Genomic DNA, 72,089 nt, shown 5'->3' on the forward strand with positions numbered 1-72,089 from the left:
CCAGAGCTTCCTAGTCCAATCAACAGTAAATAAAGGAGGAATAAAAGCAAAATTATCCTAGTACTACTGGCACCCTAGAAATGATGCTGATCAGGACCAGTCCAACACTGAATGTATCTGCACTGTGAGGAGAATGTTCAGAGAAGCCTATTGTGTGCATATTTATTCACTTTTTTGTTAAATGTTATCTCATTTCGCACAGTAAAGCTCAGTGCATAGTATGTCATTTCCTTCCGTTTGAGTTTCTTGAGTGTTTTCTTTAAATATCTGCAGAGTTGCTGCCCCTGTCTTGAGCTATGAATACTGCAATCTTTCTAATTCTCAGTATGAGTTACAGCTTAAAAGTTGTAAATTTAAAGGGAACTCACCAGGCCTGGTTGGCACATGCGATGAATATTCAGAAACCATCTTGCAGTGGAAGCAGAATTATTTTTTTCCCTTTTTGAAAGATCTTTCCTTTTGATGCCAGTTTCCTTCCATGTTTACACAAATTCATCAGTTTGAAAGGAAAAGCAACATTAAGTGTTTCAAAAATGGCAGAAAAGTTTGAAAGTCTCATGGATTTTCATGGTTCTGATCTGGGCTTTCGGTATATGGACTTAAAATGCTGAGTTGTGGTGGCAATGGCTTAGTTTTTTCTGCTGTTGATGATGACTGTGACAAAAGAGTGGCTGTCAAGAAAATTGTTCTTACAGGTCCCCAGAGTGCTGAACATGCTTTACTCAAAATCAAAATTATTAGAAGACTCGACCATGATAACATTGTGAAAGTATTTGAAATTCTTGGTCCCAACGGAAGCCAGTCAACAGACGACGTGGGCTCTCTGACAGAACTGAACAGTATTTACATTGTTCAGGAGTACATGGAGACAGACTTGGCTAATCTGCTAGAGCAGGGCCCTTTACTGGAGCAGCATGCCAGGCTTTTCATGTGTCAGCTGCTGCGTGGGCTCAAACATATTTATTCTGTAAATGTACTGCACAGAGATCTCAAATCAGCTAATCTCTTCATTAATACCGAAGACTTGGTGCTGAAGATAGGTGACTTTGGTCTTCCCTGGTTCATGGATCCCCATTACTCTCATAAGGGTCATCTTTCTGAAGGATTGGTTACTAAATGGTACAGATCTCCACGACTTTTACTTTCTCCCAATGACTATACTAAAGCCATTGATATGTGGGCTGCAGGATGCTTCTTTGCGGAAATGCTGACTGGGAAAACCCTTTTTGCAGGTGCAAACGAACTTGAACAGATGCAGCTGATTTTAGAATCTATTCCTGTTGTACATGAGGAAGATCATCAGGAGCTTCTCAGTGTAATCCCAGTTTATATAAGAAATGATATAACTGAGCCACACAAACCCTTAATTCAGCTGCTTCCAGGAATTAGTCATGAAGCACTGGACTTCTCAGAGCAAATTTTGACATTTAGTCCCATGGATCGATTGACAGCAGAAAAAGCTCTGTCCCATTGTTATATGAGCATTTATTCCTTTCCAATGGATGAACCAATTTCAAGCCATCCTTTTCGCATTGAAGTTGAAGTTGATGATATTTTGCTCATGGATAAAGCTCCTAGTCACATTTATAATTGGGAGAGGTATCATGATTGTCAGTTTTCAGACCATGACTGGCCTATACACAATAATTTTGATATTGAAGAAGTTCAGCATGACCCAAGGGCTCTTACTGATGTCACTGATGAAGAGGAAGTAGAAGTAGATCCTTGAAAATATTTGGATGGAGATCATGAAAAGTATCTGAAGGATCCTGCCTTTGATACCCATTTCTCTACTGAGCCTTGTCGGCAGTATCCAGATCATCATGAAAATAAGTATTGTGATCTGGAAGGCACCCACACTTGTAACTACAAAATTAGGTCATCATCATATCTAGATAACTTAGTCTGGAGAGAGAGTGAAGTTAACCATTATTATGAACCCAAACTTATTATAGATCTAATTGGAAAGAACAAAGCAAAGAAAAATCTGATAAGAAAGGCAAGTCAAAATGTGAAAGGAATGGATTGGTTAAAGCTCAAATAGCTCTTGAGGAAGCATCACAACAACTGGTTGAAAAAGAAAGGGAGAAGAATCAAGCATTTGACTTTGATTCCTTTATTGCAGGAACTATTCAACTTAGTTCACAACATGAGTCTGCTGATGTTGATGATAAATTAAATGACTTGAATAGATCAGTATCCCAACTAGAATTGAAAAGTTTGAAATCAAAGTCAGTAAGCCGGGAAAAACAAGAAAAAGGAATAGCAAATTTGGCTCAGTTAGAAGCTTTGTACCAATCTTCTTGGGACAGCCAGTTTGTAAGTGGTGGGGAGGAATGTAAGAAAGACTGAACAGATTGAGAAGGAAAACACTTATACCAGTTACTTGACAAGTTCTTTAGCAGGAAGGGAGATGAAATGCTAGAAACTGAGCCAGTAGAGGATGGCAAGTTTGGGGAAAGAGAAAGTGAGGAGTGCTTTCTTAACAACAGTGGGGAGTTCCTCTTTAACAAGCAGCTTGAGTCTATAGGCATCCCACAGTTTCATAGTCCATTTGATTTACCACTTAAATCAATACAGGCCACATTAACACCTTCTGCTATAAAATCTTCCCCCCAGATTCCCCATAAAACTTACAGCAGCATTCTGAAACATCTGAACTAAAACACTCAGCAGACAGTTCTTTTTGTATTCATGAGATGTGTTTTGTCTTTTTTTTACTAGTATAAGTCATTTTTCACTTGAATCAGATGGTGTCATTTTATTAGTTCTTGGTTTATAAAATCCAGAATTACTTTCTATACATGAAATAGTTTTCATTTTAAACTGGCATGTTGTTTGCACACAGAATTAAAGAACAGAGCAAAATAATGCAATGCAGGAGGAGACAAAAGAAATGCGCTAAGCCAAGTAAAAACATCCACTCAGTAAAATGGTTATGTTTTACAGGAAAAAAAAAATCTTGCCTTGAAATGTACCCAGTGAGACTGCACATAATTGCATGAAAATATCTATTTTTTTCCTAAAACATTTTTCATTCATGAGTATTTTCAAGTTTTTCATGCTGTATGCATTTCTTAAAACACATGATATCAGCAGCAACTGAAAATGAATGCAGAATTTGGTACACATGTGTTTTCTACCTCAAGGTAACAGAAATATGTGGCAAAACATGTACCATCCATAGTGCTTCACAATATGTACTTCTATTTAGCCAGTGTTATTATAGTAACTTCTTAATAAGAATCATTCACTGTTTGTAGGTGTTCTGGTACGCATTCTTTCTAGTGAAGTGTTAATACACCACATCGTATTTATTTTAGCAAATCAGTATATTTTCTGTATTTAATTATAGAACATTAACTTAGTTTTTTTGAAATTTCTTTGCAAATAAAGTTTTTCCATTTGGCATTATGGTTTGTTGCCTACCTAGCTGAATATTATAATGTCAGCTTGTTCTGAGGCTGTCCACGTACTCAATTTACTTGTGTTCATTTTAAGTGAAGCGCTCACTGTGTATCTGAATTTGTATTTTGGAGGTGCTTGATCTATCTACAAAGAAAAATTAGGAATTATTTTATTACAAATGCTCCTAGAAATCTTAGTTGTCTTAATTTTTTTTAATTGTGATGTTAGACTTGTATGCATGGACATAATTAAGGTACATCATTATTGTAGGTTAAAAGTTGTATATGGTAAGACATATTTTGTTTTTACTGTATGTTTTTACTGAATGATCTATTCCCCATCCCAAAGCAAGATGAATAAAATTAGGTTAAATGTAACCTGTGGCATCTCAGTCTCTTGAAAATTCATTTCACCTATTTTGTTTTATTGAGTACTGTCTGTATCTTTGGTTAACCTGTTTAAAGAAAAGGGTGAATAAAACATGGCCACCAAAAAAAAAAAGAATAGTGTGGATGACACCTAAGTTGTGAGCCTCAGGGACCTGAAGGATGGTAGTGTCCTCAACAATAACAGGGAAGTTTGAGAGTGGGAAGGGTTGGAGAGGGGTGGAAGATAATGAGTCCAGTTTTGTTGAGTTTAACAGGCAATTGGAAATGTGAGAATGGAGGTCAACAGAAAGGTTAGAACTAGATAAGTAGATTTCAGAATCATCAGCATAGAGATCATAAATAAATCCATGGGAACTGGAAAAGAGAAGAGAAGAGGGCCCAGAAAAGAACCCTGGGGGACACCTATTGTGGTTAAGTTATACAAGGGAGATTCACTCAGTAGAATCCACACTATTTCTCCTTGGTTGAATACCTTTCTGCTATGGTTAAATAAACCTCATTCTGTTAATTGTTATATGACTTATGGGTATCTCATTTTGTTCCAATATTGAACTTCAGTTATAGAGGAGTAACCTGAGTCAGGCTTAGCTCAGAACAAACTCTTAGCACTGCTTTTAGCCTGGCAATAAATGGCACTCCTGAATTGACCCTTATTCCATTTCAAAGGCCTTCATAACAAGTACCCCACTACCTTTACAGTATTCTTACACTGTCCATTATGTACTGTTTGGACCAGTGACACTGGCGTATGTGTGTCATATGTCCTGCATGTAATTTAGACCTGTAGTCACTGAAATAGCCTGTCAAGTGATAATTTATATTATATTATTTCATGCATTGTTGATGCATTTGATGCTGTACTTTACAATTTCAGATTGTAGTCAATTTCACAAAGGATGGGAAAATTCCATGCCAAGGAGAAGAATATAATTGGATTTTGAGAGCTGACTAGCATTCTGGGATTTGTAGTTCAGAGGGACAAGATTTGGACTATTGTGATCTCCAGGTCTGGAGGTAGACTTGAGTCATGCCTTAGGGTTTTGAAAAAGGGGGCATGTCTGTTGGAGAGTAGCACACAAGAAGGACTTGGGAACTGCTTGAGCTCTATAATGGCAGCAGCTGTGGCTGTGGTGTCCTCAGCTTGTGGATTAATGAACTGAGCTACATAAGGTCAACAGCCAGTGTGCTGTTACAAATGAGAGAGAAGAGCTCTGTGGCAGAAAGATGGAGAGATTAAGTAAGGTAGGCTTTGGATCTCTACAGGTATTATTATTTTATCTAGCTCTGTAAAGTATTCCTTTGGTAATATGATGGGTATAACATTAAATACATAATTTAACTTTAGTGTTATTGTCAGCTTCATTATATGTTGGCATAGCCTCTCAATAAGTACTGAATATTCCTCCACTGTTTAAATTGTTCTTTATTTCTTTAAGGAACATTTTGTAATTGACTCTATAAAACTACTGACTGTTCTTTGGCAGATAGATTCCCAAATAGTTTATGTGTTTGTGGTTATTTTCAATGAGACTTCTTTTTCTATTATTGCCTCTTAGATTTTCTTACTTCTTAATATAGAAATGCTATTGATTTTGTGAGTTTATTTTATATACTACAACTTTGCTGAAGCTATTATCTCAATTAGTTTATTTGCTGATTGCCTGTGATTTTCTAAGTAAACAATCATGTCATCAGCAGATAGGGATAATTTTATCTCCTCTTCGACTATACTTATTCCTTAAATTTCTTTCTCTATTTTATCACTATAGCTAACATTTCTAGAATTCTATCAAATAAAAGCAGGGAAAGTGGGTATCCTTGCTTTACTCCTGTATTTATTGAAAAAGCTTCTAGTGTATCTCTTTGCATTTGATGCTTGCTTTTGGTTTTAGGGAGATACTGTTTATGATGTAAAAATGAAAAAAAAGATCTCTCTATGCCCTTATTTGTGTGATTTTTAAAAACAGACATGAATGTTGTACTTTGCCAAAGGCTTTTACTGCATCCATGGAGATAATCATGTGGCTCTGGATATTTTTGGTTTTTTAGTATGATTTATTATGTTGATTGCTTTCCTAATGTTGAACCATCCTTTCATCCACAGTATAAATAAACTTGGTCATAATGAATAACTTTTTTGGGAGAAGGGAAACTAAATTGATTGAGTATTTTACTAGAAAGTTATTTAAATTTTTCTCGTTGATGTTCATTAGTGATATTGCATATGGTTCTTTTTCTTAGCCATGTCCTTTCCTATTTTAGGTATTAAGACAATGATTGTCTCCAAAATGGAGTGAGTTAGAAATCCCTCAAAACTGAAAGAAAGCCTTTCTGTCTGGTAGTTTGCTTAGCTGGAGATAGTCTGGATTATTGGAAATGAGTTTCATTTAGCAATCCATTACTGACAGGCTAGCTCTATTAAGAAAAAAAGAAATCATGGATAACATAATATAACAGGTGACTGTTATATAGCACTGTAAGGTTTCCAAAGCACTTTACATATATTATCTCATTCAGTCCTTCCAGAAACTCTGTGAGGTGGGGTGTTATTCATGCTTTGTTTTCCAGGGGGACCAATGACATCAGGAGGGTGATGTCTTGCCTCGCTCATGAATTGGATTGAAGTGAATCAGAGCTGGGCAAAGCCACCTTCAGGGTCATCAGGGTCCAGTGGCAATATGAAAGTCAAGAACTGTGAGACAGGTACTATTATGGTCACTGTTTTACAAATGAGTAAGCTGAAGCTCAGAGAAAGTAAATGATTTGCCTAGGGTTACAAAGATAGTGAGTGTCTGAGGCAAGACTCAAACCCAGGTCTCTCGTGATTTCTGTGCCATAATTTACGTTCTGATTTCTTTTGAGTGTCATCCGCCTAGCATGGATCAATCAATTAATTCTTTCTGCATTAAGTTTTATTTAGTAGGTATGATTTGTATGTAAAAAGGGTATTTCTAATGTTTTAAAGAACATCACTATGCCACATCCCTTCTCCCATAAAAAGTATGCTTGAGATTTCGTCTTGTGAAGACAGGGTATTGGCCCTGGATCTGCTAGGCAAACTACTTCCACCCCCACCTGCTTCCAACCCCACCTCTCTCAGTTATGTAGGATAATGTGTGTGCTTTGGCTATTTTATTTAGAAGAGGAAAAAAACATCTTGGGGAAATGAGAGGACATTGTTTAGAGGAAAAAAAAATAGCCTGTGAAATTCCAGGATAGAGCATATTGTTCTAAGTAAAATATTCCTTCACGTAATTAAAAAAAATTACTGACTTTTTAGCATCAGTTGTGCCTGCCCTCAGATGAGCAAATAACATTTGAGAACAATAATAGGAAATCCAACCTTGTTTGGTCATGTAGAGTTCAGCTGTAATTTGTGTGGGCTTTTAAAATATGAAATGAGTAAAAATGTTAAATCCTCATTTGATGCTCAATTCTCGTTACTTTGACTGAGGTCTTTGAAAATGAACTAAATAAAATGTATTTTAAACCTTAGCATTCTTGATTTAGTTCGGCCAAGTACTCTTAGAAATTTGGAAAACATTCTCATGTCCTCCTCCAGTGCTGATTTTGTCTTTTTCCATTAGGGAACAGTGATTTATTTCCTGTGTTTTGAACAGAACAGAACACAGTGCTTGGCTTTTAACAACAACTCATAGAGCTATTTGTGCTGAAAACATCCTTCTCTTTGCATGTGAGCTGAGATCAGTAAGGTTGCTATAGCAAGCAGTCGTGTAGGATTATTCCTGCTGATTGATTACTCCTGCTACAAACTCAGGGGAAAGGAGATGTAAAAGACATATTGAAGAGTTTTCCTGTGTTAAAAGGGACTTGGTCAATGAACCCAGTTTTTAGGACCATGAACGGTGTGCTCTGCTGTTGCAATCTCATATGTACTTGGGCTCTCTCAGATGGTCTGTTCTTCTAGGCATATGGTGAAGAGGTGGATTTTGGATTGGTTATGTAGCAAAAATGAGGGTACATTCAAAAGGCACTAGTCAGACCTACATGTACAAAAATATTTATAGCAGTTCTTTTTGTGGTCGTAAAGAATTGGAAATTGAAGGGATGGGCCATCATTTGGGGAATAGCTAAATGAGTTGTGGTCTATGAATGTAACAGAGTACTGTTGTTCTGTAAGAAATGTTGAGCAAGCAGATTTCAGAAAAACCTGGAAAGACTTACATGAACTGATGCTGAGTGAATTGAACAGAACCAGGACGCAATAATAAGCAATAATAGTAACACCATGCAATGATCAACTATGTTTGATTTAGCTCTTCTCAGCAATACAATGATCCAAAACAATTTCAAAAGACTCATAATGGAAAATGTTATCCATATCCAGAGAAATAACTGATGAAGTATGAATACAAATTGAAGTATACTATTTTCACTTTCTTTGTTTTTTTCCCTTTTGTTCTGTTTCTTTCACAACGTGACTAATGTGGAAATATGTTTTACATGATTGCCCATGTATAACCCATGCACATGTATACTTGCTGTCTTGGGGAGGGAAAAGGGGAGGAAGGGAGGGAGAAAAATCTAGAACTCAAAAATCTTAAAAAGGGGACAGCTAGGTGGTGCAGTGGGCAGAGCACCGGCCCTGGAATCAGGAGGACCTGAGTTCAAATGTGGCCTCAGACACTTGACATACTTACTGGCTGTGTGACCTTGGGCAAGTCACTTAATCCCCATTACCCTGCCTTCCCCCCTGCAAAAAAAAATCTTTAAAAAATGGGTATTAGAATTGTCTTTACATGTAATTGGAAAAAATAAAATACTATTATATTTTAAAAAAGAAAAAATGATAGGAGGTAATAGAAAGAATCAATGTGTCATTGATCATTCCATAAAAAACAAAACAAAAAGGCACTAGTCAGTCAGAGCCTTGCCAAGGCCTTAGCCAGTCTCTTTCTGATCTGGCTGCATTCCTATGAGAGATACTGATGAAAGTATAGAGACCTCAGGCCCTTACCATACAAGACCAACATGTAGCTTGTGAATATAGATTTCTGTTCTTTGTGTCTTTGCTTTTATTTTTTTTTCCTCTTTTAGGAAAAGATGATTAGAGATGGCTATGATCTCATGAATTTCAAAATGTCAGCAGAGTAAGCCACCAGAGTTAAGGAGTTTGCTAGAAGCCAGATAGTGATTAGGGAAGCCTTAAGTGACCTGCCCTAGCCCAATCCAGGAGTAGCAGGAATGCAGACTCATCCAACCATTGACCATGCCATATTTGGAAGTGAACTTGGTGGGATGAAGACTATGTAATCTGAGTTAGCCTTCTATCCCTAGGAACAGAGGTGGTATGGGGGATACTACATCTCCCCCTGAAAAGGGGAAATCTAGTATTCCCCTAAGTGTTAGGAGGAAAATGTTAGTACTTCTTTCATTGTTATATCTTTGCAATAAATATCCCTTTGTGGAAGCTAATGGTTGTTTCCTGGTTAAATGGAACTGCATCGATGTCTGAAAGTAGGTGGAACATGGGTGATCAAGCCAATCAAAGCTACACACAATCCCTTAAAATCCTGAGGGAGGAGATGCAGCTGGCCTAGCTCAGGAGAGTGATCCAGAGTAATCATTCTCCTATAAACCTCAATAAAGTGTGAAAAAGTTCTCAGCTAACCTGATGGGATTATGGAGCATCAGCAATTTGATGAATGTAACTAACAATACAGAGGGAACTCTTAAGAAATTGGTTGGCTGAAGAATCCGTCATGCTTCCGATGGCCTTTATAAAGCAAGTACATCAGCTCTGAGTGGTAAGCTCTGACAATGGAGAAAAAAGCCAGCTATGGAGGAAGAAATAAGCTCTTCACCTTTCTTCTTGCATCTTCTTCTTAAGTGCAGAAAAAGGAAGAGAGATTGCTTTCTCGCTTCCCATCTCCGCCCTCACCAACTTTGATATCTTGCCACAAAAGCACAGGGCCATAGAAGACCTATATTTGTATACAGCCTAAAAGGAGGAATTCAAGGACATTGATTCCTAAACCACAACATTTGTGTTGAGTATAGAGCATTCTGAATCTGACAGTTCTAGATTAGCTGCAGCAGGACCCTAGTCAGCCAGGATTTCAGCAAAACCAAAAGCTAGAAGCAATGGTGAGTAAGCCAAGCAGCGAGAAAGTATCCATTGGAGACTGGGAGACCAAGGTAGGAAGGAGTAACACAACAACATAAGTGGCCTTGTAGCATCAGTTGCGTGAGTTGCCTTTCCTCATATGTACTATGGCCACGTATTTCCTACATGTGTGCCTTGTGAATTATATGGGCATCTACTCTTCCTACTGACACTGTATATTTGTGGGAAAGCAAGAACAAGGATTATGAAAGAAATGTATTGCTACTGTCTTTGGCATGTCATTTCAGGAAATGCCTTTGCCTTGAGCTATTTGTGTCCTCTGGCTGACTAGAGTAAAAGTAAAAGCAGCGATTATAGCTATGTAACTCGTTATCTCTATAGTTTCAAGAGTATAGGCCCACACAGTTCCATGGAAGTGGAGTAGTTGTCCCCTGGGGGACCTAACTTGTGAGTGGGAGACAGGGAAGGGTAGCCCAGAAGGACCATTGCATATGCCAGTGACTAAAACAAGCAATTAAATTAAAGCAATCGATAGAACTCCTTGCAAACACATTTGACCAACCATCCCTTTAAAGCAAGCCAAAATCAGAAGGCTGCATGATAAACCCCCTAACTTCTCCTTTACTTGTCATTTTGTGACCTGAATGTCCTAGCTGGCTTCCGTATCTGGTGTATGAAGACAGATAAAAAGGATATGAAAGGAGACAATATCCTGGTGAGGAGCAGTCACAAATGAGAAGGGTAACAAAAAAAGAGCTTGTATTTTCCAGTTAAGGATTTTCCGTAGTTAAGGATTTAAAAAAAGGTGTCTGCCTTAGGTTTATGGCTGCTTCTAGAAACTGCTCATATTTCCTACAACACGTTTTTTTACCTGGTATTTTCATTAGCACTTGAAAAAACTGATTTAAGAATGTCTAAATTAATAAATCGCTTATCACAAAAGACAGTACAAATAAAGCTTGCCTAGGAAGCATGCCATACTACCAACTGGATCTCTTTCCCATGCACGATATTTGCTGATGTTTTTGTTGATTGCCTAAGCATATATGGAAGCCAGATACTTTCTGTACTTGGAGTCATCTATATGTTCAGGTATACATTTATTAGACATTATTTTTAGCAAAATCAAGTACTTATGCCAAAAGGGGGGAAGAATAACCTTTAATTTATCCTTCATGCTACCTAAGTCAATCTGGAGTCTTTTTCATTTCTAGTACTGAATCCAAAGTCAAGATGGTGTGATATTAATCCCAAAGAATGTAGTAACCTCCTTTTGCTATAGAATTTTCTATTTAGTCAGGAATATAGTTTCTTCTTAATAGCTGTATACTTGGGATATTTATTGAAGATAAATAGGTGCCAAGCAACTTTTGTAGTAGGTAAGAAGTGGAAACAAAATAGGTGCCTAAATAAATTGTGGCTTATGAATATAATATTATTGCATAGTAAGAAACAATAAATATGAAGAATTAAGATAAATTTTGGAAGAATTCTGTGAACTAATACAGAATGAAGTAAGCAGGGCCAAGATAAACAATCTATACAATAATTTAAAGAAAACAACATCAAAAGATATAAGAACTCTAATCAATGCAGTAACCAACCTGGGCTTTAAGTGACGCATACCTCTCCATACCTATAGCATATGCTTCATTTTTTCAGTTTAGAGCTACACAATGAGGCCTATGTTATTAGACATTGACAATGTGTTGGTTTATTTTTCTTTGCTGTACTACCTTATTACAGGGTGTTCCTAAAGTCTGTACACATAGGCAAAAGTGCGTATTTTCAAGAAATGAAATAAGTGAAATTTTCAGCAACATTTTATTTAGTTGGAATATTAACAAATAACCTCTTCAATATGATTTCCATCATTTGTGATGCAAAGGTTGATGTGCTTTGCAAGATCCACGTGAACTTGATGCAATAACTCCACATTGCCATCGATTTTAGCAATTCACTCTTTATGTGTTCAATCAAATGTGTTCTATCTGTGATTTTCATTGAGTACACCTTCTCCTTTAGCATACTCCAGCAAAAGAAGTCAAGGGGACTAAGGTCTGTTAATATTCCAAATATTTCAAAATATGCATTTTTGCCCATGTGTCCAGACTTTAGGGACACCCTGTATAGGGAAAGGTTCTATGTGTGTGTGTCTAAGGGTGAAGGAGTAGTCATTGGGAAGTTAGGAAGAAAGAAAAAAGCATCAGTAAAACATGTTTTTTGAAAAAAATATCTAGTGGACTAGAGAGTAACTGAAGGAAAGGTCCCCATTTACCAGGTAACTTATAAGCTGCCCCTTTCAAGTGGGGTTCAGAATAGTCTATAGCCCTACAAGATCTAAAACAGGCTGCCCTGAAATCTTTCGCATTGGGTTCTTATGGTTCTGCAAGGCACATGTTTCTGGAGGTCTTTGTTAATAAGTGAAGCCTCCGGCAGGCACCAAGGAGTGGCCAGAATAAGCCACTGTTAGGTTTCTGAAGCTCCAAGTTCCTCAGAGCAGTCCCTCACTCTATCACTTTAGAAAAGCACTTCTTTCTTGAAGAGTCCTAGTTACTACTGAACAGATAGTTCAGGTTCATACAATCACCCTTTGTTCAGAGTTGCCAATTAGAAGTTAGATGATACAAAATAGCCCCTCTAACAAGCTGAGTAGTGCACAAGAGGAAATGGTACATCAGAGATGATGGTTGTCAGGGTCATTCTAGTATTAGTGCCCTTCACAAATAGATGGCAACTAGCCAGAGACTGAGGTCTCCATTCTAAGTCCTGGAACCCTGTTCCTCTGCTAGTCCAATGGACCCCCACTTAGGCACTGGCTCTTGAAGAATGTTGTTTTTCCTGGTTTATCAATGGCTCCATCTGCTAAGAGATTCATATATAACTGGATTTCAGCAGCTACTAATCTGCTAATGGAGAAATCCTAGGAAATGGGGGTCCTGGCACATTTTTCCAGTGGGATGAGCTGCAGGGTAAATGGCTGGCTTGTGAAAGAGAGCCTTAAAAGATGGAGTGGAGAAGATCAAACATTCTGTCATTCTGAGTGTGTGTTGGGGCCTTCCAAATACATGCTTTTGTTTTTTCTTCACTTTCCATGTAAATAAAAACATGGTTGAGCTTAAATGCAGCTAGTCTGCTTTCAATGGGTCTTGTGATATTAAAAAGAATAGAGCCTTATGTTTTGGTTTTTTTTAAGTGGAGTAAGTAAGATTTCCTGTCTTATTAAATACATGAGGCTTTGAACAATGACTTATTTGTCTGGATCGAAACTATAGTTGACTGAAAGCCCAAAAGGAAATAGACTTGGGTTGCCTGAGTGCAGGGAAAGGAAATCACGGACTTTTACAACACTGAAAAGATTTTTCTTTCTAGCAGGGTTTTAGTCATAGGATCATGGAGCACAGATTTAAAGCTGAAAGGGACCATCAGATTACCCAGTTGGGGAATGTGTTCTCCAAAACCCAAAGAATCCAATAAATCTCTGGGATTCTTTCTTTGATCGTGAGGGAGCAAGTGGCAGTAGCTTCTTCAAGACAATGTCTGGAATCATCCACTGTAGTTTCCCAAATTTAATGAATATGCTGGATATTCTTAGAGCTGATTTCCTACCCCATCTGGGTGGTGAAGTGGATAGAGTGCCAACCTGAAGGGGGAAAATTTATCTTCCTGAGTTCAAATCTGGCCTCAGACACTAGCTCTGTGACCCTGAGCGAGTCACTTCACTCTGTTTACCTCAGTAAAATGAGCTGGAGAAGGAAATGGCAAACTACTTCAGCATCTTCGCCAAGAAAACCCCAAATGGGATCAAGAAGAGTCAGACAGGGCTGAAAAACAACTCAACGACAACAGATCCATCTGATTTTGTGCCTCTGCTACTGTGGCCTCATCTGCTCTGGGTAAAATGTCATCCAATGCAGTGGTGTACATTGATGCCCTCAGGAAGGGAGGCCTCTTTCAGCTCTCAGCCAACTACAGTGTGTCAATAGGAGGGAAAGTTCAGGTAGCCCTCGGGAAGAACAGTGAAAGTATACTGGACTTCTTCTCAAGTGAAAACAAACTACTCTCAACTCGTGTCAGACACACTAATAGAGATAGGAGGAAAACCCTGTAACATCAATACACCCTTATCACCCACTCTAACTGTAGGTTTCCCGGTCTACAACACTGGAAATGTCAGAAACAATTGTAGTGGTGGTCATGGTGGCTTTATTTAGCTTCCTGTAGTTCATCCTCAGCATGTAGGTGTCATTTACGTTGCTCAGGGGTAATATAAGGTTGTGGTAAGGGGGGGCTGGTATGATGAAAGTACTCCAGCTTACGTCATCTCCATCATTAGAGAAGAAATATCTTTCACTCCCCTGAGGACCCAATATTGTTTGGTGTTAACTAAAAGGAATAATTTGGGCAGCTTTAAGGATTTCCATTTGGCTCTATCCACAAGAGCTGGCATGGAGGCTGTTGAAGGGGCCCGCATAGATTCTGACTTCTAAGAGCCCATGACACTGCTTCCCTCCATGGTATGTTCTCTATAGCCTCCCCCAAATGATCTGAATGGGGCAGGGATTTTAGGGGATACCTTAGGCTTGAATAGAGAAGTGTCCCTACTGTCTTAGTGATGAATTTCCTTGAACAGTCTTATTAGTACCTCCATTTGTTGATCACCAGTTGCTGTCTTGTTGATCCCATGTTTCAAGAGCCATCCTTAAACTCCCTCCAAGTGTCACAGGTCTCTGCCCACCTAGCAGGGTGATGGGCTCTGTGATTTCTTCCCCCATTCCCAAAGCACCTGTTTGTACTGACAACAGCATTTGCCCAAGCCACAACTATCCTGAACTCATGCTCAAATTTCACCAACTGATCAGTCCATACCTGTATAGTTGTGTGGCAGGGGAGACCTAATAGCTGAAGTTTAAAGGTGTTCTGGTGGTGCTCCATTCAGAAGACAGGATCAAATTTTCTCTAATCCTCGTTCCTATTTCTTCTAGAAAATTCACGCTCTCCCTTGCAGATCCCCATAAGGGAGCCAGCTCCTTAATTTCTCAACAGGAATTCATCTTTATGGGGCCAGGTATAAACAACTCCCCAACTCAGGCACCTAAAAAGAAACAAAAGACTTTCCTACCTGGAGAAATTGATTAAGTAGTTCTGTAACAGTAAGTCTTCTGAGAACTTCTAAAGCCAGTAAAACTCAGGGGCAGCATTGGCTCCATTAGATCACATCCTCAGGAACTCCGATGATTCATCTGGTTTCTTTTTGAACTTCTTAAGAACTTGGTGGTGAAGGGCTGTTCATCACACTGCATCACTCTCCTTCTAGAAGTAGTAATAAGTCTGGGGCTTTTAAACCACCCATGGGAATTTCCAAGTTTCTTCTTCCCTTCTGCTTTTGTTCTCCGGTCTGGCTCAGATCTCAGAGATATATAGCAAAAGTTCTAGATCAGAAATCATATGGTGTGTTCTAGGCTGTGGCCTGTTGATTCCAACTCCCATCAGGAGAGATATCTTCCCTTGCACTGTCATAATGCTTGAGGGCTCCTTGGCCTTCGTTGCATGGAAACAGAGAGCTGTTTCTAGTTTCTAAATGCACTGGGCAAATCTGCTTTCAGTTTTATTGTTCTGGACACCCACCTTCTGAAGGATGATCAATCACAACCAGCGAATGCTGGCCTTAGCACTTTCTTTATCCTTTTTGGCAGCCTTCTCCAGCATCTTCTTCATGTAAGCCAGAGCCCACTCCCTGAAGGGCTCTTGCTACTGATTGCCGTGCTATCTCTGTCCTACCATTTGATCACACCACCCTCCCTATTTGTAAGTGCCCTTCCTCCAACTCAAGCATGATGCTAGCCACAATGCCACCTCATCTCATCGCAATTACTGATGTTAAAAAAAAAGTTTACTTAGTCCTAACATTACAGGGATATGCAACAAAGATACTGTAGCATTTATCTTTGGTAGATGTGTACCTCTCCCTGCTCCCATCTCCATGTGGGTATTCAACTGGGCAGAAGGGCAGGACATGGTGACTTATATGGTCTTCAAACATCTATTAAGTTGGAGAGGTACCATCCTTTTATGTCCTGAGGTGAACAGGAAGCCACACCAACACAGCCAATGGCCATCAGGAAGCTATGTGTCAAATTTAATCTCTATGTAAATTTTCCTAGGGGTTTCAGGGAAGGGGCATAAAGACAATAAAGTGGGAGAGAAAAGGAACCTAAACCTCCATTAGAGGCCAGACTCAAAAATACCTAGGTGCTATATCTGTGGTTCTGGAAAGTGGTGCCTTTGGGAAGAGGGCTATTTGAAGCCAATAGCAGTTCTACTTAGGTTTGTCAAAAAAAAAAGTTCCTGCTTATTGGAATTTTATATGCTGTATTTATGTAATAGACTTTCTTTTAAAAAAATTCTGAACTCAACAGATATGAAATAAAATGGGCATTTCCACATATATTATAGCACAGATGATTATACATCAAATTGCAAATTTCCATTAAAATAGGACTTTTACAAATAATATTCCACAACTGATATGTCTTTTTAGTCACATCAATGGTATAAAAGCATAAATCCCTGAAGGTCTGACTGTACTTATTGTTTATTAATGTTTTACAAAGCCTCTTTCTCAGGAGGACAAAAACACCTCCAACAAATGATCTCCCATAGATTTATCAAAATTGTAAAAGAGTCTTTGAAAGATGTAGCCACAGAGAAGGTTTTGTTTGATGACATTTTCATATCTGATATCTCTTAATATCAAATAAGACAGAAGTATAGGTAATATGGTGGAGGGATAGGAAGAGCATGGTGAACTCACCACCACAAATTCTTCCACACAGATCTAGAAAATGTACCAGACCAAATCCTGACAGAGAAAACCAGAAAAAGTCACAGCGAGTCATTTATCCAGCCAGATCAGCATTGGTAGATACACAGAGAGGTTGGTGGACACTGGGAACGGGGTCAGGTCAACAGAACATCATGTGTGAACACTCCAGTGTCTAGGAGGTCTCAGAACTATACTGGGGCTCCACCAGACCCACACTGGGGCACCAAGACAGGGACAGGTGTCACCTAGCAGCTTTGTTAATCACTACCCAATTCTGGATCACAGCTCCAGGGTAGAGTGAGAAGGGAACTTGTTCATAGGACTGTTTTCCCAGGTAGGGAGTCCCTAGATGTTGTACTAAGGAAGAAGGAAAGTCAAAAGGAGTACCAGTGTGGCTCAGACCCCAAGCCCAGGGTAGGGTCTTGATTCCAATTTTGGCCCAGCCTACAGAGGAGTAAACAAGGCAGGAATTCCATACCAAAGGGTGACTTATGATTCTGCCTCTCTGAACCAACAGAGCTTTCCAACTGGCTGATAGGGGCTGGGTCCAGCCACATTCTACTCTTGCACAGAGCCAAACCCAGCTCAGGAATTTACAGAGGTCAGACAAGGGAGTGGGGTGGGCAGCAGAAATCAGATGTTGCCCTGCATCAGACTACTTTAGGAGCACTGAAAGCTTGCACGTCCTCAGCCTGGCACTGAGATCCTAGAATAGCACAACATTCAATAAACCAAGAAAGCAGCAACAGGACTAGCCTTAGACCTTCCCTCCAGAAGCATGGCAAAGCCTAGACCTAACATCAAGTCTGAAATCAAGAAGTAGGAGGGAAGAATGGGCAAAAAAAGAAGACCCTCATCATAACGAGCTATTATGATGGCAAAGATGCTCAAAACACAAATGGCAGAAGAGAATGACTCTAAAACATCTATAAGCAATGCCTCCAAATCAAGTAGAATTCCTGAAACAGACAAAACAAGAGTTAAAAGAAAAAAAGTTAAAATATTTTATAAATGGAATGAGAGCTCTTGAGGGAAAAAATGGAAAAGAAATGAGAGCTATGAAAGAAAGAATTTGTAAAGGTATTAACAGTTTAAGGCACAAAATCTTGTCCTAGCAACAAACTCTCTGAAAGTTAGAATTGATCAAATAGAAGCCAATGACTTCATGAGGCAACACGAAATATTAAAACAAAGTCAAAAGACTAAAAATAATAGAAGAAAAAGTAAGGGAAATCATAGGAAATATAATTGACCTGGAAAGCAAATCAAGGGGAAAAAATTAAGAATTATTAACCTATTTGAATTCTGTGATTTAAAAAAAAACTACCCTGTTATATTTTAAGAAGTCTTAAAAGAAAACTGCCCACATCTTGTAGAACTTGAGTGCAATGTGGAAATAGAAAGAATCCACCGGTTGCCTCCTGAAAGAAACCTTCAAAGGAAAATTCCAAGGAACATCACAGACAAAATATAGAGCCTTAGGTCAAAGGAAAAAATACCGAAAGCATCCAGAAAGAAAAAAAAATCAATTACTGAGGAACTACAGTCAGGATCACACATGATTTAACAGCCTTATAATAAAGAAGCAGAGAACTTGGAATATGATGTTCCAGGAAGCAAAAAATACAGGCTTACAGCAAGAATAATGAAACCAGCAAAACTGCATACTATGTAATGCCACCTTTAATGAAATGGAGGACTTCCAAGCATTTCTGATGAAAGGACGAGAGCTATGGAGGAATTTTGAAGTTCAAACACAAGAGTTAAGAGAAACATAAAGAGGCAAACATAAACGAACAATGATAAACGATTAAATAAAGATAAACTGCTTACATTCAAATATGATACATGTATCCCCTCTGAACTTGATCATCATCAGCGTTCATATAGGAAGCTACTTAGACAATGCCCAGGAGTTGTTCTATTATTGTCTTGATGTTAAGAGAGGAAGAGTAATACACTGGGGAAGGGGGGAGGGAGGAAAGAAAGGTTAGGGAAAATTGTCTTACATAATTAGGGTGCAATAGCAGACCTCTATACAAACAGAGAGGAGGGAGTGGAGAGGAGAGGCTGACACTTAAATCTCAGTCTCATCTGAAATGGTCATACACACAGCTGAGTTACAGGAATACATTTCATTCAAAAGGGAAATAGGAGGGAAAGAGGAAAAGGGAGGGTAGATTAAGGGAGGACTTGGTTCTCAGCAAAACAAACTCTAAGAATGTGCAAAAATATTTATAGCTCTTTTTGAGGTGGCAAAGAATGGCAATCTGAGGGGGTGCCCACAAACTGGGGAATGAACAAGTTTTGGTATAAAAATGTGGTGGAATACTCCTTTTCAGCATCATGATGAAACCAAGATTCCAGAAGACTAATGACGAAACATGGTACTCACGTACTGATAGAGAGGGTTCAGTACAGCATAGACAATTTTTTTTATACATGGCCAATGTGGAAATTTACTTTGATTGACTATACATGTTGTAATACTTGTAATACGTGTGTTAACAATTGGGGACTGGGTGTTATTGTGGGAGGGTGTGGAGGTGGATTTTAGCTAATTAAAACAAGTGAAATATTAAAAAAGAAAAAATATATCAAATAAGGCATAAAGTGTTTGTCATGTACATCATGTACATCCCAGAGTCCAAATCAAAAAGAGAATCTTTATGATAATAAAGTCCTCTATATGTTCCTTCTTGGGATGACATTGTGTTGATTAGCTACAAGTCCTGGAATACTGCAGAGCCTACAAAATGAGTTATATAATCACTCAAAAAATGTTAAATCTGAACAAAAACCAAATAAGATGACCATTTCCGTATACAAAGGGGAAAAGAAATAGAGGATTACAGATGAAACTGAGAATCTATCATTTACAACTTGCTTTCCCTTTTAAGTATATAGTTCAATATATAACTTTGAAAACTGGCTGTTTATCTGTGTTCCCTTCTGTTCTTCCATCTGTGCTTTTTTTGTGCAATTTGAAAAAAACCCTTGACTGACTTTATTTCTTTGTTTATTATTTTGACAACCCTGTCATCCTCCCCTCCTTCCCTCAATGGGGTGGGTGGTAGGTGGGAGCGGATCCTTTTAACTCTAACTACTAGGTATTATAGTAGCAGTGAAAATAGGGTTCTTTTTGCCTGCAGAAAGAAATGGCTCAGAATTCTCTTTTTAAACTTCTTTTGGCTTCTTACAATATCGTAAGATATATGGGATTAATGGCTCATTGATGTATGCTCCCAGTCAAAGAGAGGACAAGGGATTGATGTTCCTAGTCCAGAATCAGGAAGAAAGAATATCCCATTTAGTATTCTTTTGTGTGTTTCAAACTACTAGAGTGGTTTCTGCGCCGCCCCCTCCCGACCCACGTACACATACACACACACACACACACCTTTGAACAAAAAGACACAAGTAATCAATGCTGTTCTACAGAAAGAGCAAGGGTCAATACAAAGGAAACACTTTAGCTCATAACATGAAAATAAGTGACAAAACAACGCTTTTTAACGAACAAGGGGATAGAGGGAAGTTGGATAAAGTTTAGGGTTTTGTTTTGTTTTTTATGTTTCTCAAATTGTGTTGCCCTGACGAGATCTTCCCACGTTGTCTCTATATAACTTCCCATGGCCTAGGAATGGAAATAGCATCAGAGCTGCTGGCCTCAGTGTCACCATTGTTAAATTGTCCCCAGTCTGCTTCTGCTTACATTCTTTCATTTCCAGGACACAGCAAGTCAGACCCCCTTTCTTTTCTCTCTTCAACCCCTTCTCATGGAAGTTCTAGGCTTTGAAGAAGGGTCATAAAGGTACTGAACCTAGAATGATTAGTCTCACTACGTCCCCAGTGAGTATTTAGCATTGCACTACCTTGGAAGTTGTTACATAAAGGATATGCATAACCAAGTAAAGGAATTCTTATATTGTGTCTGAAAGTGTCTGTTTCGTTCTGCACCCTGAGTCCATTATCTCTTTGTCAGTTTTGGATAGCACGCTTCATGATCAGCCTGAAAATGTGACTGGTCATTGCTTTGAACCCAGTTTTTAAGTTTTTCAAAGTTGTTTTTCTTGAACAAATTATTCTTCTACCATACTCACTTCATTCTGCATTAGTTCATATAAGTCTTGCCAAATTTCTCTCCATTACATTCATATGCCATGACATTGTTAGCAATTGCCAACTGATGGACACTGCTTTAGTTTCCAGTTCTTTACTGTAATAGAGCTGTCATAAATATTTTTCTACATGTGGTTCCTTATCCTTTTCAAAAAAAATCTCTTTGGGGCTCAGTGAAATAATGGAATTATGGGTCAACGGGTATGTACATTTCGTCAACTTTGGGGATATAGTTCCAAATTGCATTCCAAAGAGATTAGATGAATTCATAGCTTCATCAAGAGTGTGTTAATATGCCTGTTTTTCTGAAAACCCTCTACCAACTGTCCTTTTCTTTTTTTTGCCATCTTTTTGATGGGTATGATGTAGAACTTCAGAGCTGACTTAATTTACATTTTGCTATTAGTGATATAGAGCACTTTTTCATATAGTTATTGATATTTTGAATTTCTTCCTTTGAGAACTGCCTGTTTGTATTTTTTGACCATTTATCTATTGAGAAATGGTTCTTTTTCTTGTAAATTTGAATCAATTCTTTATGTCTTAGATATGAGATCTTAATCAGAGAAAATATCTGCCAAGATTTTTTCTTAGTTAACTTTCCCTTGTGACTTAAATTGCATTGGTGTTGTTTGTGCAAAAACTTTAATTTCATATAATTAAAATTGTCCATTTTGTCTTCTGTGATCTTTTCTGTACCTTGTTGGTCACAAACTCTTTTCCTATACATAATTGTAAAAGTTATTTCTTTCCTTGCTCCTCTAACTTATTTATGATGTAATTGTTTATATCTAAGTAATGTATCCATTTGGAGTTTTATCTTGATATATTCTGAGATATTTTTCTATATCGATTTCTGCCAGACTGTTTACAATTTCTGTTGAACAGCGAATGAATCCTTGCTTTACTAGTTGGAATCTTAGGCTCTATTAAACCCTACGTTCATTTACTTCTGTATGTTGTCTCCCTAATCTGTTTCCTGATTGACCTCTTTATGTTTTGTCTTTTTTTATAGCTTTTCAATTTTTCAACTAAAAAGCATTTAAATTAATCTCTTCCTTTCACTATTTTTTTTTTGCATGGTGGAAGGCAGGGCAATTGGAGTTAAGTGACTTGCCCAAGGTCACACAGCTAGTAAATGTGTTAAGTGGTCGGATTTGAACTCAGGTACTCCTGACTCCAGGGCTGGTGCTCTACTCACTGCGCCATCCCACAGCCGTCACATCCCACAGCCACAGCTGTCCCGTCCTTTCGCTATTCTTAAAACAGCCCCCCAACCCCCCCAAATTTTTTAAAAAATGAAGTCCTCAATACACAGCTGCATTGTTGGCAAAAAAAATTTACACATTAGCACTATCAAAAAATGTATGCCTGTAACTTCATTTTAAGTTCATCACCTAGTACCATGTTTCATCTTCATTCTTTGGACTCATGGTTTATCATTCATTGTGTTGATCAGAATTCTAAAGTCTTTCAAAGTTTTCTCTATGATGTTATCATTGCATAAATATTTCTCCTAGTTTTGCTCATTTTGCTTTGAATCAGTTTATAGTCTTCCTTGTTTTCTCTGAAACTGTCCCTTTAATAATTTTTATGGCAAAACAATATTCTATCATATTCATATACCACAATAATATTCATATTACAATGTTTATTCTCCAATAAGAGGACATCCCTTTAAGTATCCAATTTTTGGCTATGATGAAAAGAGTGGCTATAGATACTTTTTCTATACACATATCCTTTTTCTCTTCCTTTGATTTCTTTAGCAGTGTAGGTCTAGTAGTGGTATATCTGGGTCAAAGAGTATGCGCAATTTGGTGACCTTCTGGCGTCCATAGTTTCAAATTGCTTTCTAGAATAGCTAGACTAAATCACACTTCCACAACAGTGCACTAGCTGAGAAGGGAATAGACATTTATTAAGCACCTATTATGTGCCAGGCACTTTACAAATATTACCCAATTTGATCCTTACAAATTTTTCAAAGGTTTTTTTTTTTTTTAATAATGTTGCTTATACTAATTACTCTCCTGGTCTGCTCACTTTGTTCTGCGTTAGTGCATATTAAGTCTTGCCAGGTTTCTCTAAAATTGTCCATTTCATAATTTGCTCTATAATATTCTATTACATTCATATGCGGTATGACTATCACAACCACCCTGGGAGTTGGTGCTGTTATCATCTCCATTTTACAGCTAAGGATACTGAGGCAGAAAAATTGAGTTCTCCAGGGTCACACAGCCAGTGTCTGAGACTGGATGTGAATCAGGACTTCCTGATCTCAGCTCCAGTGCTTTATCCATTGTGCCACCTAGCTGCCTAGTAGTGTATATGTTTTCCCACACTTGGACCAGTATTGGGCATTTTCCTCTTTTCTTGACTGAGGAAAAGGAATAGAAGGCTTAAGAAAGAGAAATGAGAGAAGCCAATTAGTGAGGCAACTGCATCAAAGGTGATTCAAATTCCAGTTCCTTGAAGGAACTGTTAAGACAGTGGCAAAACTTGAAACTATGCTGGACTGTCACTGATCCTGCACATAGTACTAGGAGGCAGCTGGTGCTATGCATGCTTGGGAAAACTTTATATGATAAATTTGGATCTTTTGCCTTTCTTTGTACCCTCAATGTTTAGTACAGTGCCTGGCAAGTGGTAGATACTTAATAAATACCTGCTGACTGAAGAAAAGACCCTAGAGCTAACAAGAAACAAATTTGACTGGTCTAACAATACTGTAGATGTCACTAGGAAATGTGAAATTTGTGCTTGCTGTAGGCAAAGAAAGGCAAGATTGACTAATGCTGCTTATTTACAAATTTTTAAATCTTATTTCTCTAAAGTGATAAGTATAACCCTTATATTAATGCAGGATTGTACAACCTTAGGTTTTTATTGAAACAATAGACAATATATTTTGATTGCCATTTTAGTGAGAGCTCTGTTAGCTCAGCTTGGTTTACTAAAGCATCTATGTAAATTTCTGTTTGTAGGTGGGCCACATAAATCCACATGCAGCCTGCGGGCCACATTTTGGACACTCCTGTATTAATATATAAGATGTGTACCCATTTAATATATGTATGTCCATATAAGTTACCTAAATGTGACTTGCCAGAAGGCACTGACAGATACAATCTAGAGGATCCACCTGAGGAGAAAGCCAGCATGAGTTGGGGTGAATAGGTGGGTAGTGGAAGGGCAGGTCCCAGAGCTGCTCTTTCCCTAGTCTCCAAGGGGGAAGACTAGACTGGAACAATAGCTAACTGCCTCACTAAATATTGTTGGTGTGAGATATAATAGACCCCATACAAAAGCCTCTAATTTCCCTGGTCAATAATCCTCAATCTTACACTTGCCAGTTTTACTCCTCATAGTAGAAGCATATAAATTAAATTATAATTTGTAAATAAATTAAAATAAACACTAATATTATATTTGCTATATATTAATAAAATACAAACAATAAATTAAAATAAAATCCTTTATAGTTCCTCTAAAAATATCAAGAAACAACATTTTTCTAGGCTATACTTTATCCAGACTTCCCTGTGTGAAGGTGAATTAGTCCAAGGACAAAGTCTTCATTAGAAAATGATTAAGGATGGAAGTCAGTCTTTTAAAAAAGAGTAACTCTCGCTTACAGAATTGCCTCTCCCACCCAGGAAGTGATTGGGAGATTTTCTATTTTGCCTATCCCCTAAATTGAAAATTAAGATATTAATCAAAGGGAGGAGGAGGAAGAAAAACAAAAAAGAAAAAAGGAAGATAGTAAGATAAAGAACAAGCAAAATGATACTTCTCAAGGATATTATGAGGCTGGTATTATGAAATCCAGTACACCCCTTTACCACCCTCAAAGAGACCTATAACCTTAATGTTTCAGCTGCACACTGAAGAAATGTATTAAAGTAGGATTATGAAAAAATTCCCTGCATTTGGGTCCTTCTGTCCCTATTATAGCAGTACCAAGTACATTCTACCAAGACTGATACCACAGACTTCCCACACCACCTGCTAATGTTTGAGTATGACACATCTACTAATTGTACTTGTGTTTGAGTCTTGGAGGATGGAGAGAATGAGGCACTCATGAGTAGCATATTTCTTGGCTGTGAGAGAACTAAAATTTCAGCTTAGAAAACATTGAAAGAAGTATCATATAGTATACTGCCCAGGTTTAAGATTCTGCACAAGGTTTTTCCTTAAGAAATTCCAGTGTTAATGACATGTTAGCAGATTAATGTACAGCTACTGTTACCTCATTGTGGAGATTGGGAAATCGGGGGGCCCTGCAAAAAGAAAAAAGCACTGCAACCACATATTACTGGTTTAGGTTAGCAAGATTAGCTCTGATAAGGAGTAGTACCAGCCCAAAGAATCAACTAGTCCAGGTATGCGGGCAGATAAATCAGCAGGTTGTGCCTTGCATATAAATGCCCATATTCACTGATATATATGTAAATTACTACATGATTGACAATGCAAGTTTTATTATTTTGCTTATTTGCATATAAAACATAAGCACTTATGCAAGGTGAGAAAGGGAGTGGAGGACACTGAGGGTTACAAACCTGATTGTGAAGGATGATTGTGCCCTTGACAATATCAGGAAATCGGGGAAGGGTTTAGGGTAAAAGATGAGTTTCGTTTTGGACTTGCTGCTGTCAAAGACATCTTTGGGATATCCAGTTCAAGATGTTCAACAGGCATTGGTGATTCAAGACTGGAGATCAGTAGAGGTTACAGCTCGGTAAATTAAGAATCATCTCTATTGAAATAATCAAATCTATGACTTGAGATCACCAAACAAAGTAGTATACAAAGAAGATCTGAGCCTTGGAGGACACCTTGGGTTATCTGGCACGACCTGGATGAAGATCAAGTAAAGGAGGCCGAGGAGCAGTAAGAAAAGAACCAGGAGGGAGCACTATTAACAGACTAGGTGAGAAGATCCAGGAAGTGGGTGACTAACACAGTCAAACGTTGGAGACGTCAAGGATGAAGACCAGGAGAACACTGGATTTGGCAATTAAGAGATCACTGGTGACTTTGGAGAGCGATTAAAGTCAAATGATAAGGCATGAATTATAGCTGGCTTTCTCAAAGAATTTAACCATGAAAGGAAGGAGATACGATATGATAGGTAGTGGGAAAAACATGAGCATTTGCAGGCAGCAGGGTAGAGAGACTGAAGATTAGTTTGAGTAGTGATGATATAGAGGGCACTCTGATGGAGATGGGGCATAAAGGAATGAAGGTGAAAGGTCATTTCTTCCATGTGAGTCGGCAGAGGAAGAAATAAGATTTGAGTAATCTGAGATTAGGAGAGAATAATATTAGCTAACACTTACATAGTGCTTTGCTGTGAATACAGAGCCACTTTGTAAATTTGGAATTATGCAAAGTGTTTAAAATGGCCATACTCTCTGATCCAGAGATCCTAATAGGAATGACACAAGGAGGTTATTGATAGGTCACTCGACACACCAAAATATTTACGGTAGCACTTCTTGCAATAATAAAGAATTGGAAACAAAGCAAATGTCCACCTATTCAGGAACGGTTAAGTGTACATCACTGCAACTGAATATTACTGTGCTGTAAGAAATGAACTGAATACCAACCCCCTATTTGTATATTTAAATATTAAAAAAGCGAATAAAAAATGGATCTTACGTATGTATACACATACACATACACAAAGAATTACCTGTGTGATACGTTTTAAAGTCACAAAACCAGCTCGTCTTCTTTACTTCTTGGTGTTTATTTTCTTGCACATCAGAACCTACCTATGTTCTGCTAGCAAAGCCTAGTTTTCAGGCCCTAATAAAAGGCTCCCAATATGATGAGGTTGTCCATGGAAAATAGACAAAAATTATGCTAAGAATTGCTGGAGAGCTTCCATCAGTGTTTAAAAAAAAAAAAAAAAAAAAAAGAGGCGGCCTGGGACTGAAATCACCAGTGAAGAATAGTGAATAGTGAAGAAATTCCTTAATCAGAAAACTACAGATTTACCCTTATTGGAGTTCAAGGTTTACTGCCTTATGTGTGATTTTATTAAGTATTGTGCCAGTTCTTTATACACAGTAAACTGTAACAAAAATAATATTCAATATATACAAAATTACCTCAGAGGTAACTTTTTAAGGAACAGATCAATTCTATAAAATTAGCACACAGGTACCCATTCTAATAAGATCAACAGTAGAACTATTCCATTTCAACTTGCTTTTGATCTTTATAGTTCTTTATACTTGCTTCAAATTTGTTAAGCACATGTTGACAGACATCCATGAGCTCATTAAGGCCTTGCCGAAATGGTTCAACCGCTGGAAGACCCCCTTTAGTCTGGATGCGAAAATTAATTTTGCTTTCTGAAGGATGGGTAATACTGTACCCACAGAACTCCACTTCTGGGTTCTTCATGATCATGTAACGTAGAGAGTTTCCTAACGTATGGTCCTCATCATACAACACAAATGTGACACAGTTTCCATCTGTTCCAGCTGCCTGGACCATTTCCAACACAGGTTTCCTCTCCCCTTCTTCCACCATACTGATCTTCTTTAATGAACACTTCCCTTTATTTTTCAGTTCATTTCAAAGGTAATGATTTGGCACACTGGTCTCTCTCCAACTGCACATACAATTGAAATACAAAATGTTAAAATAAAAAACTGCTCCTGAACTAAAATATACCCCCAATTCATACCCCAAATAGGATAGATTTATTTATATAGAGCTTTTAATTTTGCAAAGTACTTTTACAAATATTATTTACTTTTGCTCCTAAGAAAACTGCTTATTATCCCCATTTTAAATGAAAGGAAACCAGGCTGAGAGGTTAAGTGACTTGCTTGGGGTCATACAACTAATAAACCCTGTGAGATGTGAACTCAGATCTTCTTGACTCAAAGTCCATCAAGCTACACTAGCACCAACTAGTGGACCTCCAAACTTCATCTTACTACTGATCTGCTAGCAAATGCTTTTCTCATTTTCTGAATTAGGGAAGCAGAAAAGTGTAATGTAATAAATAATGGTTTTAGTGACAGAAGCCCTGAATTCATGCACTGGTTTAATCACTAGCTATGTGACCTTGGAGAGGTTGTTTATTTAAACCCAGTGAAAGCTTAGTTCCTTCATCTGCAAAATGGGGGTGTCTTGGAACCAAGATCCCTCTTAATTACTGCCTGATATAAATGCTGGTTCAAATAAGGCCTGAGTTGGAAAGACTTTCTAGAACAATCTTGGCTCCAGAGCTAAGTTTAGGTAGTACAGAGACAAGATAAAGCAATATAAATTAGTATGGCATTGTGTAAGTGGTGATCTTTATGCGAACTAAAAACTTTCTATCAACCTTATTTGGCCCTTGAGGACTGTGCCACATTATGACATAAGCAAGAGGTAGGCCTACCCAGCTTCCTTCAGAAATCTTATATTTATGGAAACTTTTGCCTTTTGGCAGAAATTATAATCTTTCTGCAAATGGCATTAAAGGGAGAACTACATATTTCAGAGAACCAAGATTGTCCCAATAATCCTAGGCTTATAGCCACAGAACTGGAAAAAAAAATCTAAGTCTAATTCCTCATTTTACTGATGAGGAAACTGAGGCCCAAAGACTTTACATTAAGAGCATTTCTCACTTTACATAAATGGACCATTCTGCAGACCTCTATGTAAAGTGATTTTTACATAATGGGAATTTGCCCACAGATGTGGGGAAGGGAGGGAAGCAGGAATGGGGTCCTGCACCCATGGTAGGTGTGAGGGGGCTGGCACATGGCTCAAGGACACCATGGGGACCAGTGACAGATAAGCAAGGAAAGGAAGAGGAGCACATGGGGGCTAAGTTTAGTCAAGAGGAGGGGAACCAAGAGGAAGAACTTGAAGCAGGGCAGACATAGACACAGACATGCAGCAGGGTGGATATGCAGTCTAAGCAAGCTCCCCTCTTGGGACAAGTCAAGTCCTGCATCCAGCAGCAGTGGCCTCTTTGCGTTTCCATTCTGCTTTCACTTGGAAGGGTTTTTTTTTTTTCTGGTGGTGGTAGTTGGGTAGATGGGAAGCTGCTGAACAGAGGGGCAAGTGTGAAGAGAACACAGTACTGTATAGTAAACAGATTGTTTTGGAATGTGGATTTCTTTCAGAATCCTTCACATAAACAAATTCGTGTAATGTGAAATGTAAGTGAAAACTCTCTGTACTTGTCCAAGAGCACATAGATATTAAACATCTGAGGCAGAATTTAAACTCAGATCCTCTTGACTCGGGGTCCAAAATCTATCTATTGTGTCACAAAGCTGCTTGGCCTTCTTCTACAATGTCACACCCCACAGAATTTTAAAAAGCTTCCAAAACAATGGATGGTTCCTTTATGAAAGGATTTATGAAGAGAGATAGATAAGAAATGCACAGAATGAGGCTTTACTGAAAATCTTCAAGGAAAAGTAAATGATCACTTGGTAAATATGTGGTGGATGGGATTCTTGTTTAAGTAAGGGTTAGACTAAACACTATGGTAGTTCAGTAACCACTCACCAGCATGCATATACTGATTCTTCCCGTTGATCAGGTTTTTGGTACCCACCTCACCTTGCAGCACAATATTATCACACCAGGAGATTCTTCTATGGGTAAGAGAAAAAACCATCATTTACTTCATCACTTGTCTCACACATTAGAATCTGTGTATATACGAATACATCTGACACAATTTGGTTAGATCAGCTCTTTTACCCAAAGGGAGCAAGGTGAGACAGATATTGTGCAAGTTTGGGCAGCTAATGGCTATCCATGAACAGTCCTTGACTCCAAACCTTTATTTTACTTAAGCTTAAGGTGGGTGTGGCAACCCCTCTATTTCTTGAAATCCAGATCTAGATTACTTTAGACTAAAAACTTTTTTTGATTAGATGAGTTGTAAGAATAACATACTTTCTAGTGTAAAATCTTTTTTTCATAGTTGTCTGTGCTGATTCTGAATGTAATGGAATATTACTGCATCATCATAAGACCTTTTCCAGAGCTTTGAAGAATCCTCAAATAAAGTGTCTCTAATGAATAAATTAAAATTATCCAAGATTCTATGACACATATGTGCCAATGGAGATAGCGTTGTTCCACCACTGGGCTGTAAAATATAGTTTGCCCAAGATTTTCATCAGTATCTTGGAAATCTTTGCAGTATTCAAACAAAAGGATTAATGTGCTAAGAGCACGTCTCATCCATAGATAAAATTGTATACCAAGTGTGCGAGTACCAGCAAGTCTCAGTAGAACCCATAAAAATGGAAGAACTATCACACTAGAAAAACAAATTTGATGCAAAATATAATCCACTGAGTCAGTCCATCAGTAGCTGGGCCTAGATTTGAATAGTAAATTTAGATAGATATTTGGGAAGTTGTATAGTGCTTTCAGTGATCTCAAATTATTGTCTGCTTCATAAGCTCATCTCTTTTAACAGTGAAATTGTCCTAGCAATGCTACATTATGATTCTGGAAGAATGAAAATTACAAGTAACCCAAATGGCAAAGAAAAAATGAGGTTGAAGAAAGTAAATTGCAGTATATTACCAAAGATGAGTTGAAAATGTAGAAAGGAAGTACCACCTAAAGATCTAAAACTACAATACTGCTTTATGGTGAATATGCAATTATTACAAGGCAGTGAAGCCTGTAGTGGATAAAGCATTGGTCTTAATTGTCAGAAAGACCCAGGTCTAAGTTTATGCCTTTGATATCAGCTATGTGACCACGGGCAAGTCACATGAACTCTCAGTGCCCCAAGTGAATTACAGGTAAGTTGCAGATCTGAAACAACAGAGGTATATATGGAGAAGAGCCAACACAAATGAAATCAGTTCCATGTTCCCTCCTTGAAATTCAATTACTTCCTTGCAATAGGCTCCATTTTAAACAGAATTTCTTCACTGAAACAATGAAAGCTAATGGTTCCTTGACTGTATTAAATGATGTCAGATCTTTTTTTTTTCATTAAGTTGAACTGGAAGCATTATATGCAAGTTGCAAAATTCCTTTAAGTATATTCCTATTGCAAAGCTTTCTTAAATATTCCTGTTTCCTTAAATAAAGGAAATAAAAATTCCCTTAAATACTCCTATTGCAAAACTTTCTAATATTATACTTATCTTGTGTGAAGTTAAAATTTAACAATTACAAACAAATACAAACTACAATCAAGGTAATTAAGTTCACTGGGGCCTAGAAATACTTTTTTTTTTTAATCAATGTATAAAGTACAGTGTGGGCTGTCATACACAAATACTGCCACAGATAAACACCTTATGTGATAGTATTTCTATTTCTTATGAGTAATTATATTTCTCCAGTCTTGAATTCTCTGTATTTTGTAGTGCTCAATCTTTCAAAATTTTTGTATGTTTTTATTATAATGATGACTGGCTTGATCAGACCAGCAGCTATTTGCCAAATTTTATAATTTCTAGGATGTTTCAAAAGTTTAGGAAGACAATGAAACAGAACATTTGAAATCATGACTGTCCTGGTATGTTCAGAATGTATGATTGTTTTGAAGTTAATTCCTTAATTTTTTTAATTGCCTAAGAATTGGACCAAACAAAACGGTTCTGACATAAAATTACCTTAACTCTACAAATTCAAAATCATGAAGAAATGAAATGTATGGATCACAACACAGAGGACATCTTCTGGTTAGCTCATCTGTAAAGAGATTTATATTTAGTAAGCAGCATAATTTTGTTTCACCATCAGTGCCATTTATAAAAATCATCCTTTCAGTGACTAAAACATTTGGCCTGGAGATCCCACTGCTAAGCATAAACACTGAGGTAAAAAGTAGAAATGTTTAGCATGCATCAAAATATTTATAATCTCTTGTAACAGCAAACAAAAAAACCAAACCAAAGTTTTTGTTCCAACAACAGGGGAACGATTTAGCAAATTGTGGTATAAAAATGCAATGAACTATGACGGTGTAATAACTGGGGAATGTGAGGAATACAAGGATACATAGGAAGAACAGTGACAACAACCAAAAGCTGAAATTGAACTCCGTTAATTACAATGACCAAGTCTAACTCCAAAGAAAAGATGTGAAGCACTGAATATATTGTGAGACATGACTGATACGATGGTTGCTTTTAGTGAACTGCTGCTTTTTACCCTTCTCTTATTCTTCATCTTAAGGAAGGGATGAAGTGGGAACTGAAGATGTACAGCCAAAAGATCAGCAAAAATGAAAAAGATACTTTCTACTTTGAATTCAACTTGGTCAGATGATGTTGCGGAAATTCCTAATTTTTTAAGCCAGCTAGAGTATGGTAAATCCTGTCTTAAAGCTGCATGCATCTTATGGTATTAGATATTCTCTGTAGGTAATATTGTTTGTATTTCATAATTTCTTCTATTTATAAATATATTTATATGTTCTACTTATAATACTATTTCATCTTTCCTTTTATAAGGCAATTCAATAAAATTATGATTATTAAATTTGAGCAATTCCCCCCCAAAAATCAAAATTATATTAGACATATCAGGAAAAAATAGATATGCTAAGACAATAATAGGAATGAGTTTTTTGAAAAATATGGTTCAACTACTATTTAGTGATCACAAACTACGTGCATAGTAGAGAATGTCCTAAATTCTATGGGGGAAATCCAAAGACGAGACAAAGTGCTTGTCCAAATTAGCCACAATTTGACAAGGAAGATAAGACAAACACCAAATAACTTTATATGGAAGAAGCCTGGGAATCTACATTTCCTCTAAGCAGCAGGTGTGATACAGAGGTAGAAATACCACACAATCCTAAGGACTCCAGGCAAACCAGACTATTAGCTGTCCTCCATATGTACTTTGCTTTTACATTTCAGTAACTTACTCTCAATCCCCATTTAAATTCTTTCCAATTTTTAAAATCTTGTTCAAATGTTACCTGTTGTAGGGAGCAGCAGAAAGTACATGAGATTTGGAGTACATTGCCCAAAGCCTTGAGGAGTTCAAATTCTGCCCCTGACTCTTACTAGTCATGAGACTCTGGGCAAGTCACTTATCTCATTCAGCCTAGTTTCTTCATCAGTAAAAAGAAGCATAATGAATAACACCTACCTCTTAGGACTGTTGTCCTAAGCGTAATGTGATACATAAACGTTAGCAATTATTATCATTACTACCTGTGTAGTAAGACTTGAGCTCCCCGGCTCTCCTCATCTGTAAATTAAGGGGGTTGTACTAGATGGCCTATAAGGTTCCTTTTAGTTCCAAACCTATGATCCTACATTCTGTCAATCTGAAATCAGTCATTCTTCAATTCTCAAACACCACTTTGTATGAAGTTGCCGAACAAAGGCATTTTATTAGTGTTAAATAGAAATGACCTAAAAAGTGAGTAATGGTTATTGTTCTTTATATTACATTACCATGTGGTTTTTCTTTCAAGACAGGTATTGTTTGCAGTATTATACATGATCATCAAACTGCTGGTAGAATGCTCACACCTGTTACTGCAAAATTAAATCCCACTTTTCCTGGGAATTTACTCTAGGTCAGAGTCAGGCTGACTGGTACAGGGCTGCATCCAGGTTTCTGGGATTCAACCACACAGTAGCCTTTTCCCAGACCATGCACTAACACTGGGCCAAGATTTCTGCACCAATCCCAGAAACGACTGGGGTTGGTTCCAAACTGGAAGCAACTGCTGAGAAGGTTACCTATGAGAAACTGGAAGAAGGAAACAGTATTCTCACCCAAAGGCCAGGAACTGGGTACTTTCGGTTTGATGTGAGGAAAGCCCTGGGCAGAGAGAAAGAACCAGTGGTGATTTGAGTAGAAAACAGTTTATCAGATGCTCACCTAAAAAATTCTGATACTAAAATATGGCCACAGTCTAATTTCAACGTCCCAATGACACCCTTATTCCCTCCACTTAATATCCTTTCCCCTTCAACACCAAATTGTGGTGCAGTAAATAAAAATATTACTTATACAGATTCAAAGGATTTAGGCTGAGGTGGAAGATCCTTGGAGATTATCCTTTTACAAATGAGGAAACAGTGACACAAATTTTAGATGACTCGTTTAAATATAGCGTGGTATAAATAGCAGAGCTGTGATGGGAAACACAGACGTTCTGACTCTAAATGGAGAACTCTACACTATATTATCTTTCACCCCTTTGAGTCTTAATTTCCACGCTGGTAGATTGGGACAACGGCTCATGTTAATTTACCATTTGCTTTCTTCACAAGAGCCTTGTAAATAAGGTGATGCCCATATGGTTATTATTTGTTTAATCGCTTTTCAGTCATGTTTGACCCCATTTGGGGTTATCCTGGCAAAGATACTGGAGTGGTTTACCATTTCCTTTTCTAGCACATTTTACAGATGAGGAGACAATCGGGATTAAGTGACTTGCCCAAGGTCACACACCTTTGAACTCAAGTCTCCCTGGCTGGCTATCTACCCACTGTCATTACTACAGAATCAAAGACCAGGCAGCTAGGTGGCCTAGTGGAGAGGGGCTGGGGCTGGAGTCAGGAAGACCCAAGTTAAAATCCCCTCTCAGACCCTTCCCAGCTGTGTGACTCTGTTCACTTAATGTCTGCCTCAGTTTCCTCACTTGTAAAATGGGATAATAGTAGCCCCTCCCACCCAGGATTGTGTGGACCCAATGATATAAAAGGCTTTACAAGCGTTATGGAAGTGCTAGCTAGTATTTTTAGAGCAGGAGACCATCTAGTTCGGGGGTTCTTAGTTTTTTGTGTGTCACGGGCCCCTATGAATTCCTTCCCGGAGTAATAATGTTTTTACACGCATATGACGTGTAAGATTAAAAAAGAAACAAACTACGCTTAAATAAAAACTCAGTTTCCCCCCTTCCATTTCATGCACCAGGCCCCTTGAAATCTACCCCGGGGCCAAGGCTGGATTAGATTGGGCTTCATCTGACTCAGGAGGTAACCGGTGAGCCAAGACCTCCTTCAAGATTCCACTGAGGGCTGGATCCAGGACGGGGTCTCCTGAACTTTACTTTGGACTTAAAACACCCCAAAAGGGGGATTTCCGGCAGAAGCTCCACAAGGGACTCGCTGAATGCGCACTATATTCATACGGCTTGGTTTAAAAATAAATACGGGTTATCGTAGACTCCTGCCACCCTTTACTTTCAAAACTCTCCTGCTGGTCTGTGCTTCCTTCCAGGCCTCGGGGCTCGGCAGCCAACAGCCAGGCCCTTATCACTCCCCTTCCCCCATTCCCAGATACCGTCCGGGAGGCTACCGTCCCTGAGGCTGCCGCCCCGCTCCGCCCCGCCCCGAGGAGCCCAGGGCGCGGCGGGGGGGGGGGGGGGGGGGCGCAGCCCTAGGCCCCAGCTCGGGGAACGGCGTCTCGCCCCGGAAGCCCCCCGAGCCTCGTTCTCGCCAGGAGAAAGAGAAGTGCTCGCTAAGAGTCCTCCACACATCGCGAGCTACCTACCGAGGAAAGATCGAAGGTTCCTCCAGGGGTGGAGGTCAAACCAAGCCACGTGGACGGAGAGAAGCCAACTTCTACAGTAACTAACAACTTCTTCCCCTGCGGCAAAGAACGTGTCACCCAGCCTCTCAGTAGAAACCGGATATCCTGTAGGGTCCGGCGACAGAAAGAGGAACTGCCATAGAGAAGGGAAGGAAGGTAGAGCGCCGCCGTCGTCTTTGCGGCGGGTCCTCCAGGGAGGGGTCTTAGAGGAGCCACGCCTCACCAAGAGTCTGAGTAATTTGTAAATTCGTCTCTGTTAGACAGAAGAGGGAGTCGGGAAACCAATGGAGCCGGCAAGCGATTCGCTTCGTTTCCCCTAATGCCGGGCCGGGCAGCGCATGGGTCTTGGTTAGCGTGAAGAAGGAATCCCAGTCAGGGAGCTCATTATTCTAACTGTCACTGCCTATTTCCCCTGGACTGGAACCAGCGGCCATATTTTACATAATTATAATTTCTAATAATGAGAAATTAAATAGTTACGGCCACTTTACGGGATTACTAATCCCGGCTGAGAGGCAGCGAGATGGTGCCGAGTTCAAATGCTGCCCAAACACTAGTAGCGGTGTGACCCTGGGCAAGTAATTGTCTGATTCAGCTTCCTCCTCTGAAAAATGGAGGTAATAATAGATCCTACCTCCCAGAGTTGTGAGGATCAAATAAGTTGATATCGGCAAAGCTATATGTATGTGTGTGTATTTATATATGTGTACATGTAGCCTGTCTGTATCAGTTGGTACAGATTGATAGAGAAAGGTATAGATATGCTAGCTAGCTATGTATATATCTGTACATATCGATAGATGGATATAGGTATGCCATCTATTATTGCATTTTATTGTTTCATTTCTCCAAAATGTGAAAGAGCAGAAAGGGGAGTCTTAACTTTAAAAAAAAAAATTATTTCGAACTTAAACACTAAAAAAGAACATCTCACGCAGAAACGCCACAAGTGAGACTGTGAATGTCCCTTTCATGCCGCTTGCTTAAAAAAAAAGTACGTAATAAATTCCCCCCCACCCTTTACTTTCAAAACTGCCCTGCTTGTCCACGCTGCCTTCTGAACTTCCTTTTATTCTTTTCTGTGCATTAAAAAAAAAGTTACAATCGCTGGCTTTTCTTTTTTTTTTTTTTGGTTGGCATCACTATTCTTAACCACTCCTCTTCCACCCCCCCACCCCCAATTAAAAATGGAAAGAAAAAAAAAACACTCCTGGCTTCCCTCAGAAAGTCAGCACTTTGATCATTCCTCCCTCCCCGGCAGATTTACACCTTTCTGTTTACGTATCAAAACAGCTGGGGTCTCTTCTCCTTGGCCTGCCTCAGTTTTCCAAGCCACATAAATGGACATAACAAGAGCTTCCACCTCTCGGATAAAATGAGATTATATTTGTAAAGCACTTTTCGGTCTCCAAAGGGCAGAGTAACGCTAGTTATTATTGTTTGCATATTATCTGACCCCATTAAAATCTAAATTCCCTGAGGGCAGGGACTGTGCTTTTTGGCCTTGCTTTGCATCCCAGGCACTTGGCACTTGGCCTGATGCTTTGCAAGAGTTTAAAAAATGCTCCTCAACCGAACCAATGGTCTACAATGATCCCTTCCACGTGGCAACTTCCCCATCCTGGTCTTGATATATCACAAGTTGACAGAAGCCTCAGAGGACACATAAAGCAGACGGCACAGAAAAGTTTAGAAACTCAGAAATGCACAAAATATATCTGGAGTATTATATAATATCAAAATATTTTGTCTTTTAATACCATAGTAATTCAGACGACTTCTCTGGTATGAAGGGAGGGCCAAGACATTTCATGTGGATTTTCCAGATTGTGGGGGTGCCCACCCCTAGCTCCTGGGATGGGAAAGGGATAACTGTCTTTTATGAACACCCCTGGAAAGCACTATGTTCATTTGAAGCATTTCCAGCAGGTGGAGGTATTGTTATGTCCTATTTGTTCTGGTGTAAATTGCCCTGTTGTGGTACTAGAACCCAAAGGAGTACCATTTGGTCTCCAGGCCTCTATATCAAGCGTTATAATCTTTATGACAGTTCCAGGCAGGGCCAGCCTGCAATGCTGTCAAGGAGTAGTCTCTTAGATTCATAGGATCAGTTTCATCACATCCACTGTGGGGTTAGTCCAAACAATGGCATCATCAAAGCCAAATTGACCAATGTTTTTAAATTGCTTCAAGGCTGTCTCTATAGGAAGCTACTACAGTAGTAGTACCCGGCACACAAAGTCCCTGATTGGTATTCCCTTACTTTGTGAGCCCTTTATAACATGAATTATAGTTGGCTTTGAGGGAGTTACGGTTATTTTTATTAGCTGAAGAATTACAATTCAGGATACCTCAAAGAACAATGGAGGGGTTCATAGTGCATATGGGTAGGCTGCAACATCACAAAAGAGGAGTTGTAAGTGGAGCTAAGTAATAAATGTCCAAGAATTGTACAACAGAAAAAAGATGAGTTAGTTGTGTGGTATGAATGATAGATAATTGATGGGTAGCCTAAATGCGCCAATATTATTGTCATGATATCAGGGGAACTCAAGGAAGGTCCCTTGCAATTGTGTGTGGACTGGACCCACCATGGTGAAATTAAGAGAGATGTGATTTGCATTTTTAAAAGAGGAAATGAAGATGAATCTATAAACTGTAGGCCAGTGAGCTTAACCCCTATTCCTGGGAAAATTATAAAATGAATGATTAAAGAGTTCATTGGTGACCATGTTAAAAAGGAAGCTGTGATTACAAAGAGCCAGGATGGCTTCACCAAGAACATATTATGCCATTGCACATATATAACCTATATCAGATTGATTACCATTTTAGGAAGGAGGAGAGGAGGGAAGGAGGAAGAAAAATTTGGAACACAAAATCTTGTAAAAATGAATGCTAAAAATTGTCTTCACACATAAATGGGAAAAAAATACTATTAAACCTGATAAAAAAGAACATATCATGCCAGACTAACCTTATTTCCTTTTTGGGGGAGTTACTAAACGACTTGATTAGAGAAAGGCTGTAGATATAATTTGCTTTGATTTTAGCATTTACTAAAGTATCATACTATTTTTGTGGAAAAGATGGAGAAATGTGGACTAGATGATGGTACTGTTATATGGAATTGTAACTTGTTGAATGGTCATATTGAAAAAAAAATGGCTGTTAATGGTTCATTGTCATTTTGTCTATAGTGTAGTGCTCCAGAGATCTATCTTTGCCTGGTCTTGTGCCATTTAATGTTTTTTTTTTTCAGTGACTTAGTGTAGTATTAATGTGAGCAAAGATCTTCCCCACCCATTCAATAGTCCTCAGGCGGGGCTAGGTGGGAAAGCTTGTTTATATCTCTTTGTAAGTAGGCCTAAAGCCTCTACTTACTAGGTACTAAGCAGATTTGGGCGTGAAGCCCTCAGGGCCCTAAAGGGAGTTGCTAAGACCAGAGCCAATGGTATGTGCACTGAGTTCTAGTCAATCATGAGTTCAACCAATCAGAGACCTGAGTTCTAGCCAATCAGATGCCCTCTCAGACTGCGTATAATGAGAGCCCGGAACCGAGAGCAGCAGAATCTGCAGAGAGCTACAGGAATCAGAGTTTAACCCAAGAGAAGGAGTAGGAAGTCAGAGTCGACAGAGCTGCAGAAAAAGTGCTGAGCAGAGAGTGGAAACCAGGGAGCTACGGATACCAGAGAACTGAGGGGGAGAGAACGCAGGCAAGCAGACAGTTAGGATTTGTGAGTGATTGTTTGCGGGAAGGCCCTAGCAGGGGGGACGGTCACAGGATGATTTGGTTCCTTGCCATAATACTGTGTTAAAATTCCTTGTTGCTAAACTGAGGTGGGTTTACTGGTTTTGGAATATAATTGCTGCTACATCAAATTGGAGTAGCTGGTCTTGGGATATTATCCTCTGGAGTCTAAATAAATGTTATACTTCCTCTGCCTTCTACCTGGAGAGTTTTTCATACTTTGCGATTCTGATCCATACAGGCATGTTCATGGTCATTCTGGAGGTCATGAATCTTGCCTTACTGGTACACTTAGGTACAGATGAAAAGCTTATGCAATTTCAGGTGACAGACACAATGCTCAAAGGGAATGCTGAATGACAAAGTCAGGATCTAAAAAAATGTTGACAGGATGAAGCAATTGGACTGAATCTGATGACATTAAATTAAGTAGTGATAAGTATAGAGTCCTACATTGGTGTTAGGAAAATCTACTTCATTAGAACAGAATGGGGAAAGCATGGTTAGACACCAATTTGTCTGGAAAAGATCTGGAGGGGTTTAGTGGACTATAAGCTCTATATGAGCTAGCAGTGTGATAGAGTAGCCAGTGAAGAGACACATGGCTCTATCCTTATCACATCTCATCTAGAGTATTGTGTTCAGTTCTGGGGATCACAGTTTAAGAAAAACGTAGATAAGCTGGGGGAAAATCCAGAGGAGGGCAACCCGGATGATGAATGTCTTTGAGTTTATGTCATATAAGGATCATTTAAAAGAACTGGGGAGGTTTATCCTGTAAAAGAGAGATTCTGGGGGTGGGTACTGAGGAACATATAATAGCTTTCTTTAAGGTATTTGAAGGGCTTTTATGCAAAAGAGAAATTAGACTTCTATTTGACCCTAGAAGGTAGAATCACAGGTAATGGGCGGAACTTGCAAAGAAAAAAAATTTGATGTCAGGAAAAACTTCCTAATAGAGATGTCTAAAGGTGCAGTGGGCTTCTTCCTATGCATGTGGTGGATTCATCCTCACTGGAGGTCTTTAGGCAGAAGCCAGATGACCACTTGTTGGATGTCTTATAAATAGCATAACAGGGGTGAGCCCATGGAGTATGATAACTTCCCTTGAACTTCCCCACATGGCCAAGTCTGTGGCATTTGCCTGAGGTATTGAATTCTTTCAACTGGCCTTTCATTGTGGCCCCATGCCCAAGCCTCCAATTTTGTTACCTCTAACCTAGCCCAGCCCTTCATTCTCTGGATGCCCCAGGCCACTTTTCACCCTTAATTACATCTAGACCCCTTCTCTGTTACCTCCCAGTCACCCCAGACTAATTGTCCACTGTATTGTTAATGTATTGTTAATGAAAATGGGAAGATCTTTCCCATCCATTAATAGGCCTATGTGACCTGCTTGAATCACGTGGAAGCCTGAGTCACATGAGTCTGAATCACATGAGCTGGGGGAGAGAGAAATACAGAGCAGTTTAGTATGAGTGAGAGAGGGAGCGATTTTGCTTAAGGGAGCTTGTTTGTGGGAAGACCCTAACAGAGGGAAGGCTTGGGGATGGTGGTGCTCCCTGCATTGGTAATGTGAATAGGCTTCTTGGTTACTATGATTGATTTGGCTTTGTGCTACATTTGGTGACGAGGATGGGATCACAAAGTATCAGGAGACAGGAAGGCTCTAGGGAAGGAAATGGATATCCCAGGACAGGAGGATTTACCTTATTCCTCCCTGGTGAGAGAATGGGCTAAAAGCATAAGACTTTGTGAAAATTGGGAACTGAGGCTACGAAAGGGAGCACCTAGAAATTTAGAAAGATGTTTGCAAAGAATACCAATAGAATGGAAGAAAGAAATGGCAGGGATGTGTAGGAGGGGCTGGGCCTTGCTAACAAGTTATCGCATTATACATAAAAGCAAAACTAAATTGCTAGAGGAAAAGGTTCAGATGAAAAAGGAATTAGCTGATTTGTGTGAGAAGCTTTCTATGCTACAGCGTTTGAACTTTCCTTTAGAAGAGCAAGCTAGAAAGTTTCAGGTGGTAGAAGAAAAAGCAGCCGTGAATTTAACTCAGAAAAAGAAGCAAAAAAAAAAAAAAAGAAAAAGAAGCAAAAAATTAAAGGGAAGGTGCATGCAGTTCTTGCACAGGCTGGGCTTGATTGGGGCTCAAACACTTGCCAGGAAGATGCATGGGAGGAAAATGAAACAAAGTTAAATGAGGAGGCTTCTAGCAATGCAGATGTTCGTCCAATACTAAGAAGGAAACAGGAGAACCAGGAGGTCACACAGTGTTCAGGGAAATAATTGAGGATTTTACTTGGCAGGAGGTCGCAGATATTTCAAGTCGATTCACCCCAGAAATGGCAGAATCATTAGTACCTTGGATGGTGAGAATCAGTGATGAAGGGGCTGGAGGAGTAGGGATAGATAACATAGATTGTTTGAAATTCATAGGTGTTAGTCAGAATCCTTTTGTACAGCAAGCTTTTAGGGATTACCATGTGCAGGAGGTAACAATGGAACCATGTTAGCTTTGGCTGCAAAAGGAGGCAACAAACAGTATCCCACTGACTCTATGTGGCCTAGTGGAGATAGACCCTGGTACTCCCTTAGAGACTGTATGAGAAAGCTAAAGGAGGAGGTAATGAAGACAGCAATTATGACTGGAGATGCAGACGTGTATCACAGTACTCCCTTAAGAGTTTCTCATAGAAATATAATAGTGAAGACAGCTCCTCCTGCTTATAAGCATCTGATTCTGACTCTACTAATTGGGGAGATAGAGCACCCTCTTTCAGAGGTGCTAGATAAGATTTCACAGTTAAGAGACTTAGAGGGATGGAGAAAAGATAAATTCTCTCAGGAGAGAAGAGTAAATAACCAGCAGATTGAAAGTCAGAATAGATTAACAAGGAAAGAATTGTTTACTGCTTTATAAAGAGCAGGGATAGATTTTGGAAGAATAGGTAGTATTCCAGCTAATGAACTATAAAAGATATACATAGAAAAGGGACTTAATATTAGACTGAATAGGGAAGTAAGAACCGCCCCTACAGATCCTCCTGAATCATTGTATCCAATTTTGTCATACCTTCAGGGAGAATAGGAAATTGGCCAAGCCCTAGCTCAGGTTAAAGAAATACGCAGCAGTAAGGAAGATAGGAATTAATACAGTTTTAGTGGGCTCATAGTCTCCAAAATCATGGCTGACCCTATATTTGCCCTGCTTCTGGTTGTTGTCTCCTTGTTTTTGGCTTTTCAACTTGCCGGCTAGATTTGTTTCCTGCAGATTTGGTGCCCTCTACTTGTAGATGCCTGACTGTTTGAGCCGGATGTCACCCTGTATGAGCAAGGCAATAGTCACAACATCGACAATAATTGTGAATATGCCTGTGTAGCTCTGTATCACTCTCTATACAGAAGGTAGAAGTAAAACATTTATTCAGACGCCAGAGAACCAAGCCCCAAAACCAGTAAGTCCAATCCATCATAGCGGCAAAGAAGTTAGTACATAGTATCACAGCAGAGAACAACTCCATCCCAAAGCCATCCACCCCCCTGCTGGGGCCTTCCCACAAACATTCGCAAATCCTAGCCCACTCCTTGCCTATGTCCTTCTCCTCCCACAGTACTAACTTGCTATGAGCATTTCCTGCTTCACCCTTCCAGTTCCTCTCGTTCGTTCAGCAAGCTCCTCCCACCACATATGACTTAGGCTTCCTGTGACATAAGCAGGTCACATGGGTGGGAAAGAGCTTCAAATTTAAATTACCATTACACACTCTCTGCCCAAGACTGCTAGAAGAAGAAACCTTCACCCTTTACCCCAAGGGACTTTGGGCCCTGTTCTTTTGAGGGGGGAATGATGGGGTGTTGTGCTCAAGCCCCACCCTAATATATTGTTTTATGTGTTTATTTTGTGTTATCCCTGTTATACTGTTGTATAGTTCTGTTAACACCGGTTACCCCTAAATTCCCATTGACCTGTGTAATGGATGCAAAGATCTTGGGGCCGAATATTATGTTAATGAAAATCGGATGATCTTTCCCATCCATTAATAGGCCCATGGGACCTGCTTGAGTCACATGGAAGCCTGAGTCACATGAGCCTGTGGTAGGAAGAGCTTACTGAATGGGTGGAACTGGAAGTTGGAATGAGTCAGAGCTGGGAGAGAGACAGAGGGAGTTGGAGCTTGGGGAGAGAGTAGGCAGGTAGAGAGACACAGCAGCTAGCGTGAGTAAGAGAGGGAGTGATTTTGCTTAAGGGAGTCTGTTTGTGGAGAAACCTGACTGAGGGAAGGCTTGGGGATGGCAGTGCCCCCTGCATTAGTAATGTGTATAGACTTCTTGTTTACTATGATGGATTTCTTTATTACTATGATGGATTTGGCTTTGTGGTATTTGAATAAATGTTTTGGTTCCATCTTCTATGGAGAGAGTCTGTTACATTTTGTGATTCAGAAATATGCCAGCATATTTATAGCAGCCGCTGTGGGTATCTCATTGGTGCTACATCCCCTCCCATCCAAATCTTCCCACAGATCTTTTTCCTATGAAAAGTTAAGTCTCATTTAACAAAGGGCAGATTCTTAAAATATCACCCACCTCAACTGGTATTTTAATAAACCTTGTCTCTGACTGAAAGAAGGCTTAGGTCGAATTCTTTCAAGACGGGACCTGTACCTTTTGCCCTTGAATTTTGGGGTTCCTAGCCCCCCCAGACTGCAACAATTCCTTTTTAATTGTTTTGTGATTGTGTTGATCAGAGTTAAGTCTCAAAGTTGTTTGTCTTTACAGTGTGTTATTGTGTAAATTATTTTCCTGGTTCTGTGCTCACTTCACTATTTGTCAGTTTATATCTTTCCAGGTTTCTCTGAAACTTTCCCTTTAATCATTTCTTACAGCACAGTAATATTCCATTATATTCAAATACCACAATTTGTTCCGTGATTTGTTGTTGTTGTTGTTGTTTGTCCATTATTCTTGAAGAGGACCGATTTCATCAGGAGGGTGATGTCTTGACTTACAAGTGAATTGGATTTGAGTGAGGCCAAGCTGTTCAAAGTCATCCGCCTCACTCTCTCTCCATAGTCATCAGATGCCGCGTTCCCCCTAGGCCTCTTCCTGGGCCGGGGGTCGCGGGCAGTCCTCCCCGGGGGACCTCTTCTGCTCCTACACCGAGCCTTCGGTCGTCACCGGCCGGCCTGGCCTCCACCCAGACCGGAATTCACCAGACAGAACGCCAGAGGATCTCGCTCACGGTCTTTATTGGTACATCTTCCACGGCGACTGCTCGACTCGACTCCGACTCTTCCCCTATCCCCGTACATTATATAACCTATTGCAGCCAATCCAGTGGCGAGAGCTATAACATTGCCTTATATGGACGGGCTTCATCCTAAGCCGGCACCGCCCAGCGATATACCCGGAAAAGCGTTATACCCGGAAAGCTGTAGTCCCTGCCCCACCCTCCACCCAGCCCTAAGCGGCGTCCCACCCCCACCCAAATCCCAACAATTCACCCCTTAAACTAAAATTAAAAGGAAGAAGGGGAAACATAGGGCAGTGCTCACAAAGCGGAATCAAGATCCAACCAACCTGAGGGGTCCTCCCCCACACCTACGGCCCGCAGGGCGCGGTAACCAACCCGCTGGCGGCGAGAAAGCAGGGAGATGCGGGCGCAAAGAACGCGGACCGCAATAAGCAGGGCGAGGAAGGCCGCCGCAGCAGCCAGGTAGGGCCACCAGGAGAACCACGGACCTGAAAGCCAAGAAGGCCACCAGGAGGAGAGGTTGGGCGGGACCCATGGGGAGACCCTAGTGCCATTGATGGCCTGGTACTCCCGCCGAAGGTTGTGCAGCGTGTCCCAAAAATAGAGGAGTTAGAATAAGGGGCATTCGTCACACAGAGGCCTTCGCCCACGCGACGACGACAAGAGTGATCTAGTCCCACCACGAGGAGAATCACCCCCACCGCCCGCGGCTTACGCTGTTTTCTCCTCCCTGGAGGTAACGGGGAACGGGGGGGCGCAGCCGGATTCTGAGAGGACAGAGGGATGGGGACGAATTCGGGGGCGCGGACCACCACCGCAGTCGGCGCAAAGGAGCCATTCCAGCAAGGGGAGAGGTAACATTCAACCTTTGAACAGTTGAGAAGGGGGTCGGAGAGAGATGTGTTGATGAGGAGCCAGAAGAAAGGGGGTTGGACGCAAACGTCCTGGGGGGGAACAGTCTGAGGAGTCAAGGTCCAATTTTCTCCCTCTTTCTCCCAAGAGAGAACCGCCGCTCCCGGTGAACGATGAGGAACCCCCAGAGCAGGCGAAGTCCAGGTGTCGGGCACATGGCTGAAAAAGGAAAGAAAAGGAACTAGTCAGGGCTGCTCTACCTCTTCAGAGTCACTAGGGTCCATCCTGACGAGGACGTCCCGAACCTGACGGAGAGGGACCCAAAAGGGCCCGTCCCCGGCCTGGGGGCCCTGTACAGCCAGGCACCCGCGGCGTCGGGCCACAACCCGACTTGGGCCGTGCCATTGTCCTTGGGGGTCTCTCCAAAGAACTGAAGACCCCTCCCGGGCGCGAACCGGAGGCGGAAGTATGGAGGTGGGGTCTGAGTGTCCGACGAGACCGGCGTAAAAACGGGCCGCCGGTGTCGTCCCGTCTGCGCGAACAGACAAAAAGTTTAGGGCGAAGAGCACGCGGGCGAGGTCTGGGGTCGACGGTCGACGAGGGAGTTTGCCGAACATTTTAGTAAAACAATCCTTCAGGCTGCGGTTGGTGCGCTCGACCACCGCCTGTCCCTGCGGATTATAAGCGATGCCCGTGGTATGTAGGATGCCGAACTCACGGCAGAAGTCCTCGAAGGCCTTTGCGACATAGGCAGGGCCATTGTCCGTCTTGATCTCCGTAGGAACGCCGATGTGTGCGAACGCCTGGTAGAGGTGAGCAATAACACAGCGGGCCGTCTCCCCAGGCTGAAAGGAGGCGCTGACAAATAAAACGTGTCCACTGAGACGTGGAGAACCCTGGAGCCAATGTGCGTCATGTCCATCTGCCAGAGAGCGTTAGAACTGTCCCCTCTGGGGTTGCGAGCTCTTTCCGGGATGCGGGGCTGAAAGGGGGCGCAAGAGGCACAAGCTTTGACAATGTCTCTGGCCTGCTGTCGAGATATTCCGTACAGATGACGGAGAGATCGGGCGGAGAGGTGCCAACGGGAATGGGCCAATTGGGCCGGATCTTCGGAAACCTCATCCGCGACAGCAAGGAAAGTCTCAGGCGGCGACCGGAGGGCGGCGTCCACAACAGCATTCCCCGAATAGATGGGGCCCGCGGTCGTCCGGTGAGAGTGGACATGGAGGAGGTAAACGCGGGCCGAACGAGTCTGCAGAGCCTGTTGGACCTGTGAAAAGAGTGGGTGGAGCGGTACACCGGGAGAAATAAAGGAGTCTGGGAGGCCAGAAACAAGCTCCACGGCATATTTGCTATCTGAAATCACATTAATAGGCGTATCAGGGAACAACTGGAGCGCCTGAAGGATCGCCCACAACTCACTGGGCTGCACCGAGGGATATGGAGAGCGCAGTCGCAAGCACTGTTGCAAATGGGGGATATACAGCGCCACTCTGTGGTCCTTAGAAGCATCGGTAAAAATCTGGGGCCCCTGTACCGGTTGCGGGCTCACCGGGGACGGGGCGAGGGAGATGGGGAAAAGGGGGATGGTCTCCAAGAGTTTGGGCAAAGGGCCGCCGCCCACCGGGACGTCAAGCAGTGTCACCGCCCACGCCCAGGACGCCTGCATCAGTTCAGGAAGGACGGGAACAAGGTACGGTGCGTCCAGGGTGGGCACACAGCCTAGCAACGCTAGGCAGCGACGCCGGGCTGCTATTACAAGGCGAGCCAAAGCGTCCAAGCGCCCCTCCAGCGAGGAGGCCGCGCCTGAAACATAGATCCACTCAATTACTCCATGGGCCTGATACAAGGCACCCCATGGTAATAGGCCGTCTTGCAGGGGCCTAAAATAAACTGTCTTATTTGGCTCATATCGTGTCAGCGCGGATGTGGCTCGAGCAATGATGCGATGCAGTGCATCGCGGGCTGCAGGGGTCCAAGCTCGAGGAGATTTAAGGTCCGTGGGTCCTCTGAGAAGGTCATAAAGGGGTTGCATATCCCCGGGGGGAATAGGAAGATAAGAGCGGACCCACTGCACCGAGCCCACAAGTTTTTGAAAATCATTAAGAGTCTTGCAGCGCGCCTCCTGTAGCACAGGAAAGGGGCGCCGCACGGAGGTCTCCCCCACCACCGAGCCAAGATACTTAGCCGGGACCGTAAGTTGGACCTTCTCAGGATCCAGGAACAGGCCTGCACGGTGTAGCGTCCTCCGAACATCTCTCAAGCAAGGGTCCAACAATTGCTGAGTAGGTGCCGCCACCAGGATATCATCCATATAATGAAGAAGGAGAGCTGAAGGGTGGTCCCGACGGACCGGTTCCAGCACCCCGTCCACATGTCTCTGGCACAGCGTAGGGCTGTTGGCCATTCCCTGCGGGAGAACCTTGAACTCGAACCGCCTGTGGGGACGAGAAACATTAGTAGATGGCAGAGAGAACGCAAACTTGGGGGTGTCTTTCGGGTGGAGGGGAATGGAGAAAAAGCAGTCCTTTATGTCCACCACGGCCAAAGGCCATCCAGCCGGAATGGCCGTGGGAGAAGGAAGCCCGGGCTGGAGCTTCCCCATTGGTAACATAATACGGTTGATGGCCCGCAAGTCCACCAGGAGTCTCCAGCGGCCTTTTCCACCGCGTTTTTTAATGACAAAGGCAGGAGAATTGTAAGGGCTAGTGGAGGGCCTAATTTGGCCCTGAAGGAGCAGACCCTGGACAATCTCCTCCATTACGACGAGCTTTTGCAACGGGAGGGGCCACTGGTCTACCCACACTGGCGTGGTAGATGTCCAAGTGATTTGGGGTGTGGGGGTGCCCGTGTCACGATCAGTGGCCCTCAAGAGTTTAAAGTATCCGGGCCGGACAAGGTAACCTCGAGCTGTGCAAGGATGTCACGACCCCATAGTGCATAGGTGAGACCGGGAACGCACAAAGGGCTAAACTGGCCCTCAAGCGCGTCCCGTCTCCAAGTCATAGGCCTGGCGGCCTCCCATGCCTCCACTACTCCTCCCACTCCCTTTACTGGCTTGCCAGCTCGTCGGCGTGGAATTTGAGGAGGCCACTGGTTGCGGGGCAGCGCGGAGCGATCGGCTCCCGTGTCTACGAGACCCCGCACTGGCTGTCCCTCCACCAGGAGGATCATCATGGGGCGGTCCATTGTGATCTTCTCCATCCAAAGGCAAGAATCAGCCTCTGTGTCCTGGAACGGCACTGCCTGAGCGAGGACCTCACCTGGGAAAATATCAACTAGAATAGGGTGTGGGTTAACTACCAGTAACGGGTCACCGGGGGCCAGCACCTGGGTGGGAACGGTATAGCGAGACTGAAAAGGGTTCCCCGTGGCCAGGAGCACTCCTGCTGGCCCTTGGACCGGGATTTCTATTGCCCCCCACGAGGGAAGGGTGGTTGAGTCTCGGGCCGTAAGGACTGGACCCGGGGGGGGGCGAGTTGCCCGCTTTCTCAGCCCCCCGTGCTCGTTTCCCGACTCCTGGGTGGGGTTCCTTTGGTCGGAGCGGCAAAATTTCGCCATATGGCCAGGCTTTCCGCAGCGGAAGCAATTTGGGGTGCCTCGTCCCGACCCGCAGCTTTGTGGACACTGGGCCCGAAAGTGACCCAGCTGACCACATTTAAAGCACCGACGGTCGGATCCGGAGTCCCGGGAGACCGCGAGGCGGTTCAAAGCCTCTACCAGGGCGTCATTTCTCGCGGCCTCCTCTTTCAAGCGATCCCTCCGGTCCCGTTCTATGGCCGTCGCCAAGACTTCCATGGGACAGGGAGGAGCGAGGGACATCACCTTTTCTATCATTTGGTCCGGGGTGGCGTCGGGGGGCAAGGCCGCCAGAGCTGTCTTCGCCTCCCCCCGGAACCCCTCTCGGAGGATCTGCTTAATGATGAGTTCCCGGCCCGGCCCTGCAAACGTGCTGTCCACGTATCTCCGCACTCGCGTGGCAAACTCAAGTGCGCTCTCCCCTGGCTTCTGGCGCATATCGGCCAGGCCAGCTGGGGTTCCTGCAGAGGTACGCCCCAGCCTTTGCCATGCCTGTTGATGCACTACCCGCACATCCTCCAGCTCCTGGTCACTAAAAGTGGCCTGTACCCGGGGATCACTGTATTGTCCCCAGCCCAACAACAGGTCTACCCGCCCCGGGGGCCCCCCGGTGCGCGCTTGGAGCGCTCTAGCCTCCGATTCTTTGATAGCCTGGAACGCCGTGTAGTCCACAGGGCTCAGGACCCCCAACGCGAGGTCATCGAAATCACGCGGGGTCCAGACTGTGGAGACAGTCATATTAGAAAGAAGGCGCTGTGCCAACGGGGAAGCGGGGCCATTCTCCTGCACCGCCTGCTTAAATTCCCTAATGGTCTTCAGCGGCAGGGGCTGAAAAACTCGGGTACCATTATCCAGAAATAATGGAAATGCCTCAGAGATTTCTGAGTCCACCACCTCTCCGGACCGCATAGCTTCGCGGATCGCGCGAGGTATCAGAGGAAGGTACCCGCCTGATCTATCCCCCGGGCTGAGCCGCTCATAGCGGCTTTCGCTTTCGCCGTCAGAGTGGGGAAAAGAGGAAGTAGATCTGCGTTCCTGTTCTGGAGGGCGGGGCAGTGGGCGGCCCTCTGGCACACCACCCCTCCCTCGCGCCTCCCCTTCCCCGCAGGAGGGAATCGCCCGCGACTCCTCCCTCGGCCGGAAACCGGCGCCATCTTTGCTGGGTGCGCCCACCGCTCCAAAAAGTCGAACTGCGCCTGAAGCGTGGTAGCAGTTCTCCGAGACTAGTCTTTTCGTCTCTAAAAGGGGCCATTGTCCTGTATGTTCCGCCTGAGGCCGCTCATTTCCCGCCTCCCGCATATCCTCCCAAGGGTACAACGGGGGAGCAGAGGCCACGGGCCTTGGCCCAGTTACCACCACCTCAGTCAGATCAGTCTCCCCTCCCGGGCCCCCGCCGAGCGGCCGGGTCTCCGTCTGAGTCTCTGCCGTGCTGGTGTCCGGAGGAGGCCTGGGGTCAAGCAACCCCTTAATGGCGGCCATCAAGCCAAAGTCCTCCGGAAGAAGAAAACCCGGGCACTGTTTTTGATAAGACAGCATTTGCTGCTGTAAGACCGGAAAACGGTCCGGCTGAAACCCCGAGTGTATGAGCCACGGAGCCACCACCAGCAACTTTTCCACGAGCCGCTTTAGCTGTTCCGTGGAGGCGGACAACCCCCGTTTAGACAAAGCAGTTCTGACCTGTAAAGTTAATAAGTCCCGATCCTCTGGCCGCAGCAAAGGGAGGCTGCGCGCTTGCCCCATCTCCGGGCCTTTCCCCCGTTACCTGCACGGAGAAGCTGTCTGGTCCGCCCTAGTCGGGCTAGTCCCCCCTATCACCGGGGCTCTTCCGGAACTCTGCAACGGTCCAGCCGTCCTAGGCCGGTCCCTGTTCGGGCGCCAACCTGCCGCGTTCCCCCTAGGCCTCTTCCTGGGCCGGGGGTCGCGGGCAGTCCTCCCTGGGGGACCTCTTCTGCTCCTACACCGAGCCTTCGGTCGTCACCGGCCGGCCTGGCCTCCACCCAGACCGGAATTCACCAGACAGAACGCCAGAGGATCTCGCTCACGGTCTTTATTGGTACATCTTCCACGGCGACTGCTCGACTCGACTCTGACTCTTCCCCTATCCCCGTACATTATATAACCTATTGCAGCCAATCCAGTGGCGAGAGCTATAACATTGCCTTATATGGACGGGCTTCATCCTAAGCCGGCACCGCCCAGCGATATACCCGGAAAAGCGTTATACCCGGAAAGCTGTAGTCCCTGCCCCACCCTCCACCCAGCCCTAAGCGGCGTCCCACCCCCACCCAAATCCCAACAATCAGAGTCCAGTGGCAAGAAATAGGTCAGGATGACTGGCAATGGCCTGGATGCAGTAGGAGACTTGAGCCTTTTTAAGCTAGGTCTTTCCCAGGTATCAGTTTCTCTGAGGCAACACTCATTCAGTAATTAAAGGCTAGGTGAGAATTAAAGGGTAGGCCAAAGATGGCCTAGTTTGCCTTCACAAAAGAATCAGTCTGGGAGGGGAAGACCCTTAGAGTTTCTAGCCAGAACAGAAACAATTGCTAATTACATCTCTTCTGAACCATCAAAACTGAAACATAAAGGGAAATGGCAAAAAGATATGAATTTTTCACCCAGTGATTCACCAGTTGATAGATTTAGATTTAGTTTTCCTGTTCATTGCTATATCAAAAGGATCTGCTAAAATATTTTTGTACATATGGGTCTTTATTGTCTTTCTTCAATGTCTTTGCCTAATGGTGGTTTTGCTAAATTCAAGGGTATGCATAATTTAGTGATTTGTTTGGCATAATTCCAAATCGTTTTCCAGAATGGCTGGATTAATTTACAACTCTACCAACAGTGCATTAGTATGGCTGTTTTACTGGAGTCTCTCTAATAATTTACCAATCTAATAGGTGTGAGGTAGAACTTTAGAGTTACTTTAATTTAAATCTCTAAAACTATTAGCAATTTGGAGCATTATTTTACATGGTTGTTAATAGTTTGGATTTCTTCCTTTGAAAACTTTAAGATGATTTGTTTGTTGGGACATATCCAACTGTCTCTTCCTCAGACTTTCCTTATGTCACCAGTGTGATACCCGTAGCAGCTGCTATGAATATGCAGATGTATTTCCAGGGTTGAATCGTAAAATATAACAAACTCTCTTCTTCAAAGATGAAACCAAGATATTTATTCAGATGCCAGAAAGCCAAATCTACCATGATAACAAAGAAGTTTATACATATCACTAATCCAGGGAGCACCGATATCCTCAAGCCTTCTCTCTGTTAGGCCTCCCCACAAACCAGCCCCCCTAGGAAAAATTCCTCCCTCTCTCACTCACACTATCTGCTCTGCCTCAGCTCTGCCTCACTCTCTCCCAGCTCTGTTTCACTCTCTCACTTCCTGTTCTACCCATTCCTACTCCATCCATTCGTCAAGCTCCTCCCACCATGGGCTTCATGTGACTCAGGCTCCATCACAGCAGTCATCTGGGCCTGAGCTCAAAGCAGCTCACATAGGCCTAATTAATCTCTGGTTGCGAGTTTGTCAGTTTCTCATGCAGATGCTCATGTGGCCCTCACCACGCCAGAATGTGAGTACAATGCACACGCTGATCGACTAGGAAAGATTGTTACTCAACATATTGTCCCTACTCTGTCAATTGATGATCTGGTACTAGCAAAATGGGTCCACCAAACAGCCAGCCATTTAGAGGTCCAGGCCACACGCCAGTGGGCCCAAGATGAGCTATTAGTATCACTTATACATTGTAAAAACAAGTAGCAGAGGAATGTTATATATGTCAATTGGAAAAGGAACAGACTGTTTCTTGGGTAGTAACTGGAGAGATAGCAAGGGGAAAAGTTCCAGCCCAGATCTGGCAGATCGATTATATTGGATCACTACCCCAAGATAAAGGATGCAAATTTATGTGTACTTGTGTTGACACCTATTCAGGTGTACTAGTGGCTTGTCTTTATAAGAATGTGACCCAGAAAAACACCTGTAAAACTCTAGATATCGTAAGTCTATATTATGGAATCCCAATGCAGATTCAAAGTGACAATGGGTCACATTTGAAAGGTAATGAAATGAAGACATATTGTATATTAAACAATATAGAGTGGATATATCATATTCCCTGTTATCCACAAGCATCTGGGTTAATTGAAAGAATGAATGGATTATTGAAAGGTTAAGAAAGTTAAATTCTAATAATTCATATCAACATTGGAAGGATAATTTGTTCACTGCTTTATGTAATTTGAATAATAGACCATTGGGAGAAAGTACACCTCTAGCCAGAATGATGACCCCAAATCTGCAAATTAGAAAACAGCAAACACATAAGATCCCAAATATTGAGTATTGGACTGTGAGGGAAGATGTCCCAGCTCCGTATCCACGAACACCTGGTTCGGCAGGATATGATTTACATTGTTTAGAGGACTTTTGGTTGGATAGAAAAGAAATAAGAAAAATCTCTACTGGAATATGTATGAGAATCCCTAAAAATCATTTTGGACGGATATTATATAAATCAGGATTAGCAGCTTAAGGAATACATGTATTGGCTGGAATGATAGATTCTAATTACCAAGGAGAAATTATTGTGACATTCCAAAATTTAGGTGAAGAACCCATACAGTTTTATAAAAATGATAGTGATTGTGAAACAATACCCCTTGTGAAAACTGACCCTCCTCCAGAAATAACTATCAGAGGAACCAAAGGGTATGGCTCTATTGATAGAACAAAATTGAGAGCTAATATATGGGTAAAATGGAAACCAGATGATGTTCCAAAGGCTGTGGAAGATTATATCACATGGGAAGGATAATGCTGTAACTGTTTATTCAGGAGAAGATGATTACCAAACTGTACCCTTAACTCATATATTCTACCGTGAATGGGGTGATGATGGTGGGTTCATGGACTCCAGAAGCATGGCTGACCCTATGTCTACCTTGCTTTTGGTTATTGCCTCCTTGTTTCTTTTTGGCTTTTTGTCTGTTAAACTTGTTTGCTAGATTTGTTTCCTGTGGGCTTAGTACCCTTTACCTGAAGATGCCTGATGGCTTAAGCCAGATGTCACCCCCTGTCCACAACTGTGATGGGTCACCCCTGGACCTGACATCGATCAAGCTCTGATCATGCCAGCTAAAGAACTGACCTCTCGAATGGGACCTCTTGGGGCAGGGACATCTCTGTGTCCAATTTCAGCATGAAGTAGCCGTGGAAGAGGAGACCTTCGCCCCTTACCCTAAGAATTTGGGCCCCATTTATTCAACAGGAGAATGATGGGGTACTTGTGCTCAAGCCCCACCCTAACATATGTTTTATGTGCTTATTTTGTGTTATCCCTGTTATATTGTTGTGAAGTTATGTTGACACTAGTTGCCCCATTGACCTATGTAATAATAGATACAAAAGATCTTGGGGCCAAATATATTATTACTGTATTTTTGCTTAATTTGAAGATCTTTCTCATCCATTAATGGGCGCACATGACCTGCTTAAATCACATGGAAGCCTAAGTCACACAGAGCTTGCTGAACAGGTGGAACAGGAAGTTGGTCAGAGTAGTTAGAGTGGAAGGAGAGAGAGGACACAGGCAAGCAAACAGCTAGGATTGTGAGTATTTGTTTGTGGGAAGGCCTGAGTAGAGGGAAGGCTTTGTGATGGTATTGCTCCCTGCAGTGATAATGTGTATTAACTTCTTTGTTGCTATGATGAATTTGGTTTTCTGGTGTTGGGATTTGGCTTTCTGGTGTCTGAACAAATGTTTTGGTTCGTCTTCCACATACAGAGTATGTTATGTTTTGTGATTCAGAACTATGCCAGCATGTTCACAGTCACCGTTGGTACTGAGAATATTGCATCGGAGATACAGACCTCCAATCTCTGAGGCCTCCAAAATGCTAGCTTCATGTGCTTCTTCTCTATCTGAGGAACACTTTGTAAGTAGATTTGAGATGACTACTTCTCAGGATATTGAAAAAGATATTTTGGCTTAGGCATATTAATAGTGAGTTAGATGTTCCCTGAGGTTCATTCCAACTCTGAGATTTTATAATTATTGAAGAGTGTAGTCTTCAGGCCCCCAGCTTTCACCACTACTTAGGCCAGTAACATCTCATCTCCATCTAGGGGAAGTGTAGACCATGTAGAAATGCACACTTACCATACCTGATAAAAGAAGTGGTAGCAAGTATTGGGCCAGTTAGGTAGTGCAGTGGATAGTGTGCTAGGCCTATGAGCAGGAAGACCTCAGTTCAAAACCGGCCTTAGACACTTATTGGTCGTACGACCCTGAGGAAGTCCCTTAACCTCTGATAACCTTTCTTCAACTGTAAAATGGGGATAACAACAGGGTCTTTTAAAAATTTAATATTTCATTTTTTCCCAATTACATGTCGAAACAGTTTTTAACATTCATTCGAGTTTCAAAATCTCTTCCTCCCTTTCTCCCTTGCCCCCCATTGAGAAGGCAAGCAGTTCACTATAGATGTGTAGTCATGCAAAATATTTCCATATGAGTCATGTTGTAAAAGAAAACAGACCAAAAAAAACCCCAAGAAACAAATAAAGTAAAAAAAAAATATGCTTTGATCAGCATTTGTCTTCCATCACTTCTTTACCTGGAGATGGACAGCATTTTTCATCATAAGTCTGTAGGAATTGGCTTAAATAATTTTTTGTTTTTATTTTTTTAATAACAGGATCTTCTGGAGATCACAGTGTTGTAAGGATTAAATGAGATAATATTTGCACAGTGTATGACTTATAATATGCCCCTTCCTTCCCCTTCCCTATTGGCTCCTATGTTTTGCAGGTAGAACTTTTCTCTGAAGCCCTTATGACTGGGTAACAAATTGCAGAGAGTAAACAGTGAGGAGCTTAAATTCTCAGAGGCCACCCCTGAGGAGGAGCTTTCCTTGTGAGGGAGGTTCATCTGGGTCAAATCAACACTTGCAGCTTCCCTAGATTAGTCTGCAGCTGTCAGTCTTTGACAGATTGCTCACATGTGCAGAAAGACAGGAGAGCTTGGTTTGTGCATGAGCGGCGAGGAGCTCATGAATACATGTGACAGCCTGGCAAGGCCTCACATTGCGGGGCATCAGCAGACAGAGCCAGTTGGTCTGTAGTGAATTTTGTGCTTCAGATACACTCACTGCCTCTGGTTTAATAGCAACATCTGCTAGCAAGAGGTGGGGAGAAGGGAGAGGAGAGAAGGGAAGAAACAGCAGTGCTGGTGATGAACTGTGAGAAGCTGCTGGAGTGCTAGAAAGTATGCCCTACATTTGGCTCATCAGCTCATATGTAAAGTCCTTTTCAGTGAGCCTCTGTGTTATACCAATTTTGAAAAGCAGGCAACAGTCGGGAGGCGTGTGATGTAACTTCTATTTGTAGGCTTCTCGTAACGGTGCATGTGTCAGAGTGTATTAGCCTGTTCCTCAAACCCTATCATGATTCTCTCCCCCCCTACCCTCTCCCCCTTCCTTGCTTCTCCTTCAGCCCCTCCCTATGCACACAGCATTTTAACCTTTACCCAAAAAAACAGTCATCACCCTATTAAAGCCAGAAGAAAATGGCTATGAAGGGGAAAGGGAGAAAGAGAGAAAGAGAGAGGGGGGGAGAGAGAGAGAAAGAGAGAGAGAGAGAGAGTATATATTTATACATACATATATAACACATATAGATAATGTAGCATATGTTTTAGCAATGCAATGATTTAGAAATTTTGTCTTCTTTAAATCTTATGACTTAAGAATTATTTTTTCAATAAATACTCTTCATTCCCCCCCCAATAACAGTAATATCAAGAGGAGTCTTACTCCATTAAAATATACTTTTTTGGTAGCAAGATAATGCAGTGTAGGGGGGCAGAGCCAAGATAGCAGCTGGAAAGCAGGGACTTGCGTGAGCTCCCCCCCAGGTCCCTCCAGACACCTATAAAAATGGCTCTGAACAAATTCTAGAACTGCAGAACCCAAGAAATGGAAGAGTGTAGCAGGGCTCCAGCCCAGGATGGCCTGGATGGTTGTGGGGTAAGGTCTATTGCATGGAGCTGGGAGTGGGGCTGAGCAGAGTCCAGCCCCAAACAGACCGGGAGCCAGGCAGAACAGGCCCTAGTGCCCTGAATCAGTGAGCTGTGGCAGTTACCAGAGTTCTAACCCACAAACATCAAAAACAACAGAGAAGGTTAGTGGGAAAAGCTGCTGGGACAGAGTGAAAGGAGTTCGCAGTTCAGTCACCACCCCGGGGGCAGCAGAGGTGGTGCAGCTCTGGGGACAGAACTACAGCTGCAGTTGCTTCTAGCCGCAGGCCCACCTGGTGGGAGGAACTAAGTGGCAGATCTGAGCTGGAGCTGGAGTGCAGAGCCTGCTTAGATCTGAGTCCCATCTGGGTTGGCGGTTCTTGAGGGAGGAGTAGCGCTGGTGTGGCAGAGCTTGCTGTGTAGCTCTGAAAACAACAGCGCAGCCCCTCAAGCTTGGGACAAAGTACTCTCTACTCTACAAGTAGTCATACCCCAACAAAAAACTCAAGTGTCAAGTAAGTTGGCTGGGAACATGGCCAGGCAGTGAAAACAAACTCAGATTCAGACTCAGACTTTGGAATCTTTTTTTGGTGACAAAGAAGACCAAAACATACAGCCAGAAGAAGTCAACAAAATCAAAGAGCCTACATCAAAAGACTCCAAGAAAAACAAGAACTGGTCTCAGGCCATGGAAGAGCTCAAAAAGGATTTGGAAAAGCAAATTAGAGAAGTAGAGGAAAAATTGGGAAGAGAAATGAGAGTGATGCAAGGAAACCATGAAAAACAAATCAATGACTGGCTAAAGGAGACCCCAAAAAATACTGAAGAAAATAACACCTTAAAAAATAGACTAACTCAAATGGCAAAAGAGCTCCAAAAAGCCAATGAGGAGAAGAATGCCTTGAAAGGCAGAATTAGGCAAATGGAAAAGGAGGTCCAAAAGACCACTGAAGAAAATACTACCTTAAAAATTAGATTGGAGCAAGTGGAAGCTAGTGACTTTATGAGAAATCAAGATATTATAAAACAGAACCAAAGAAATGAAAAAATGGAAGATGATGTGAAATATCTCATTGGAAAAACCACTGACCTGGAAAATAGATCCAGGAGAGAATTTAAAAATTATTGGACTACCTGAAAGCCATGATAAAAAAAAAGCCTAGATACCATCTTTCAAGAAATTATCAAGGAGAACTGCCCTGATATTCTAGAGCCACAGGGCAAAATAGAAATTGAAAGAATCCATCGATCGCCTCCTTAAATAGATCCCAAAAAGAAATCTCCTGGGAATATTGTCGCCAAATTCCAGAGCTCCCAGATCAAGGAGAAAATACTGCAAGCAGCCAGAAAGAAACAATTTGAGTATTGTGGAAACCCAATCAGAATAACCCAAGATCTGGCAGCTTCTACATTAAGAGATCGAAGGGCTTGGAATGTGATATTCTGGAGGTCAATGGAGCTAGGATTAAAACCTAGAATCACCTACCCAGCAAAACTGAGTATCATGTTCCAAGGCAAAATATGGATTTTCAATAAAATAGAGGACTTTCAAGCTTTCTCAGTGAAAAGAACAGAACTGAATAGAAAATTTGACTTTCAAACACAAGAGAAGCATGAAAAGGTAATCAAGAAACGGAAGTTGCAAGGGACTTACTAAAGTTGAACTGTTTTGTTTACATTCCTACATGGAAAGATGATGCGTATGATTCATGAGACCTCAGTATTAGGGTAGTTGAAGGGAATATGCATATATATATGTTTATGTATATATATAAGTGAATGTGTATGTATGTATATATCTATGTATATATGTATGTATATGTATATATATATGTGTGTGTATTTATATATATATGTGTGTGTATATATATATATACACATATATATATGTAAAAGAGAGAGAGCCGACACAGGGTGAGTTGAAGATGAAGGGAAGATATCTAAAAGAAATAAAATGAAATTAAGGGATGAGAGAGCAACATACTGAGGGAGAGAGATAGGGAGAGATAGAATGGGGTGGATTATCTCGCATAAAGGTGGCAAAAGGAAGCAGTTCTGTGGGAGGAGGGGAGAGGGCAGGTGAGGGGGGAATGAGTGAACCTTGCTCTCATCCGATTTGGCCTGAGGGGGAATACCATACATAATCAGTTGGGTATCTTACCCCACAGGAAAGAAGAGGGAGGAAGATAAAAAAAATAATAAAAGGGGGGGGATGATGGAGGGGAGGGCAGATGGGGGTGGAGGTAATCAAAACAAACACTTTGGAAAGGGGACAGGGTCAAGGGAGAAAATTCAATAAAGCGGGATGGGTTGGGAAGGAGCAAAATGTAGTTAGCCTTTCACAACATGAGTATTGTGGAAGGGTTATACATAATGATACATGTGTGGCCTAGGTTGAATTGCTCAACTTCTTAGGGAGGGTGGGTGGGAAGGGAAGAGGGGAGAGAATTTGGAACTCAAAGTTTTAAAATCAGATGTTCAAAAAAAAAGTTTTTGCATGCAACTAAAAAATAAGATACACAGGCAATGGGGCATAGAAATTTATCTTGCCCTACAAGAAAGGAAGGGAAAAGGGGATGAGAGGGGGAGGGGGGTGATAGAGGGGAGGGCTGACTGGGGATCAGGACAACCAGAATATATGCCATCTTGGAGTGGGGGGGAGGGTAGAAATGGGGAGAAAATTTGTAATTCAAACTCTTGTGAAAATCAATGCTGAAAACCAAATATGTTAAATAAATAAATTTAAATTAAAAAAAACTGCAAAAAAAAATAGTCTACAGCAGTTTCAAAGGACTCACAGTGAAAAGTTCTATCCATCTCCAGAGGGACAACTAATGGACTCAGAGAGCAGATTGAAGCACAATCTTTTCCTTTACCTATTTTTCTTGTGTTTTTTCCCCAGAACATGGCTAATATGGAAATATGTTTTGTGTGGCTGTATATGTATAATGGGTATTAATATTTCTTGCCTTCTCAATGGGCAGGGGAAAGGTGGAGGAAGGGAGAGAATGTGGACTGAAAATAAAAAACTTTAAAAAAAAAGCCTAGATATCATCTTTCAAGTAATTACCAAGAAGAACTGCCCTGATATTCTAGAAGCAGAGGGTAAAATAGAAATTGAAAGAATCCATAGATCGCCTCCTGAAAAAGATCCCAAAAAGAAAACTCCTAGGAATATTGTCACCAAATTCCAGAGCTCCCAGATAAAGGAGAAAATACTACAAGCAGCCAGAAAGAAACAATTTGAGTATTGTGGAAACACAATCAGGATAACACAGGATCTAGCAGCTTCTACATTAAGGGACTGAAGGGCTTGGAATATGATATTCTGGAGGTCAATGGAGCTAGGATTAAAACCAAGAATCACCTACCCAGCAAAACTGAGTATCATGCTCCAAGGCAAAATATGGATTTTCAATAAAATAGAGGACTTTCAAACTTTCTCAGTGAAAAGACCAGAGCAGAATAGAAAATTTGACTTTCAAACACAAGAATCAAGAGAAGCATGAAAAGGTAAACAAGAAAGAGAAATCATAAGGGACTTACTAAAGTTGAACTGTTTTGTTTATATTCCTACATGGAAAGATGATGTGTATAATTCATGAGACCTCAGAATTAGGGTAGCTGAAGGGAATATACACATATAGAGAGACAGAGGGCACAGGGTGAGTTGAATATGAAGGGATGATATCTAAAAAAAAAATCAAATTAAGGGATGAGAGAGGAATATATTGAGAGAGGGAGAAAGGGAGAGATAGAATGGGGTAAATTATCTCGCATAAAAGTGGCAAGAAAAAGTGGTTCTATAGGAAGGGAAGAGGGGGCAGGTGAGGGGGAAGGAGTAAATCTTGCTCTTGTTGGATTTGACCTGAGGAGGGAATACCATACACACTCAATTGGGTATCTTACCCCACAGGAAAGAAGGAGGAAGAAGATAAAAAAGGGGGGATGATAGAAGGGAGGGCAGACGGGGGGAGGAGGTAATCAAAAACAAACACTTTCAAAAGGGGACAGGATCAAGGGAGAAAATTCAATATAGGTGGATAGGTTAGGAAGGAGCCAAACATAGTTAATCTTTCACAACATGAGTATTGTGGAAGGGTTTTACATAATGGTACACATGTGGCCTATGTTGAATTGCTTGCCTTCTTAGGGAGGGTGGGTGGGGAGGGAAGAGGGGAGAGAATTTGGAACTCAAAGTTTTAAAAACAGATGTTAGAAAGCAACAACAACAAAAAAAAGTTTTTGCATGCAACTAGGAAATAAGATATACGGGCAATGGGGCATAGAAATCTATCTTGCCCTACAAGAAAGTAACGGAAAAGGGGATGGGGGGGAGTGAGGTGACAGAAGGGAGGGCTGACTGGGGAACAGGGCAATCACAATATATGCCATCTTGGAGTGGGAGGAGGGTAGAAATGGGGATAAAATTTGTAATTCAAACTCATGAAATCAGTGCTGAAAACTAAAAATATTAAATAAATAAATAATCCAAAAAAAAAAAAGCTAATGCAGTGTATTTTTACCATTCCTCTTTGGCAGTGTGATTCAGTGCCTGAATTTTAATTCAACACCACAGCAGAGTAATAAATTATACTGAAATAAATGTATCATATTATAGCATCAATTTCCTTTCTTTTTCCCCTCTTTTTTTGTATTAATCTAACCCTCTTACTCCATACTCCCTTCCAATTAAGCAAATTAAAAACCAAAAGAAAAATAAAGCCCTCAATACATAGATGCACAGTCCAGCAAAGCCAATTTTCACATTGGTCATGTTTGAAAATCAATGTCTCTTCCTTCATTTTCAACTCATCATCTCTGTCAGGAAGTGAGTGGTGTGTTTCATTTCTATTCTTTTGAAATTGTGGTTTGTCATTGCTTTGATGAGGGTTTCAAAGTCTTTCAAAGATTGGTTTTTCTCTGTAATGTTATAATTGTATAAATTGTTCTTAGTTGTGCTCACTTCACACTCTATCAGTTCAGACAGGTTTTCCCAGGCTTCTCTGGGAAACATAGGGGATTCCACTTTACTTCAGTGGATCCCTACCAATTCATAGGATAAGGCAAGCCAAATAGAGGCTCTAATTCACATGATTATATAGGACAAGCAGGGACTCAAAAAGAAAGAAAATTAATTCAGATGATTGCGAAACACATGTAGGGCACCCCTCCCCCCACCCAAGATTAAACACTTGACTGGACTCAACCTCTTAGATCTCAGACAAATTCATAGCCTTATAAGGGCTGAATAGTTGTGGCCCCTAAAAGGGGCCTCTGCCATGGATCCAAAAATGTGATCCAGACTAAGTTTAGTCTTTGGGGAAACTGACAACCTTAAGAGAAGCATCAGACTCCTTTTCCCATATTCATAGGTTTGTTAACTACCTCCCCTTCCTAAAAGGTTTTAGCTCAGTGATTAGGTTCTCCCTAAAGCAGGGAACAGCAAGTACTCAATGTATAATGAAAACCATGTTTTATTTCCTATACACGAAAGGTTCTCACTTATGCACGTTGATGTAAAAAAAAAAAAGTAAGCAAGCTAAACAAATGGCAGTGATAATTACTATTATACTTTGTCAAGAGGTTGTGCAAAAAACCCACCAAAACATAAAACATTTCCCTTTCAGGAAGTCCTGGAGATGCATAATGCCACCTGGAGGGTTGAAAGAAGTGAGAAGACAGGGGCAGAGTCACTCTCTTATAAATGTTCAATAAAATCTGTTCGGTGGCCAATTAGTATACTGCTTTATCACCTTGAAGCACTGAATCTTTCAAAGCAGTCATTCACGTTTGGCTGGAATCAGCCAGGGGATTTGTTATCCTCAAAGTGCTGAACACATGGTCATCTGGAAGCAGGTAGGGTAACTTTTTGCATGCCCTCCTGTGTAAACAAAACCAGGAAAATGATATACACAATGACTATAACAATGTAAATGTAAAGAACAACCACAACAAGAATATTGAAACTTAATGTTATGCAATTATTATGACCAAACCCGAATCCAAAGAAAAGATATAAGCATGAGCTTTCTTTGCAGACAGAGGGACTGTGGGTGTGGAGCATTGCATACATTGTTGGACTTGATTGAAATATTGGTTAGTTTTGGGGAGTTTTTTTTCCTTCTCTATTAAGAGAATAAAATTGATGTAAAAACAAAAGATATCAGTAAAAATTAAATTTAAAAAGAGTAGCAGTTATGTTTCTTCCGAAGACATGTCCGACCATATCACAGCCCTCCCCTCACTCAGTCAACTTCAGGGACTCCCTGTTTGGCTTTTAAAACCTTCTATAACCTGCCCCTTTCACTAACTTTCTAGTCTTTTTATGTCCTACACCCCTTCCATCCCCCTCCCTCTGTATCAGTAATTAAGGTGAGACTTGGTCTTGTTGGGTCTTATACCCCCACAGCAACTGCTAGCCAGATTGTTGCTACACCTTCTCCTATACTACAATCCAGTGATGCTGGCCTCCATATGTTCCTCAAGCAAGACACTTCATCTCTCCCAGACCTGGAATGCTCTCCCTCCTCATCTCCACCTCCTCACTGGGTTATTTCAAGGTTCGGCCAAAGCCCCACCTTCTGGAAAAAGTCTTTCCCTTTCCTATGCCAACCTGGGCTGGAAAAAGAACTCAATGTGATTTTTGTCTTAGATTTCCCAAGCAAGATTTGATCTAGTGCATTTTCTAGATCTGCTTAGAAATGTTGTGTGTGTGTGTGTTGGTGTGTGGGAAGTTCTGCCGTACTTTATCCTGCTGCTCTGTCATCTTGGTTCTTCATCCTACATGTATAGTTTTTGAGAGTGTATATGTGTTTGTGTGTGTCTATTATACTTCTATGCAAATGCCTGTCATTTATAATGCTGGTAGTTTCAGGCCTAAAAAATAATGAGAAATTGGATCACAATAATTTTCTTTCCTTTCTAAGATCATGTCAGAGGTTTCTCTGTCAATCGCATAGGAAAGAAACAGGTTAAAACCCACCTTAAGTATATGTCATTTCTCTCTTGTCCAAGTGAAAGCACTTTTTTGGAGACAATATATCACTAGGATTAGGGGAAGAAAAATCATCAAACCTAGTTATAATTTTTACTAGAAAGATATAATCTAATCTTAAAGAAGATTCTTTCCCTTGGTCAACTGTATGCTGAAGATTTTTGTTAATATATGAAGGGAGAAGGGTCATTCTGAGGGAAGTGCCTAATTTCTTTCTCTTGACTGAAATTTGAAATCAAAATAAGAAATGGGCTTACATTGTAAAGGGATTTATGTTCATGGCATTGCAGGGAAGATATGAGATACAAAGCAGTTTCAATGATGGTGTTATTTATTTTTTTAAAATTATGAAATCTTTCCTGGTAAATTAAAAAGAAGAAAAGCCGCTAAACACCAGAATAGACACATGGTACATATTTGCTAGTCTGGGTTAGGAAGGAAAAGGGAAAGATGAATCCACAGCATCCTTTTCTTGTTTTACCATTCCTACTCCAGATCCTTCTACTGGGTGGAAAGAGCCTTGGACTTGGAGTCAGGACACCTGGATTTGAGTCTTATCACTGGCATTAATTAGCTAGGTGACTTTGAGCATGTCTGATAGGTATATGACCTACCAGCATCACTACCACATAAATTAGACTAATTTTTTTCCATAAAAGATGAGGAAGCCGTTGCTGAGACTCCATATGTCCAGAGGGGCTAAGGCTCCAGTGAACTGTCCATGCTGCTCAGATTCAGTGGCTGACCCACTGCTAGAAGTGTCTGTGGTATGAGATACCACACCCTGCTGACTACATACATTTCTGTTTGGAAACAAGGGGACCTGTCTATTTAAGCTAAAGCTGTGTCCTTTGTAAGTATCCTGTATATGCTATGGCTAATTAAACCTATTGTTACCTGTTAGATGGCATATGAGTGTTTCCCATTGTTCCAGTGTCTAACTTGAACTTTTAGGCCAGCCTGACCTGACTCAAGCCTTAACCTATAACAACATGTTACTTCACTGGGAGGGACCTCAATATTCTCGTCTATAAAATGAGGGGAGTTGGACTAGATAATCCCCAAGAGCCCTTCCAAATTTACCGTTCCATGGTTCTGTGAATCCATAGTGACATATATCTGGAATGATCTCTCCCTCTTCAGGAAGCTATCTCTGTCTTCATTGAAAGAAATGAGATTCACCTGAAATTCACTGCCCCCCCCTTTCTCTCTCTCTCTTAAAGTTTGGTAATTAAAAACAAAATGCTGAAAAAGGAAATGAAAAAATGTGGTCTTTCCTTCCCCTTTCCCAACTCTCTCTCTCTCCTTCCCACTTCCTGGGTTTTATGTTTAAAAATTTCGAAGAAAATAGGCTTAGGCTCTAAAAACTTCCATGCTTTGAAGATGGTCCTTGGTTCTGGATGAATTAAAATACAAATACAGTCACTAATGATGAGGAACATGCTATTACTGGAGGAAATGCAAGCGCTGATAGTTTCCCTAGCCATAATCAAGAGCTTCGAACTGCCTTAGAAAGCCCAACACCTCTGACAACTCCAGATTGGATTTTCAGGTAGGAGCAGAACGAGACCCTGTTCTATAGCCCTCTTCATCATTTCCCAGCTACTTTCTGCCAGGCCACATTTGCTCCCCCAACATACTTCATTTGCATAATCGTCTGTGACATGTTGCAGCTGAGCCTCACAGTAGGTTGGAAGGGATTTATCAAACCAAAACATTCCAGTCATTTGCATGATTTATAGGACTCTAATATGCCATGTAAGCAGCAGTCACTCCTCCCTGCTCCCCCAGGAGACAAAAATAAGAAATCAAAAGGTGAAAAGGAGGCTTTTTTTCTGTGAAAATTTGGACCAGACTCAGTATGAACGAAATGAATCTTGAAGGTAGTGATAAAATAGGAGAGTAAATTGCTCCAGAAGTGTTTAAGAAGACACGTCCAGCTTATCTAACTGTGCTTCTGTCAATCAGGTTCTGTGTTCTCCAGTAACTGAAAAATAAAGAAGACAGTAACAAAAGCTCCATTTTAAACATGAGCACTAGAAAGATACATGGAGCCATTTGCCATTTTAAAAAATGTTTAATTTCAAGGTTTAAACTAATGGGTTTTTGTAATTTCATGAATCACTTGTGAAGAGGAAACAAAATACTTTTGCCAATTAGTACTCTTTTTTTGCATTCTTGCCGAATGGTTTTGTCTTTCATTGGGTACTAAATGTATTTTCCAAGCCACTTAGATGGCTTGCTATTGCTGTGTATTTAATTTGCTTGGAATCATTGCCACAAATCATTAAACTAACATATCATTAAAAGCTATGTCAATGTGAATGCAGAGTATGGGAGACAGTTGATCTTGCAATGGCAGCTCTTGGTTCAAAGAGAAAGTGTTATGCTGCTCCTGGCTTCCTTTAAGTCCCAAGTAAAATTCCACCTTCTACGAGAAGCCTTCCCCAATCCCTCTTAATTCTAGCCCTTACCTTTTGTTAATTATTTCCTATTTATCCTGTATCTAGCTTGCTTTGCATGTATTTGTTTTCATGTTGTCTCCCTCATTGAATTGTAAGTTTCTTGAGGGCAGGGATTGTCTTTTGTTTCTTTTTGAATCTCCTGGAATTTAGCACAGTGCCTCAAACATAGTGGGCACTTAATAAATATTTATTGAATTGAATCAATCAGAGATGCTGGGATGAAGTGCTACTCACTACAGTCAACCCATAGTGCTCGATTGAATATTTTCAGCATATGAACCCTGTATGTATGGTATGGGCAACTAAGTGGTACAGTGGATAAAGCACTGGGCTGGAGTCAGGAAGCTCTGAGTTCAAATCAGGCCTCAGACATTTACAGCTGTGTAACCCTGGATAAGTCACTTAATGCCTATTTGCCTCAGTTCCTCACCTGTAAAATGGGGACATACTGGAGAAGGAAATGACAAACTATTTCAGTATCTTTTGCCAAGAGAACCTCATAGACAAAGTCCATGGGGTCACAAAGAGTCTGACACTAATGAATTACTCAACAACAACAACAACAATACATGGTATGAGTTTCAGACAGAGTGGGGATTTTGTATTTATGGGGTCCCAGCAATACTCTCTCAATCTCCCTCCCCCATCCCTATGCAATAAACTAGTGAGAAAGGTCATCTGGCTGAGGTTTAGGTAGCCCTATATATTCTGTATGTGGAAGTTTTATTTACTGAAGGGCAAAAAAAAAATGACATTTGTGTAGGGAACAGAGATGCAAGAACTTGAGGAGAGACATAGACTGAAGAACTGAAAGAAAACAGCCCCTTTGAAATACTTAGAGGATTTTTTGAAAGCAGCCCCTCTTTGAAGCAAAAATACTGACTGAAACCTAAAATGTATTCATGTCCTTCAGCCCATTTATATGGGACTATTTTCAGAGTTTTGAAGATTACAACTGAGAAACTTACAAATCAAATAATTATTCTGGTATTGTTGTATAACAATTACTTGCTTTATTTTGAATTTAGGAGGCCTTGTTTAAGGCATTTAGAGCCAAAAAGAGGAAAATCAGAGAATGCCTCCTGCTGCTTGAAAGAAATAGAGTGGAGGCAGCTAGGTGGCGCAGTGAGTAGAGCACCAGCCCTGGAGTCAGGAGAAACTGAGCTCAAATCTGGCCTCAGACACTTAACACATGTACTAGATGTGTGACTTTGGACAAGTCACTTAAGGCCAATTGCCCTGCCAAAAAACCAAAAAAAAAAAAAAAAAGAAGAAGAAGAAGAAATAGAGTGGAGGAGAATTATAAGAGCAGCTGTTTCAGGCTGAGCCAAGGGAGAGAACTGACTGAAGGGAGACAGGCTCTGTGGTTGCTTCTGGGAGCTCCTTAGAGGAAAGCTCTGAAGTTGCTGGGAAATGATTAGAGAAAGCAGAATATTGTGGTGTAAAGAGCTGGCTGAGATTGTCCTCATTGCTCCTTTATGCCATATACAGTTCAAGAGCTGACTAAGAATAGAGAAGACAGACAATTGATGTGGGAGCTGTTTTGATTGGAGGAGAACTCTGTAGCTGCTGGAAGCTGATTGGAAAGAGCAGAATCCTACTATTGTGATGAACTCACTGGACTTGTCTGTATTATTCTTTAGCAACATCTACATCTCGCAACAAGGAAACTTCACAGAGTTCCAAGAAAAGATCTCAGGATCTTTGCAGTTTTCTGGTTACTGATTTTCATTAAATAGCTTAACATTGCTTCCATAACCAGGTGCAAATCTCAGGATTAAGACTACTTTTTCACTGAAAGGATATAATGCTTCTGTTTGCTAAAAGAATATAACTGAACTCTGTGAGCCAAGAGAATAGAGGAGCCTAGAAAAGGAATTGTTCTTTCTGTAGTTTTAAACTAGTCCCTAAAGGTATCAAGGACACCAAGACCTACAATATGGAGTTATTAGTTGCCCTAAACAGCTGGGGTTCCTTATTCATTTATCTCACTGTTTCTACAAGTTTGTGTCTCCTCCATCACACCCTGCCCCCCCCCCCCAAGGTACTGGGTGCATTGGTCAGAGAATATAATCAAGGTGTATGGGTTAGACTGTTATTTTTTGATTAATCCTGATTTTGCCTTCTATTGAGTGAATGTGATGTTATGATTATTCTTGCTCTTGCCAACACTTAATTAATGGTTTATATTTAAGAGTTAATGGTGTCCCTAATGAACTGTTGGTGAAGCTTTGAATTGGTACAGTCCTTCTGGAAGGCAGTTTGGAATTATGCAAATAAACTGACTAAAATATCCATACACTTTGAACCAGAGATACCACTGCTAGGCAAAGACCCTACGTGTCTATCAGAGAATAGCTAAACAAATCTTGGTACACAAATACAGTGTAATATTGTGCTGTAAGAAATCAGCATGATGAATATAGAGAAGAATGGAAAGATTAACATGAACTGATGCAAAGTAAAGTAAGGTGAGCCAGGAAAATGGTATACGTAATGATTGCAACAATGTAAGTAGAAAGAACAACTATGAATCAAAAAATGAATGTTGCAAAATTAGAAGAACAAACTTGGCTGTAAAGAAGAGGTATGAGAAGATCCCTGCCCCTGCTCCTTTACGGTAGTTGGTGTCTATATGTGTGGAATAGTTCACATTATGTCCTATTTTTTGATATGTTTATCATTTTTTGAGATTTTTCTCTTTTTCTTTTCAAAAATTCCTTGTTAAAAGGGATGGCTTTCAGAGAGGAGGTGGTAGGAAGGATATTGAGGGAAATATAGTCAATGTAAAAACAAAAATATCAATAAATTTTTAAAAAGAGTTAATGGTGTCATTGTGGTTGATTTATGTAAATTGGAAGTGCACAGGTGAGGACTAGAAGGAGTGTATTCCCTTCCACGTACGCAGAGTGGGGCTGCTTCTGGGACTGAGAGTAAATTCAATTGAGTGGTCATGGCCATAGGTGGTATCTCATCTAGGTAGGGTTTAGTGAGCCAGTCCAGAGAGAAAGAAGGGGAGTATGGATATCACATTACATGCCAATGCTACATCCACCTCAATACCCTCAAATGACCCAGTTAGGTTGTGGACCTAAAGGAACTAATTATAACAATAGATGGCATTTAAGTAGTGCTTTAAAGCATAAACTGATTCCCTACAACCACCATGTACATAATATAATTATTACTTTCTCCATTTTATGGATGAGTAAACTGGGGCTTGGGGAATTTTTTGTGACTTGCTGAAGATCACACTGCTAGTAAATTTTAGAGCCAACTTTTGAACTCAGGCCTTCTGATTTCCAAGTTCAGTACACTTTTCATTACATTCTGGTTCTTAACCTGTGGACCATAGATGCAAGGAATTATTTTGAGGGGCTTTCAAATCTGTATACACACCAAGGATGTTTATCTTGATTTTGCGCCAACAAAATATGCAACATGATTACTATAATAAGCAAATAATCATACCTTCTGATGACTGAAAAATAGGACACACATACATATTACTCATTTTCAAATGCATGTAGATGTTGAGATTAATAAAATGCAAATTCATTTTTTATAAGTGTTTTTTCCAATTACATGTAAAGACAGTTTTCAACATTAATTTTTTGAAAGATTTTTTGAGTTCCTAATTTTTCTCTCTCCTTCCCTTCCCTCCTCCCTCCCCAAGACAGCAAGCAATTTGATATAGGTTACACATGTGCAATCCTGTAAAACATATTTCCATATTAGTCATGCTGTGAAAGAAGAAACAGAACTAAAGAAAAAAACACACAAAAAAAACCAAAACCAAAAACAGTGAAAATAGTATGCTTCAATCTGCATTCTGACTCCATCAGTTCTTTCTATCAATGTGCATAGCATTTTCCATCATGGGTCTTTTGGAATTGTCTTGGATCATTGTATTGCTGAGAAGAGCTAAGTCAATCATAGTTGATCATTGCACAATGTCACTGTTACGGTGTACATTGTTTTCCTGGGTCTCACTTCACCCAACATCAGTTCATGTAAGACTTTCCAGGTTTTTATGAAATCTGTCTGCTCACTATTTTTTATGGCACAATAGTATTCCATTATATTCATATATCACACCTTATTCAGCCATTCCCAAATCAATGAGCATTCCCCTCAATGTCCAATTCTTTGCCCCCACAAAAAGAACTGGTATAAATATTTTTGTAAATAAATATTTTTGTGTGATCTCTTTGGGATACAGACCTAGCAGTGGTAATTGCTGGATCGAAAGATCAAAGCACAGTTTGATTGCCCTTTGGGCATGGTTCCAAATGCAAATTCATTTTTAAATATTATAGAATTTATAGCAGTTTAAGATATGTGTGCATGGTAGCTAAATATAGACATGGCTACATTCGCATGTAAATTGGATAGATATCTGATCTGGGAACTGGTTTGTCCCTCTCCAAGAGAGACTGTAATTTCCCCCTTTGTGGGGAGTAGGAGGAAGGCTGTGATTAGGCACTTTCACTTTCTTTCATCTATCTCCAGGAGATAAATTAGACTAGAATTATATCTGTCTTCAAATATTGATAGTCTAGGGTTATAAGATTTTGGAGCCTAGGGTAAATGCCATCTTCCCTGATCTCTCTCAAAAGGAAGGCAATACTTAGCTCACTATTACCAGCCTAATATCCTTCTTTCAAAAGCTGGTTACACAGAAAGAACATCATTATAGCTAGTATACCTCTTTATCAAAGGTAGCAGCAAATAGAAATTGGGGAATTTATAAAGATTAGGAGAGGCCAATAATACACAAAATACACAATAACACACAAAAATAAAGAACTCTTTGGCTTGGGAGCAAGGTAAAAACATCTTGGTTCAACTAAGAAAAGAAAATGGGGGTAGAGGGATAGTTTACTTTTCAGCAGTGTCTAGGGTTTTGAGTGCTGAATGTCAAGAGACATTTGAGGGGAAAGGGCAGCTTCCTTCCCCTTGATTTAAAAGTTCAGCCTGCCTCTCTCACAGTCTTTCAACTATCTGAAGTCCTTCTTCCTCATTCAGATAAGCAATATTAGGGCTCACTTTTTCTCAGATTGCAGTGCATAGTGTCGCAGGGCTGATCCTGAGGCAAACTGTCCAATCCAAATGAGTTTGGTGTTACAGTAACTCTTTGGTTATGATATGTTTTCTCAATCAATAGGTGATATTAGTCCAAAGACTATTATGTGTGTTGATGGAGATGTCCAGTTTTCTGACATTGAAAAGGGAGTCATAGTTGAAAAAACTGGGAACTACTATATCATACTGCCAAGGTTTCTGCTTTGAAGTGACAGTCTGAGGAAGAAAATATGGCTAGTGCAAGATAAAATATACAAAAAAACCACACTAAATAGAACCATATCAATGTATACATAAGTAATTCTAGAGAGGCAACATCATGTAATAATAGACATCTGGCATGGGTGATGGAAAGGCCTGGGTTCAGAGTCTTGTCTTTGGCACCTGCTAACCATATGAGTCAGAGTCTCAGTGCCCCAAAGCACTTCTAAGACTATAAGTTACAGATGAACTGCAACTTTACATTGGTGCAATTCCCTTCATAGATGAAATCACAGGTCCATCCCCTCTCAAAAATGCTCTCCAAACAACCAACAACCAAAAAAACCCAAATCTAGTTGCAAATGTGTGCTTAGTCCTTAGTGGGGTAACTGGAATGAAAAGAGCCAGGTAGGACTAATCTTCAAAGAGCGGGTGAGCCTTGAGTCAAATTTTGCAAAAGAGAAGATAGCAGGAAAGCTGAAATGTGTGAAGCTTTGAGGAAGGA

General features: G+C 41.1%; 1 protein-coding gene, 1 non-coding gene and 1 pseudogene across 5 annotated transcripts; 1 reads left to right on the plus strand and 2 right to left on the minus strand.

The window, feature by feature from the left end:
* The first annotated feature begins 533 nt into the window (after positions 1-533).
* On the plus strand, positions 534-2,691 carry LOC118848227 (annotated as a pseudogene).
* A 24,165-nt stretch (positions 2,692-26,856) lies between these two features.
* On the minus strand, positions 26,857-35,458 carry LOC118849234 (DNA-directed RNA polymerases I and III subunit RPAC2-like). Of its 4 annotated transcripts, none has more exons than XM_036758316.1 (5): positions 35,324-35,458; positions 33,598-33,643; positions 31,468-31,546; positions 29,381-29,469; positions 26,857-27,473 (listed from the first exon to the last, which is right to left on the minus strand). In XM_036758316.1, the coding sequence occupies exon 5, from the start codon at positions 27,389-27,391 to the stop codon at positions 27,047-27,049; it is 345 nt and encodes a 114-aa protein (XP_036614211.1). In that variant the 5' UTR covers positions 27,392-27,473; positions 29,381-29,469; positions 31,468-31,546; positions 33,598-33,643; positions 35,324-35,458; the 3' UTR covers positions 26,857-27,046. The 4 variants fall into 4 exon arrangements, with proteins under 4 accessions (XP_036614211.1, XP_036614213.1, XP_036614214.1 ...); XM_036758318.1 differs by having other exon boundaries at positions 33,562-33,643; positions 35,324-35,453; XM_036758319.1 differs by lacking the exon at positions 33,598-33,643 and having other exon boundaries at positions 35,324-35,446.
* On the minus strand, positions 33,296-33,474 carry LOC118849331. Its single transcript, XR_005010380.1, has one exon.
* Positions 35,459-72,089: the final 36,631 nt, after the last annotated feature.

The sequence above is a fragment of the Trichosurus vulpecula genome, chromosome 4 (genome assembly GCF_011100635.1).
Source record: "Trichosurus vulpecula isolate mTriVul1 chromosome 4, mTriVul1.pri, whole genome shotgun sequence".
In the NCBI taxonomy this organism is placed as follows: Eukaryota; Metazoa; Chordata; class Mammalia; order Diprotodontia; family Phalangeridae; genus Trichosurus; species Trichosurus vulpecula.

Bases quoted from the DNA above. Each gene is read 5' to 3' on its own strand.
- LOC118849234 (XM_036758316.1), bottom strand. From the start codon at position 27,391: ATGGTGGAAGAAGGGGAGAGGAAACCTGTGTTGGAAATGGTCCAGGCA.